Source organism: Neopelma chrysocephalum, unplaced genomic scaffold (genome assembly GCF_003984885.1).
Source record: "Neopelma chrysocephalum unplaced genomic scaffold, ASM398488v2 Primary Assembly neopelma1_67, whole genome shotgun sequence".
Taxonomy (NCBI): domain Eukaryota; kingdom Metazoa; phylum Chordata; class Aves; order Passeriformes; family Pipridae; genus Neopelma; species Neopelma chrysocephalum.
In genome coordinates this window covers 6,401,793-6,473,881 of record NW_020897726.1, presented here as the reverse complement: position 1 = coordinate 6,473,881, position 72,089 = coordinate 6,401,793, and the positions used below count along the sequence as shown (strand labels likewise).

General features: G+C 39.9%; 1 protein-coding gene and 1 long non-coding RNA gene across 2 annotated transcripts; one reads left to right on the top strand and one right to left on the bottom strand.

Annotated features, from left to right (window-relative positions):
- Window positions 1–12,551: 12,551 nt before the first annotated feature.
- Window positions 12,552–63,871, bottom strand: SCIN (scinderin). Its single transcript, XM_027684771.1, has 16 exons — window positions 63,654–63,871; window positions 58,853–59,007; window positions 57,192–57,353; window positions 44,826–44,975; window positions 28,934–29,026; window positions 26,361–26,493; window positions 24,462–24,550; window positions 24,047–24,262; window positions 22,768–22,889; window positions 22,493–22,583; window positions 19,911–20,081; window positions 19,214–19,391; window positions 18,255–18,376; window positions 16,520–16,597; window positions 15,151–15,211; window positions 12,552–14,213 (listed from the first exon to the last, which is right to left on the bottom strand). Exons 1-16 carry the CDS (start codon window positions 63,850–63,852, stop codon window positions 14,080–14,082), a joined length of 2,154 nt encoding a protein of 717 aa, XP_027540572.1. The 5' UTR covers window positions 63,853–63,871; the 3' UTR covers window positions 12,552–14,079.
- On the top strand, window positions 59,239–60,262 carry LOC113968314. The gene is made up of 3 exons (XR_003534478.1): window positions 59,239–59,386; window positions 59,900–60,019; window positions 60,160–60,262. It is a non-coding gene; the product is annotated as an uncharacterized LOC113968314 (long non-coding RNA).
- Window positions 63,872–72,089: the final 8,218 nt, after the last annotated feature.

The following is a 72,089-nucleotide window of genomic DNA, read 5'->3' as shown; positions in this document are numbered from 1 at the left end:
TACAAGATCAGCATCTGTTTTATTTTGCTTCTGCATAGCTAGATTTAATATGTGAGGGTATATTGCCAGCTCTAGAATAATAATGGACATATTAGTAATATAACAGATACTCCTGTTTCCTTTGCGATATAGCTAGCACAGGGTAAGAAGGAAGGAAAGAAAATTTTTCTTTTCTAAAGAACTTTATAAATATTTTATAACTATTTAACATGTATAAGGGTGCTGAGATTTGCTGGAATTGTAAAAGAGAGGAAAAACAAACAGACCTTGAACATCAGAACTAAGAGGACTTTGATTAACTTGTATCTCAGTTAATTTACTGTCATGGAAAAAAAAAGATACAAGTTCTGACTGAGGCTTCTTACTAAGTGTTTATGGGATGAAACATTCATTTAAGCCAGTTATTTCCTAACAATCCATCTGCTTGCAACAGTTACTTATTTAAAAGCCATGCTTTGTTCTTTGGGTACTGTACATATCCAAAAGGAAGTGCCAGGACAGGAAGAAGCATACAGCATTCAATTCACAGAGTAGGACTTGCCATACAATTAACGAAATGCCTAAATGACAAATGCAGTGCACTGAAACCTACCATGAGAGAATTTCAAAGACGGTTACAAAAGACAAAGAAATGAAGCTCCACCAATTTGCAGGGATTGGCCTGTCCCTGTCGCTGGCTGGAGCAGGGAGCCTGTGCCCATGTGGTGTGAGCACAGCTGGTTCTTGGATGTGTTCCGACCCTTTTGGCAACAGCTGAGAGGTGATGCCCATCCAATAAATGGGGTCCACTCTAAAAACGAGCAGGCTGTTGATCTGTAATAGCTTTCTGTAAATCAAGTTAAGTGCACACCTTGAAGAGGAAATTCAATTGCTCACCTCTCCTAAAAAACGCATAGCAGCAATAGAAGAAGATTTCACAGAGATTGCAGTGTATGGAATAAAATTTTATGGGAGATATGCCTAAGCTCCCAGGAGGGCTGTGGAAAATCTAAAGTCTCTGCTTCAGTATATAATAATGTTGGTAGTACAGTGATAATATCACAGTTTCTTGAGCTTGGTGCTTAGAGGCGACAGCTGAAAGAAGTCCCCACTGAGACAATGAAATAGAGCACAAACAATTTGTTTGATGTTCTCCAACCACTCTTGGGTGATTTGTCAGTGCTCCTAATAATGGGAGCTTGTGAGCGCTCCTTATAACTTCTGGTCACATACAGAACAAATATGTATGGAATATATCTACTCTCTGGCATGTCTTCTTAGATAAGTAAAAAGAAAGACCTGGCTGTATCTGGCTCCCTAGATACAAGGGAAGGGTTTATTTTTATTTTTTTTAAAGAAAGAAACAATTTATTATTAATTTTAGTCAGATAACTGAGCTCAAGTGTAGTCATAATTTCTTTTTTGAACTAATTAATAGATTAATAATGTTCCTGAAGAAAAACAAATAAATGCTTTAACAGATAAATTGACTTGGTGTTTTTCAACCATAGAAGACTGGTAAAGCCCGCTGAGCATATGTGCAGTAAACTGGTCTTGTCCTCTTGTTATGGTTTGGAGCTGGCTCCCTGCCAAGTCTCCAAACCTCACCACAAGGAGTCCCCGTCCCCCCCCCCAAACCAAGGGAGAAGAGGGGGAAAAAACCGAAAGAACCGAAAACGAGAGAGAGACAAAGTAATGTATATAAATATATTTACACTTATATTTACAGTTATATGCAGTTGAAATATATAAATATATATAATTTCACAGGGAAAGGGGAAGGGAAGAACAAAAACCAAAATAATATATATATATATTATATTATCCCGCTCAGTAGCCCAAGGTCTATCAACTAAAAGAATTAACAAAGAAGATCTTACTACTCTCCTTGGGACAACGCAGAATCACGCTGGGGTGACTGGTGGCTGCCGGCGGCCTCCGCCTCCCAAGGTCGACAAGGCCTTACCAGGCCTCACTCTCCAAGCCGGCAGACTCAACACAGGGAGATCTGCACCTCCAAAGCCGCCGGAAGGAAAGAGAGCGAAAGTCTTTCCTCCCTTCTTCTTATACCCCAGTTTACGTAAAAATCATAGGGAATACCGGGTAAATCTGGGCACTTCCTTGGTTACAAGCTGGTCACCAAGGAAGGCCCAGGCCAAACTACCACACCTCTGTATTGCTTGCTTCACTTCCTACAAGAAGTCTTTCCCAGGCACTTCATTTTAGCTCTGTAGTTGTGAGGCACTTGAGAGGAATTTTCAAAAAATGTGTCACTGGATGGATCTTTTAATCCGTCTTTTAGTCCAGTGCACAGGGTAAAATACTTAATCTAGCCCAGCAAAAAAAACCATAAATTTGCACTCAGAATTATATATGACCCAATTCTTAGCTTGCAAAGAAGGTCAGACTTCTGACTGGCTTTTCATTTGGAGATTTACTGGGTACTAGGAGTTTTGAGCTGAGACCTACCTGCATTTACCCCTCTTCCAACCCAACAGCACTCCAAGGTGTAGCACATGCAAACCATGATATAGCAGGTCTACAGCTTTGCCAAATGTGTGGCAGCTGTATCTAGCCCCTGAACATATTTGGATTTTGATCAATACAATAAATTCTGTTTTGAAGCAGGAGGCTGTTAAAAATCAGCTTTACAGGAGGGAGTGGAAAGAGCAAATACTCCTTTGCTTTGATTTCTTGTATGAAAAGTAGACTTCAGTCTGCAGAATATGAGTGGAGCTAAGCATTCTAGATGGATTTTTCTCAAGCCCAAACACAGTTGTTTGGCTGCAGGTGATAAGAACTACAGAGTTTCAGTGCCTCCAAAGAAGTTCTTTCCCCCAGGGCCATGGAAAGCCTAAACTGCTGCATGAGGGCTTCAGTTCTGCCACTGAGAAATGATGGCAGAAGTCAAGTATTGGATATTTGTTGCAGTTTCTAAAACTTAAGCAAAAAAAAAAAGGTAATTATTCTTCTCAATTATAACACTTGAGGGTTTCAGTGTGAAATCTGAGCCTATTACAGTACATTACAGCACATTACAGCAAAAGGAAAACCAACCCTTATCCTAGGGAGGTCCCAAGCTTGTATTTATGATTAGATGAAAAAGGGAAAAAGAAACAAACCAAAAAGAGGAAGATGAAAGAACAAGGTTTTAGGGAAGACAAACATTGTGTGGGTGGGGACCAGTAAATTCAGCTCCTTGCTCAGCTGTAGTCTAGAGTTTTTAAATCTTATCAGCTCACTATGGCTTCTTTTTAAGCTAACAGTAAATCTCAAAACTACCTTAGTGAATGCAAGATTAGGCCTACTTTTTGCTAAATTTTAGAAGCTAAGTCACTTGAAAATTGATTTCAAGCTAATCGTGGGGGTGCTAGGCAGAAAGCTTTCTTTCACGCTCCTAAGTTTCAATTCTTGGATGAAAACAACAGTAAACTCACTTTGAAGACGTTATAAAATCTGTCCCTGCAAAATCACTTTTGCTTTCCTCTCACAGGGAATATGATTCAAACAAACCACATCATACATTCCAGTTTCATAATATTGAAAAAGAGAAGTCTTTCAGAGAATCTGGCACCAAACAGCTGCTGCCACTAGAATTGTAAGCTCACATAAAAACCTGCCAAAATACTAATTTTTAAACACATACATTTTTAAGCCTTTTGTTGACATTGCAGCATTTTATCAGAATATAAGTTTCCCCTGTTCTGGCTCTCATGGCCACACAACACTACTTAGCAGGCTTTAAACAAAGTAAGGAAGGCAGATAAACAAACCTGGGGAGGAACAGATTGTTTTAGCTGAGATTTTAATCACGTTACTTAACTCCAGTGAATAGAGACAACACTGCAAGAGCCAGTAATTCAGACTGCTGCAAGGGTAAAAAACTCTGCAGTTTTCATCTCCTCTTTGAAGGTCTTCCTCTTCACCCCTACCAGGACTGATCAGAGAAGATTAAGGAAGAGTCCAGGCAGGACTCTAGGAAGCAGAAGCAGCAGTGGGATACTATAAGCATAATCATTTTTTTTCTAATTGAATTATTCCATTCAAGGCCTCTCTACTACTAGGAAGGAAAAATAAAACAAATAATACCTCTTTATGTAAGGAAAAAAGTAAGCACGGACACACTGTCAACAGAAAAGGTCTATTTAGGGAATTCTTCATGCTTTGAAGACTTTGTATTTCAGATGGCAAGTTATATGATAAATATATGATACATACAGCTCACAAGTAGATGCATCCCCAAACTGAATCTTCAAAGGAAGCATCAGAAAACTTTAAAGAGGACAAATGGTTGCATCCCTTCCTCATGGTTTAAAGATGGAAGGCCTCTGAAGCCATAGGTCATTCTGTGAAAGCCGGCTACTAAGTCTTAGAGATCCTGCCTGCTGAGTCTCACTTTAAGAGCCCAGCCCTTTTGTTTAGGGACACTGACATCTGCACGGTCTTTCATCTCAGCACAACTGCAAATAGAAGGATTTTTAGGTTAGCACCACTGCACTCCTTACAAACCACTCATCTTTGAGTCCTTGCAGAGGATTGATTGAAGGCATAGCAGTCTGGCACATAAAGCATGTATGTCTTTCTGTGTTTTTCAGAGTTGAGATAAAACGATAGCCATTAGCAGTCACCACAGAGGCCCTAACTCCAAGCTTTCACTATGAGAGAACAGTGAAATTGTGTGAAACCAACAGCAGCAGCAGCCAGCAGACATTGTTCACCAGTGGAGGTAACATTTAAATGCAAAGCCAAAGCCTCAAAATGAACAAGATACTTGGTAATCATCATCCCTCCATCTGTAGTCAGTGGACACTTTCTGGTCCTCTCAGTTCATATTCTTGATGGTGGACAGGACCCTGTATCAGTGGATATTTGTTATCCAGTATAACTCAGTAATAAAAGAAGAAAGATCCAATAAATTACTAACAACCACAGTCCTTGGGTCACTCAGAAAACATGACTTGCCAGAAACAATATGAGCTGTACTGCAGAGGCCTCTCATCTTTGACAACAGCAGCAGAAAAATTTCAGGACATGGGAGATCACAGATGCCACACCTTTTAAAAGCAAATATTCTCACTCTCCTGGTCAAAGTAAAGAGTTACCTGAGGATTTTGCTATTCCTTTGTAAATACAGCAGAGCCTTGTCTTCCCTTCACGTGTATAATCCCCAGAGCGGCTGCTCCCAATCTGAAAAGAACCTGCTGCAGATGCACCCATGGTTACAGCTTTAAAGGAGTGCTCTGACAAAGCAACCCCTGTACAGTACTGCTGCAGGGGTGAGGTATCTAGTTTTGCTTACATTGTGTTATAACATAAAAGCTTTACTTCTCAGCTGAGTTGGCCCCTGCCCTTTCTCTGCTGCCCCAATGTCACCACTGGTGGAGCTGCACCTGTGCTTCACCAGGTCTCCAAGGCATCACACTCATCTCATCTAATCTTGCTCTGAGCAAGTCTGTGCAGCTTGGCACCAATAACCCGGGCAGCTGTCTGGATTATGAGCAGTACCTACAAGATGAGTGTTGAAAAGTGACTTCACTAGGTCAAGCATTGTACAAACACACAGTAAGAGATAGAGCAGCTTAAATAAACAGGGAAAGGATCAAAGAAATCCTTATTTTATAGGTAGAGAATAGAAGCACTGAAATTCAGTGATTTACTTCTCACAGACCACAGGAAATACAGGTAGCAGAATCCTTGTTTGCTGCTTTAAATAGCAGACAAATTTTCATCACCTTTCCTCACACAATCTTAAAAAAAATCACTTTGAGCTTTGGGAATTCACACGTGGGATTATTTGGATGCTGGAGCGCATCTGCAAATGCCAGGATGGGACAGAGTCTGGCAGCAGAAGGCACATGAGATAGCTAATATTGACTGGGCCTACCTAGCAAGAGAGTAGGGGATTGTTAGAGTGGGCTTCTTGCCTGTTGTCCTTGGTTGAGATATTCACTGCCACTCCCGTCCATTCTCGCTGCTGCTACAACTAACTTCTCGCCCAAATCCAATAGAAGAGCGTTTGGTTAGTGTTGGGAAGGACAGCAATCTTTGCCACCATCTAGAGAGATCTACAGCCCTGCCACACTCAACTGGTTACATGCAGACTCCGCTGTGCTGCCATGCCTGTTACAGGAAGCCTGTGACCTTTCAGAGCCACCTCTGTGAAGATCTAAGCCCAGAGGGAAATTTATCTTTCGTTCCTCCTACCAGTGATCTATTTTAATCAAGATTGTTTCTGTATCTGTTTCTTCTGTAGGAAGGGCATCAGACAACAAAAAACATGGTAGACTGTTGGGTAAGTGATGGTAAAATCACCTGATTTCATCCAGCCTTGATGCTAATATTGCCAGCTGCTGTGAAATCATCCTGAGTCACCTCTTTGATGTCTGTTAAAGAGCAGCAGGGAGAAAACTGTGCTCTTTTAGCACTGGTCAAGAGGCATTGTTAGGATAATCAAAGCACTGTTGTTGCTAAAGCAAATGTATCTATCTCTGGGCCTTTTGGTGGGATATCATTCAGATTGTCCCAACCTCGCTGCTTGGATTCCTGATACATTCCCAAAGAAGCACTGCACATACCTTTACTGTCCCTGCTTGCCCCCATCCAGGTGATTTTCTGAGGAAATGATCTGCAGTCTAACAAACAATAAAAATCAATGCTTTCACTTAATGCTTTCATTTCATTTGCATGGAGGCCCACATTTCACTGATGACTGATGAAATGTGGTGGTAAAATGTCCAATTGTGTGGTTCTCAGTATATTCATATCATCTCTTTGAGGAGAGAGAACTCACAGGGTGGAAGTGTAGATGTGTTTAGGAAGAAGCTGCATATAGACTGTTCCCCTTCTGCCTGTTCCCCTGGAATAACTCCGCTTGCTATTATTTAAAAGAAAAACATAACAATAAGCTTATCTGTTCTGTTCTGTAGAGAATACTTTTTTTTCCCCTGCAATGCAAATATGCTTTAATGTCAAGAGGAAAATGATATGCAGGGGGAGAAGGGCCAGAACAATCATCCGCTAATTTTCCCAGTTCCCCATTGGTCTGCCCTTCTCCCTCTGGCACTTTGGAAGCTTTAATTGAAGTGAGTGTAGTATATTGATTTTTAGCATAAGGTAATGTACTAATAGGCAGAGGAGGTCAAAGTAGGTTTAGGTCAGTCAAGAGAGGATGTAATTAGACATTAAGGATGTATAGCTGTTTAAAGATCTGATTGTGTTTTCATAGAATCATAGAATCAACCAGATTGGAAAAGACCTCTGAGATCATCAAGTCTTCATCACCCTTGATCCAACACCGCCGTGGTTACTAGACCATGGCACTAAGTGCCACATCCAGTCTCATCTTAAAAATCATCAGGGACGGAGAATCCACCACCTCCCTGGGCAGCCCATTCCAATGTCTGATTACTCTCTCTGTAAAAAAGAGCTTAAGACTGTGCCCTCTTGCCCTACTGCTGGTTGCCTGGGAGAAGAGACCAACACCCACCTGTCTACAACCTCCTTTCAGGGAGTTGTAGAGAGTGATGAGGTCTCCCCTGAGCCTCCTCTTCTCCAGGTTGAACAACCCCAGCTCCCTCAGCCTCTCCTCGTAGGACTTGTGCTTGAGTCCCTTCATCAGCCTCATTGCTGTTCTCTGGACCTGCTCCAGCACCTCAATATCCTTCCTGAACTGAGGGGCCCAGAACTGGACACAGTACTCCAGGTGTGGCCTCACCAGCGCTGAGTACAGGGGAAGAATCACTTCCCTGGTCCTGCTGGCCACACTGTTCCTGATCCAGGCCTTCTTGGCCACCTGGGCACACTGCTGGCTCATGTTCAGCTTCCTGTCAATCCAAACTCCCAGGTCCCTTTCTGCTTGGCTGCTCTTCAGCCACTCTGTGCCCAGCCTGTAGAGCTGCATGGGGTTGTTGTGGCCAAAGTGCAGGACCTGGCACTTGGCCTTGTTGAACCTCATCCCTTTGGAATCAGACCATCTCTCCAGCTTGTCCAAGTCCCTCTGAAGAGCCCTCCTGCCTTCCAGCAGATCAACACTCCTTCCCAGTTTGGTGTCATCTGCAAATTTGCTAATGGTACACTCAATCCCCTCATCCAGATCATCAATAAAGATATTAAATAGAACTGGATCTAACACTGATCCCTGGGGGACACCACCAGTGATTGGCTCCCAACTGGATGCAGCACCATTCACCACCACTCTCTGGGCCCGGGCCTCCAGCCAGTTCCTAACCCAGCACAGAGTGCCCCTGTCCAAGCCATGGGCTGCCAGCTTTTCCAGGAGAATGCTGTGGGAGACGGTGTCAAAGGTTTTGCTGAAGTCCAGGTAGACACATCCACAGCCTTCCCCTCATCCACCAGGCGGGTCACCTGATCATAAAAGGAGATCAGGTTGGTCAGACAGGACCTGCCCCTCCTAAACCCATGCTGGCTGGGTCTGACCCCTTGTCCATCCTGTAGGTGTTGTGTGATTGCACTTAGGATGATCTGCTCCATAACCTTGCCAGGCACTGAGGTCAGTCTGACAGGCCTGTAGTTTCCCAGGTCCTCTTTGCAGCTCTTTTTGTGGATCGGCGTGACATTCACCAACTTCCAATCATCCGGGACCTCCCCAGTGAGCCAGGACTGTTGATAAATGATGGAGGGCGGCTTGGCAAGCTCTTCTGCCAGCTCCTTCATCACCCTAGGATGGATCCCATCTGGTCCCATAGACTTGTGAGGATCCAAGTGGCTCAGCAGGTCACAAACTGTTTCCCCCTGGATTACAGGGGGGTATTTGGCTTCCTGCCTCTGTCTACCAGTTCCAGAAGCCAGTTGTCCTGAGGACAACCTGTCTTCTTGTTGAAAACTGAGGCAAAGAAGGTGTTAAGTACCTCAGCCTTTTCCTCATCTTTGGTGACTATGTTCCCCCCCAAGTCCAACAAAGAATGGAGGTTTTCCTTGCCACTCTCTTTGCTATTGATGTATTTGTAGAAGCACTTCTTGTTATCCCTAACAGAAGTGGCTAGATTGAGTATGAATTTTGCATTTGTCTCTCTAATTTTCTTTCTACATGACCTAACTATATTCCTAAATTCTTCATTAGTAGCCAGCCCTTTTTTCCATGGTCGGTAAGCTCTCTTTTTTACCCTAATTTCCTTCAAAATCTCCTTGTTCAGCCAGGCTGGCCATCTTCCCCACCGCCTTGCCTTTCGGCACACTGGGACAGCCTGCTCCTGTGCATTCAAGACTTCCTTTTTGAAGCATGTCCATCCCTCCTGGACCCCTTTGTTTTCAAGGGCTCTTTCCCAAGGTACCCTCTGAACCAGTCTTCTGAGTAGGCTGAAGTGTGCCCTCTGGAAGCTCAGGGTAGAAGTTTTCATGATGGCCCTCTTTGCATCCCTGAGTATTGAGTATTATTTCATGGTCACTGTGCCCCAAATGGCCTCCAACCACCACACCTCCCACCAGCCCTTCTCTGTTTGTGAACAGCGGGTCCAGAGGGGCCCCACCCCTGGTAGGCTCATTTACCAGCTGGATCAGGAAATTATTCTCCATACACTCTGGGAATCTCCTAGGCTGTTTCTTCTCTGCTATGTTGAGTTTCCAGCAGACATCTGGCAAGTTAAAGTCACCCACAAGAACAAGGGCTGGCAATTCTGAGACATCTGCCAGCTGCTTGTAGAATAATTCATCACCCTCATCATCCTAGTTGGGTGGTCTATAACAGACTCCCACCAGGATGTCAGCCTTTTTGGCCTTCCCCTTGATTCTGATCCAAAGGCACTCAACCTTCTTGACTGCCCTCTGCCTGACTCTCTGGGTCCAGGGCCTCATACCTGTTCTTTAAGGGCACTGTGAGAGGTGATGGGGGTCGGGAAGGGATTCTTTTACCTCTTCAATCGGGGACCTGTTTCCATTCCCCCCATCTACTTGGTTTGCTCCATCTGCCTGATGGCAGGAGGGGCAGGGCTTCATCGTCCCCTGCTGGACTTCTTTTGGGGACAAAAGGGTATGACTCCACCAGTCTATTTCCCTTTCACTCTCCCTAATACTTCTTAGCCTCTCCACTTCTTCCTTGAGCTCTGCCACTAAGCACAGCAAATCATTCACCTGCTCGTATCATACACAGGCGTCTCTCGCGCTGTCCTCTGGTACTGGCGCCAGGCTCAGCCACTCAGTGCAGCCAGAGACCTGAACAGCTGCGTCCTTCCTGGGGAGTTCTGTGTGGGTTACCACACTCCCCCTGAGAGCAGCAGCAACGGCTTTTGCTTGTTTGGAAAGCATTGCTGGGTCGAGTTGAGTTGCGGGGGGAAAAAAACAAACCCACAGTCACACACCTACCTCACAACCCAGCAGAGAGAGCTGGGAGGGTGGCTATGCCCTTCCTGCTCGCCCTGCCTGCGCAAACTGCCATGCAAACTGTCGTGCCACACCCTCACTGCCGTGCCATTCAATTAACTCAGAAGTTCCTTTGATTTTTGCAGCAGAAGTCCTAGCCATAAGAAGGGAAAAGTGTACTTTTTCTTTATCTAAAGACAAAATTGTTGACTTTGAAAAAGAAAAAGCAAGTATTTGTAAAGTCAGCACATCAAAGTATTATCTAGCTCTGGGTTTATTAGATAATATTTTTTTTATCTTATATAGTTACATTTGGCTTAATTAAGCCATAAAGGCAGAACTTTAGTGGGATTCTGAGGAAGCAATTGTATCCTATAGCAAAGTTCGAAGGCTTTTTCCTCCAGCTTTCCTATAAAGAAAAGAATTCCTATAAAGAAAAGACTGAAGAGCAATTTCAGTCCATGGAAAAGTATAACTTGTTTGGGCTGGTTTTGTTTTCTTTATTAGCCCTTTTAGATCCAGTAAAAATGAAGACTACAAGAAGATTACAAACTTCATAACAAGAATTGCTCATGTTGCCTATACAGATGTCTGAGAGCACCTCCTGCTATAGTCCAGTAAGCAAAACATTTTCTGCGTAATTCTTTAGTTCTCCTTTGAGGGATAATACTGCAACCCCACTGTCTACCATCTCCCATCTCCATTATTTTCTTGTTGGTGCAGGTGAAGCCTGTGTGAATCTACACTGGCAAGAAATCAAACTGTTCAATTTAATTTAGCTACATTTAACATAATCATTTATAGCAGATCTGGTGCTATATAGCACTATGTGCTATGGTCAAAATGGGTATTTAGAGCAGTGATTCCATAAATTGGTTCCTCTCCTGTGCACAATCTGTAGTTATAGTCTAAGATCATGATATTTTGTGTCATATAAATACTATATAGTACTGTGATGTTCTGTTGGTTCTAAGAATTCCTAATGTCTTTCTGTTGCAATGAAATAAAACAAAGATGAAAAATGATGGTGTAATTGCAACCAATAGAACACGAATGCTTTTTGTTTGGTAGCATAATGAAACTGCTAAATCAGGGTCTCATTTTGCCTTTACAAATAGAGTGAACATGCTATTACAGTTTGATAATAGTGCCACATGTAGGTTATTTTTGACTGAACTTGACTGTATTGATCTACAGAATTTTTTCTATTTATTCTGAGATCAAGGCACATAGGTTTGCTATGTGTATTCATAGTTATGTACTTAAATATTTTCTTGAAAACAGCTTAATCTTTAACACTTCCAAGCACTCATAGTCCATCCTGTCTGTCCTCCTTCCCTCCCTCAAGAGTGTGTACTGCACATATATGTATGAAAAATAAACTTCCCCACTGGCAAGTAAACCTAAGAACAATGTTGCTAGCAGCTGTTGTGCTTAAAGCCCAGTTGAGAACACTGTTCCCTTATGAGCTCTCAATGCTCTTCTCAACATCAGTAATCAATGTGCCAGGACAATGTATTACAAACTCAAACGCCCAGGCCAGGAGACCACAAAAGCTCCTCTGTCTTGTGTGGGGGAACTGAAAAGAGGCTTTCACAGTGCTGGAGAATATGTTGGCAGACTGTGCCAGTTCAGAGCCCTCAGTGTTCCGGAAGATATTTATGTACAAGAAGGGCAAATCTTGTCTAATCCTTGGTTCAGAAGCTACTATAACTGTTATTTTTTAAAAATGAGAAGAATCATATGTATGTGTTGAAGACGACAATCAGATAATTACAGGCTGTTCAGTGACTGAGGAACTGAAAAGGTCTTTGTGCTCATTCCAGTAGGAGAAGGACATCTTATCTACTCGTACAAGTAAAAAGGAAGAGCTATCCTTCAAAAGCAAACATAAACCTGCTTCCTCCGATTTTAAAAGACAGTAATTTCTGTAGTCAATCATTTTTGCAAATAAAAAGTTATAAAACCAAAGAGTTGATAACAATGGTAATTTTTCTTAAAGATGAAAATAACAAGTTAATAAGCATCCAGTTCTTTGATTTTCACTTAGGTTTGTAACTTTCAAGTTGTTGGGAAGAATTAAGCCTCCATTGGGTAAAATGGCACCAAAGTAAAAACAAATAACTTCTCATTGCATTGTCCATCTAAAAAGGAAGGTTTCTACTTGTTTTTTTAGGAAGTCTTGCTAGATACCAGTGGAGGCACTGACCAACATAATGTCAGAGAGAGGAAGATCAGCTTGGCATATAGAATACTGGTTTTCGTAATTTTATTTTAAGTGAAATTACATTTAGTACAGCCCAGTTATATTAGCAGACATTTAAACAATGTTTACAGCTAACAAACTCCTATAATTAATCTCTTAGCTTTGCAATTCTTTTATCATTGATATTATCAGCTCAGACTAAATTTGCTCTTTTGCATTATCCATATTCAAAATCAGTCATGTTAAAAAAAATACAAAAATGTCTAAAATTTCACTTTCCAACCTCACTTATAAGAATAATAAAACCGCTGAAATGCTGTCATTAAAAAGCCACATTGACATGATTTACAGCTGTACAAATTGTTGTTTAAAACAAGCATTACAGAGTAAGTGATCAAAGCCATGCTCAAGATTTGAAGAAGTTTTCCCTCTGCCCATAAGTATGCTTTTCTGGCTAAGTTACAAATAAAAGCCACTTTGAAAATGTACTCTTAAATTCATCAGAATAAAAAAAAGCCCAAGTTACTGTGCCCAAGACAAAAGAGAAGGCCATATTCTATGGTGCATACTCATCCAAATTCCCAGAAATGCTACGTTTCCTTGCTTTTGATGTGCTTGATATTTGTCTAAGACTTGCCCAGAAAATTAGAAAGATATCCTGCACCTGATGAGGTGAACAATCCACATGCTCAAAAAGAACTGAGTACTGCTGAGTAAGGCAACTGAGGCAAAGTATGGCTTAAGTGCAGTCTGGTTAAGGCAGAGTATGTGTTTTTGAAGCTGTTGCTTCTGCTTCCACTTCAAAGCACTAGTGCACTACAACATGTTTAAGAACTTTGGTTAAAAAGACCTCATGGAGCTGATTCACAGAGACAAATCTAAAGGAATTCATAACAATAAGCTAGATAGTCCCTCAAAAAAACCTTTGTCGACTTCATTTTCTAACAGCATTCAGTCCAAAGCTCCACGTGTATGTATGTGGAGCAAGTGAACATGTTAAGCAGAGCTTTCTCAAAATACCCCTTGCAAGACACAGCTCCCACTGTGGATCAGACACCATCTGAAATTTTAAGTGAGTGTGGCAATACACTGGCCTAGTAATTAAATCAGGTCCAGTCCTACCCTTGCAACAGATATAGAATTATTCCTTTATCAGGCCAAATTCTGCACAATATTATGCTGACCTTAATCTAAAGGAATTTCTGTGGTATTAGTTTGGCTTTTTAAGTGAAGGCAGAATTTGGTCCACTTTAGCTCATTAAAATAAACTGATCCACAGCTTGTTTGAATAATCAATAGATTAAAGAAAGTAGATTTCTTTCTTTAAATATTAAAGATTGGTAGCACTTTCTGTATTTACTACTAGAAAAGCCCCACTCATCCCATTTGGTCAGTTTACAATTATCATTTATCCTTTCCAGTGCTAAGAATTTCTAGGTTATTCACAGAAATATATCAAAGCTCAAGAAAGTGAAACAACAGATGCATCATATTGTTTCATAAGCTTATGTTTAAAAATACTAGAAAGTAGCTGGGCTCTGATCGTTCTTTGGCTTGAAGCTGGAGTCTCGTTGGAGAGATCAGTTCTTCCATTTGTTGGAGTCCCAAGCCAGGAACCAGCCTGTGAATGTTGGGGGTTCATGCCCCTGCTTCACGATTACAATGGGGGTCCCTTTATCTCTGCCAGAAGGATCTGTTTCAATATAGCGTTTGGCTAAAAGCAGAGAGGAAATAAAACATGTAATATATTAATTCATTCCTTTGGTACAAAAAATACATTAAAAGCCATAGTGAAAGAGCCCAGGGCTACTATAATACAGTGTTCAAATAATTATTTCAAAGGCAATGAAATGATCAGGTAATTGCTGATTTCTCCCAGCTGGCAGCAAAGGAATTTTCCATGAAGTTAAAACAGAGGGATTTCTATTCTGATCAGTTCATTGCCATACAGCTAGGTTTTGGCTCTTGAACAGGAGAAAGAATTTGCTGGTGCTGTGAGGATGCACAAGCTTCTCATTTCTCCCATGTGAAAGACACCGTAGTTTCCCTTGACATCACAACGTGACATTAGTACATATCGGGAACACAGCCAGGTAACCCCAACTGCTCCAGGGAAACAGATGCAAGCATTTTCAGCACAAACTATATCAGAACGGCTCAGCTATGTGAAGTCACACCAGAGGTGACACATGATTTTTCAAGGAGGTGCATTCCATGTAAGTTGTCTTGATTAGTTCTGCAACTGTAATTTCCTCCTGAAAATTTAACTTAGGGAAGTGTGGCAGTGTAAGGACTTGCTGGCATTCCTATCTCTATATACATTAGTGAGGGTACAGCTCAGTAGCGACCTCCTTTTAAATTCTTTCTCTTTTCAGTTCAGTTTCTTTTCACGGAGTTCTACTATATATATTTAAAAAAGCTCTGCAGCCTAGTAATGCTATATTGATTAGTTTTATCCTTCATAAACTTACAGAGTTTTGAAGCACATTTAAAGGCAAAAATAATAATCTTTTGTATTAAATCCTAATAAGCTCAGTAAAACTTTTAAACACTGTAAATGTAAATAGATTTCTCCTACATCATATTTTTCTCTTCTTCAAGTAATATTGATGCTACCTCACTCAGAATTCTGCCTAATTGATTTGACTTACCAGATTTAACGGATTCCTGTCGCTCAGTTTCATTAGCATCCTTCCCAATCCAGACAAAAACCTGCAAACAGAGGAAAGATACAGATCCCATGTTGTTATAAGGAAGTTGTGTACAGCTGGTAAAGTATAAAATAGTTGATTCCACCAGGAGAAAGAATGCAGAGAAGAAAAAGACTGCAGAGATACACAGCTCTCACAAATCACAACTGATGTTTTTTTCTCCATTTGAAAGACTGTACTTATGTCCTCTGAAATCTCACTGCTCTCTATGACACTGGAAGGCTGGACCTTTATGCATTCTGATGAAAGGAAATCTAATTACCTTATCCATGGATATCTTTTAAAATTTGCCCAGGAAATTGCCCTTTGGTTGCAGGTAGAAATACTGTCTCTGGTTTGAGCTCTGTGTGTGCACCAACATTTGTGCCCTGTGATCAGTGCTTCCCCAGGCAACTGCTAGATAATGCACCGAAAAACCCAACAACCAGAGCCTAGATCTGCAATCCCCCACACACACCCCTTTCTTTTTTTTCTTTTCTGCCCAGGGTCCTTTTGGAAACCAGTTACGTGTCCCAGACTTCTTTTCTTACTTGAGTCAGTATGTCCCAGATACTTTCCAACCAGCTGTTCCCCCACCTTACCTGTCGCTCCTTCCCACATGGACCTTGGACATTCCTTCTCATTTCCAAAAACCTCAGCCTTTTGTTCCTTAAGGGTTAGGCTGAAAAGCATGGGATCTGTGGCCTCCTCCCCTTTCCCTCCAAGAGGAGAGGCAGAGTAGAGAGAATATACTGTGAGAAACAGATGTGCTCTCTGCATCCACAGTGAGTTTGTCTGCCACTCAAAAGGCTCCCCACATTTTCAGTGTTCAGTGAACCCGGGAAAGGATGGAGATTGTTTCTGTCACCCTCCATCCAGTTTCTAGCATGAAGAAATTTGTGTAAGGGTCTAGTGTTTGTCCTTTTCTCTACCAGGACTTTTTGTAGGTGCTGCTGCTACATGTATTTGGTGGCTTCTAAATATCTTTAATGCAATAACATTTTTTAAAAAATTAAAAAATTTTAGTGATAAAATCATGAGCACTATTGAGAGCCCTTCCAGAACACTGCTGGGGCTTATACTTTTCAAGGATCTATTGGTTTAAATAGGAAGTGCCTGACATGGTTTCACATTATGCTTGGAAACTCAATCATGCTATTCACACTAGCACATCATATAGCTCAAAAAATATAATATATGGTATAAATTAAAGAAAACAAAACTGCTTCCATTCTCACAATATGGTTTTTCCTCCCATCTCACGAAATAAGTGGTTAAAAATAAATTATCCTTGTTCTCACAAAAAGCAGTAGTCAAGTACACAGCTCACCTGCTCCCAAACATCCAGCAACATGACATCATCTTCAGCCAAATCGTCCTGAGTGAATTCTCCAGGGACCTCCTCAATCTAAAAAGAATATTATGTTTTGAGTTTTTTTTGGTTTTTAATGATTTGTCAAGGTATACAATTTTGCACAGACCAAAGCTATTTTTTTAAAGGATAAGTGCAAAGGCTGGTGAGCCATTCTTTTTGCTCCTAAAGGATCAAAACCAAATCACATAATGGCATGTCCTATAAAAGCACCTCTCAGTTTTGTAGAATTGGTAGGATAACCTCAGGACAAGCAAAGGTTTACATTGTAAGTGTTGACTACTGTTAAGCTGGGACTCAGGTCTGCCAGAAGAAGGAGACAGGGATGTTTCCATAGAGCATCTTGAACCAAACAAGCTGATATCAGCTGATATATTCATGCAGCTTACGTTCATTAATAAGAAAAAGAAACTGCTTTGGTTTGCAGTGGGTGAGCTCAGTGATGAAATACACACACAACCAAGCTTCCCAGTCACTAGATAATGGGACATTACAGTTGACTAAGCCATTGAGGATTAGCGCCCAAAGGAAAGGCAGACTGCTTGCTTCTTCCAAGAATGAAGAGGCAGATAGGAAGGCAGTTCAATATTATTCTGTATGAGAAGGGGAGATAATAATGTAGCTAGTGGTTCCTACTTTTAAAGGATTGCCAAGACTTTGGCTATGCGTGGTCATGTAGGAGTGCTAAAGGAACGATAAGCAGATGGTGCAAAAGGCCTTCCTTTTCACCACCCTGTGTTACAGTGGCCAGAATGTCAGAATGGTCTGACCTGCCTCTTCTGGGACCTCTAATGGTGGTGATTCAGTTACTAGAGAAATGCTACAGGAAAGAGGGGATTTCTCAGAATTTGGAGGGAATTTAAGATAAAAAGCAAGTCCATAGCTCCCAGCAGACTATTAAAGAGAGATTGGTTCCTATTACTGTATTTCACAGGAGTATTTTAGAAGCTTGTTAGAAGAATACACTTTACTACTCTCATAAGATTTTAAAGTCCTTATTAAAGGATCCTGTTTGTTTAATCTCTTTCCAAATGACTGTGCTTTAAGGAGACTGCAGATGATAGGCAACTATGTCCCCTACCTAAAAATGAGTGCATCCTTGCCAAACAGTGACACAGTGTTGCCCTCCCAGAATACCGTACGTAATTAAGCCTGAATCACAGACTTAATACCCAGTGAACAGCTCTGGGTACTTCTGCCAAGGAAATAGGTCTTTCTACCTCCTTGAGCACAGGCCAATACCCTAAAGGCATAATTACGCATCTTAAAGCTCTATGGAAAATTTCAGACTGCTAGGGATTTTTGGCAAGCAACATTTCTTTTCCTCACCACCACTACCAAACACGCAACAGGCAAATCACTGACCTGCACTTTCTCAGCAAATTGATAGCAATCTGGCGATGCTCTGCAAGAATTAAATTGCTCTTGACTGGGCAAGCACCTTATATTTTTGCATCTGCAAGCCTACAGTTCCAGAATAGAGCAGGCTCTGCATGCAAACTTCTGCCTTATTAATTATTCTGTCCATCCTTTGCATTTGAATTGTTTAAAGCACCAAATGTCAACTCTCTAGCTCTTGCCAAGCACAGTTAACTAAGCCAGATCCCCAAATTCATTTAATGTCCACTGATTCCCAAGGCAAAATATATCAGAAACTACAAAACAGAGAGGAAAGTATCCTTCAGATACTTACAATAAATCTACCCGTCTTATTAGAACAACCATACAAGCGAGGGGGATGATCTTCAGCCTTTGTCAAGAGTTGTGAGGAAGTCTGATATTTTTTTTTACCTCCAAGTACTTTCCAGAATTCCTCTGAAATACACAATATATAATTTATTCACCACTGGATTTAACATTTGGTGTTTTAGCTTGTTAGACAGTGTTTCAGGTATCCTCAAACAATCTATTTTCTGTCTCAAAAATGAATGCATTTTCTTACAGTATTTCCTGCAATTTGTCAAAATAACAATATAACTTGCAAACCTGGCAAGAATCATAGAATCATAAAATGGCCTGGGTTGGAAGTTCCAGTGCCCCTGGGCAAGGACACCTTTCACTAGACCAGGTTGCTCAGACCAGCCTGGCCTTGAACACTTCCAGGGATGGGGCATCCACCAATTCTCTGGGCAACCTGTTCCAGTGCCTCACCACCCTCACAGTAAAGAATTTTTTCCTAGTATCTAATCTAAACCTACTGTCTTTCAGTTTGAAGTCATTTCCCCTTTTCCTGTCACTTTATGCCCTTGTAAATAGTCTCTCCATCTTTCTTGTAGGGTCCCTTCGGGTACTGGAAGGCTGCAATTAGGTCACCCCAAAGCCTCCTCTTTTCCAGGCTGAACAATCCCAATTCTCTTAGCCTTAGCAATGTGCTATCTTTCTCCCTTCTTAGTAGAAAGGGTAAAGAAAGGACCCCATTCCTCTGCAGCTCCTGCAACTGTCCTGCAGACTTCCAAGGCATTGCACTGCTAGTGCATCAGCCAGTTCTGGATGGATCTCTATGGTAAATGTCAGGTTGGATTTTCAAAGGCAGAGTGTGAGCATATGCTTCTGCCCACAAAATACAAGATTGCAAAAACCATTTAGACTGTATCATCATGCATGCTGTGTATTCTCAGCTGTCTATTAGCAGCCACGTGGCCTCATACTAACCTGGTTCCTGGCCTTCATTAATCTTAGCAGTTTGGCATTTAAGAATGCTGGCAATGTACTGAGCTCCTAGTTCCTCTTCTCTGTTTGCTCCTTTTCCTATCCAGGTGTAGCCAGAGTTGTTTGGCAGTTTCAGAACAAAGACATCATTGGAGTTTAGTGACATTGCGTCAACATCAACCTAGATCAAAAAATAAATTCTTTTATTCTTCAAATTTTCAAATAATGTAATCACTATTTTGCATGTTTATATAAAATATTTAGAAGTGTTAATCAGCTATGCTTTTGGTCTTCAATTTTTCCCTAGTTTTATACTGATAAAAATTAGAGAAGAACTTAAGACAGGGAAAACTGACTGGCAGGGAAAACTTAGGACTGTTTGCAGTAGGAAGGACTATCTCATAAAATAGGATAAAGACTGTCTCCTAGGGGCTGCTGACTTTTTGTCTATTCCATGTCAACTGACTGTCAACTATGTGTATTCTTACAGTGTCCTCTGAATGATGTAGATTGGTTGCAGCCATTTACAGCATATTCTCTTTGGTTTATGAGATGGGTTGGTCACATAGAGCAGTGGACTGCACTTGGAGCTCTGTGTTGCTACCAACTGTGACTACCCAAAAAGATTAGTCAGAGAGGCTCGTGGCAGCTATACCATTTCCCATGGGGAATAGTTGGTTTACTTAGCAGGTGACCTTACCTCCGCAATCCTAGTAATGGCTGCCAGGTTCCTGCGGATTTGGAAGAGTCGTGTGGGTGGAGCAGGTTTCTGACCTTCCTTCTTGGATGTCCCATCCTTGTAGACAATAAGTGGTTTGTTTTTGAACAAGCTCAGTAAATGTGGAGGTTCTTTGCCTTGAGTGACTCGGATCTGTACATATGTAAAGAAATGCAATAAAAGAAACAAAAGGACACAGGTAGTTATTTTCGGTCTTTGTTGAACAGCATAGGGGGTGTGTTAGCCAATAATGCTAAGTATGTCAGCACAAATGAGAAGTGGCAAGCTGAGAAGTTCTAAAAATATAGTTCCAGACATAGAGAGTTAGAGCATTTATGAGATTTTTTTGTCAATCATGCTGACACAAAGACAAGATTCAAACTTCTAACATAATGTTTAGCTAATTAAAATGGCTGCTAAGAAGAAAATCACTCTTTTTCAGAAGAACTGTCATTTCATAGTGTTTTATACAATGACTTAATTCCCCTGAAAAACTATCTTGGAAGCTTAGGTACCCTGTATTTAAGCAGAAGAGAATGGTTATTTGACTTATTCATTATTTTTATATGTATTTTATCTGCAAGGGGATGAAAAAGCTGAGCATAAACCTATCTTCCAGAGGATAACATGGATGACAAAAACAGACTTCAATTACAGATGCAAAAGATGCTACTGCCATCTAAAAAACTACACTGCACTATGACGAACAGCTGTTTTTAGGTTAATGTAAGATAAAAGTTACTTGTATACAACCATTTATTCTTCCTCTAACAGTACCACTCACCACGGTGGCAGGCTGCAACTCCCTGTCTTTTACTCCCAGAAAGAAAGGAAAAAAGGGAATGAGACATGCTGTGTAGCCAGTAAAGCAGGAGAACTGGAGAGCCCCTGGTGAGGCCTGGGGCATCTGGGAGCTGGGGTGCCCAAAGGGGCAGATGCAGCTGGGCAGGAGCAAGTGCTTTAACTTGTATCACAGGTGAATAGACTGTCTGATAAAGATAACAGAGGATATGTATACTTGTAGATGACAAAGTGCCAGTAGGATTTTACAAACAGGAAAAAAAACACAAACCACAGAAAAACCCAACAAACAACCCAAACAAACTCGAAAGAAACCCAAAATCCCAAATGCTGCTGGGTGAAACATATTCCTACAAGCCTGACTTTTTAATAGTCATTTGTACTGTCGTGCCATCTAGTGACCATACAAAATAGCACACTTAAACCTTTCAAATAATGCTGATACAGACGTTAAGCACAGGTAACATATTCTATTTATTTGCATAGCAATGCACACATACATAAATACATATGCATGTATATATCCACTTATGTACGTGTACACATATACATACATATATATTCCTAAAATCATTGCAGGCTAAAAGTACTTTTATGTATCATGTCTATTGCAGCTTTAATAAAAAGACTTTTTAAGCACCTTACTATTGCAGTTGTTAGTAGCAATATCGTTATAACTTTAGTATTAATATTAGCCTTAGGTATGAGGCAGGACCATATTGTGCTGGACTCTGTCCAAATATAGAACACATGTTAGGAATATTTCAAGCAGTAATTACCTAGAAGCGTTCTAATCCTTCCTTAATATAATTTCAATCATAAATCATAACAGATTAATGGCTAAAAGTATGGTCTGCAATCTGAATTAAGTGTACCTTGGTGGGTAGGGGAAGCCCTTTACTTTTGTATTCAAGAAATGGAAATCACAGAATTACCTCCTACTGCCTAGAAAATCTCTGCTTTTCCCTTGCCATCTTACAGGTCTACCTTTTCTGTGAGGAGACCTCGCATGTCTTCACCTACCCACCACTTTTCACAACTGATGTAAGGAGAGCACACCCTAGTCAAACCAGGGACTAGCTTATCTCCTTACGCCTTTTAGTTGTCAATGTCCTGTGCTTTGCCTTGCCACCCCATTTCTGCACATGAGGAAGTGTACTTCATGGAGCTGCAAGCACTATGGGATGGGAAAACCCAAGTTACATTCCTCACTGAGGCAAGGACAAGTCAGACCCTGTTGCACAATTCCAGCAGGCTTTCCTGTTCTGGTGGTCATGTAGCTTTCATATCTCCCAGTTTTGGCCCTCTAAAAGTCAGGTGTCTTGTCTGTGCTAAATATCACAACTTCCACCATAATCAAAAGGAGACAGGGGAGCTCCAACAAGGCTATAGATTTGTCAGACACCTGCTTCGCAGCAAGTTGCCCCAGGAGGATCTTATCATTCAGTCTTCATCGGCCATGCACAGAGTCTGTAAGTCTAGGCAGGACTGAAACCTAATTTTTAAACAGTGAAAGTCAAAGGAAAGAAAAGGCAGTTTTAGGTTCCAGTATATCTGTGTTCTTTTGGACATCTGCATAAGAAAGGATGATTCAAATGGGAAAATTCCATTGACTTTAAAAGGAGCCCATGGTGCTTGTTGTGATACAGACCACAAGCAATTGACATTTAAAGTCTTTAAATGCAACCTCTTCCTTTCAATTCTCATTGAAATTTGCATATATCACACACTCTGTTGTTGAATTTTATCCAAAAGACACGAACCTGCACGGCCTGATCATTCAACAACCGATCCAGCTGAACAGTCAGAAATGCAGATGCAGTCAGTTCATCTTTTGTAGCATGTGCTCCTTGCCTGAGGAAGACAAGGAGAAAGGCAATGGTTAAGTTCAGTTTCAACATCACCCAGAGCTTGTGCTGCATGACAAATGCACAGTGAACAATCTTGCACTTACACATGGTTCTACTCAAAAGGACAAAAAGTCAGTATAAAATAATATCCATGTGCTGGAGGTCTGTGCAAAGGCAACCAAACATACCATGTGTAGATGATCTGCCCTTTGGGGTAAGTGTAGAGGATAATGTAACAGTCACCGCCATAGAACTGTCCATATGTCTCAGGTCCCACAGGAACTCTGCCACTGCTTTCCACACGCCAGATCTGGGGAAACAGGGAAGTCACTGGAGAATGCTGAACTTCATCCTGAAACACTTCATGAAGCAATTTACTGTCTCATCCCTTGAGTGACCTTTGTTTATATTCCCAAGTGTTACAGAATAAAACCAGGAAGGATTCTTCATGAAGTAGATAGATATACCCTGTGCCCACTGAATGAATGAATAATGACCATCAACAATGGATTGCAATACACTTTTCTTTGTCTTTATGCTTTAGTGGCACACAATCACCTCATAATGCTATGCTGAACCTACTTTCTTAACACCTTAAGGTGACATGAATGGCTCAACACTATTATTCATCATAAAACTATCATATCATTTTAAAGAGGCATGCTACAGTCAGATAACATATTGTTAGGCAGATTTCTACAGCCCAGTTCAGTTAATAACTGCTGTCCAAAAACATACTGCTAAAAGTGTACAGAAAAACTGCTTCAGATCTAAGCTGCTTTGGCTCAAGCCTATGAACCAACCCAAGTGTGAGGTCAGAAACTCAGAAAATAGACCAATGAGTAAGTATTCATCCCTTCTTTTTCTTCCAGAAACCCAACATGCAATCTGCACTCAACAGGCCAAGCTGATACAATGCCATGCCAGCCCTGTGTAGTCCAAAGATAGTCCTGAAGTGCGATATGGACAGATCTAGAAAGGCTGTACAGTCATTTTTTTCTCTCCAAATCCAGGTTACCCAAGAGACACAGTAGAGACAAAGAAGGCTCCTCTAGAAACCAGATTGGATACATACATAGAGACATGTGAATTTCTGACTCCAAGGGCAAGTCTTCCCACTCCAGATTTCAAGCTGATATGAGCTAGAAGTTTTTCTCTAGGCTAAGGATCATGTTTAAAATACATATTTATACGGTATTGTGTAGAAGAGGGAATATTTCTGCTGTTTGATTTCTACTGATGACTGGTACATCTTTCATCATAAGCACCACAAGAACATAACCCAGCATACGGCTGAAAGAGATTCACTTCCTACTTCAAAGCACCTTTTCTGATGGTAGAAGTAACATTGCCACTAATGTAGTGCTACAGTATAAAAATTAAAACACAGAGTAGCAGCTTATCCCAGTAGTAGTAGCAGAACACATTACGTAGATAGGATACAATTTAATACAACACAAAAATTACCTCTACTTTCCCTGAACCGTCATCTACCATGTTATGCTGGGCAGCCATTTGTGGAGACTCATGTAACTTGGTAGCATCAAATTCAATCTGCTCAATTTTAGCCACTCTCTCTGTGACATATACTTTGCCAAAACCATCACTTTGATCTTTATCCTTCCAGTCTTTGAAAAATTGTTTGAAAATTGGCGTTTCGCCTCCTTCGGGAAGGACTTGAATCTGAAATGAAGGAAGACATATGAAATGGAAGGAAAGCAAAACCGACACAGTTACTCAAACAGAAACTTTTCTGAATTATATGTTAGTGAAATATTGCCCTTATGTCTTATAAGCCCTTAATTTTTTTTTTTCTGACTTAAAAATAAAGTCTTTAACACAGCTCATGCTGTCCTGGTATCACCTCATAAATAGATCGCACCTGTGTGTTGGCAGGATAATTCATCTGCTGTATGAATTGTTCGGCATTCTTCATGGCAGCTTTTCTCTCTTGAGGGTTAGCATCTTTGCCTGATTAAAACAGAAGGATAACAACACATGGGAAAGGGCAATGAGCTCAGAGAACCTGCAAACACAAGATGTCCTTGAGCCAGGTTCTCTTTGACATTGCTCTTTCCTCAGTCTTGAACAAACACAAATGCTGGACATAGCATGAGCAAGAAGATTCACAAAAAGTTGAATGACTGAAACAGTACCTCAGTAGCTTTGAAAACAGTTAAAATTATGGGGGGGAGGGGAGGGGCATTTTCTAACTTCCTTTTCTGGGCTGCAACATGGTAAAGCTGCCCTCCAGAACTGCTTTCACTTCTCCAGGCAGTGCCACAGTCTGAGTACTAGAAACTTCCATTTTGTCTGGATGGGCTGTGCAATTTACCACCACCCTTCCCTATCTATCCATTGCTCCTTGCTCAGCTTTACTCAGTGTTAGACATCTCTGAAAGTCCCTGCAGGATGACACTGTGTATCAGGTTTGCATCCCAGCTGGCTGTCAGTGACTATATTCCAAAGAACTCTTAATCTGATCAGACGCTCTGATAAGCTATACATTGTATCCCATATTGAATGAGACTGTTACTGAAGTAATTCACACTTCTCAGCGTAGTGGTCTGAGGATGTCTAGCAGAGATGATAACTGCAGTCTCCCATGCAAGGGTGAGACTCACAGCCTAATAAGGGTTTTCCACACATTATTGTTACCGGCAGCAGCAAAGTGAGGATACACACAGGAGCACAAAAGGCTACAGTAAAATAGCCTAAATCATATTTTATTTGTGTTATGCCTGATCCTGTTGGCTTGGTTCTTCTAGGAGCTGTAACATGGAGCAAAAATCAGGAATCAGGGATTCAGATAGACCTTATGCTATCTGAGCATAACATTTCCAAAATATTTTCTTTTAAAGGATGTTTCCCTAACTGCAAATGAAGTTTTCAAGTAATATGCTTACAATGCTTCCTGGACTGACTTGAGAGTCTTGATAAGGGCATCAATTAATTATATGCTATTTCACATGGTAAAACAAAATGCAAATGCCAAAGAATAATTAATACACTACCTCTAACAAAAAAAAAAAACAAAAACAACAACAAAAAAAACCCAACAAAAAAACAACCAACCAACCAACAAAACCAAAAAACACCAAACAAACAAACAAACAAAAACCCAAACAACAACAAAAAACAAACCAACCAAACAAACAAAACAAAATAAAACAAAAAAAGAAAAAAAGGAGGTTCTCAGTACTGGATTTAATGGCAGCACCACAACAGACCCAATTCCCCAGTAGTAGTATTCTTCTCTGGGGAAACATTCAGACAAAACCATTGTAGACACTACTACATACACTGATGATACCTCAGAGAAATATTTACTAAAAAAAAAAAAGCATCAAAGTATTTGCAAGCTTTTAGTTGATGCCTGGGACGCACATCTTTCAATTTCACACCTCTATGGAGCAATGTATGGAGATATCTACCCATATGGAACATTCAGTGTCCAGTGCCCCAGAAGATAGGGATTTGATGACAATATAGAGAACTCATAGAATTATTTATGTTTGCTTTGTAATTGCCACTCAGACAAGCATTTAAGCACCCAAGCTTGCAGGTGCCTCAAAAATAGCCAGGATCTTTAGACAAGACTCAGTCTTGATGCCCTTATACAAGTGAACAATCCTTGTCCACAGACCACACCAGGGAAGAACTGCGTGCAGGGCACTGTGAGCAGCCAGTATTAAATTTTTGCTAGTGTCCCAAGGGTGTTGTGTCAACTCCTTAGGTATCTCTGCATAACTTCTGCATTTCCAATAAAGTGACCTCTTACCTTTCCACACAAAGATCTTCCTGGCAGCACCATTGTCTAAAATGAAGCACTCCTCAGACAAAAGCATAGCCATAGAGAAAGGGTTTTCCTCTGCTATCACAGAAACCTTCATGGATCCACTTGCATCTGACACCTAAGAAAGCAATAATTTCAAATTTAGATCAACTCTGGCATTTATAACCAAATTAATTTCTGCTCCAAAAATTACCATAAAAATCAGTTTCCAATCCTATATATATGCCTATATGAAATCTGTGTACTGCTAGAAAGTAAAGTAGGCCAATGATTATTATTTTTTTGTTTCATTTCATTTTACATCCAATAGAGGGAGATGTAGCGTTAATTTTAGGGAGTTTCTTGAGTCCCTGTCACACAACTTCTTTAAATTCGTTTCTCTTCCACTTTAATTCAACTGCTCAAAGTTAAAAAATCTCTGTTTTCTTCAGTCCCTTCTATGTCCTTGGCTGAACTGGTGGAGTCCCTGCTACCAAACCACCCACACTGAAGCCAAAGATACACGTACAACCTGAAAAACAGCATTTGAAATAATAATAAAATAGTCTTACACTGACACTAACAAGTGAAATACCTACATTTATAACCTACTGTTCTTTAATTGGAAACTGTAAAGTAAAACCTGTTGCAGAATCTGCTTTGTTACCCCTTCCACGACTGTAAGTTCATGTAAACCTTTAAAACCTTTTTAAATTCACTCCTGTATAGCTGAAAAGACCAGTTAATGCTAGTGAAAATATATTATTACTATTGTAATAATTTTTCTAGCAGTCTTTATTTCCTTTTGTAATTAAATATTAATTTTAAATACACCATTATATCTTATATTACAATGTAAGATATATATTATGATAAGATATATTTAAGATATATATTACAGAAGCACAAGAAGGAATGTACCACTGCACACAACAAATAAAAATCAACTATTATACCTACTCTGAGGACTCACTATAGATCTGTCTCCTGCCTTTGGCACTCACTGTTATATTGTAGCACATTTAAATCTAGCTAATAGAGCTCTGTTAACAGGACTGTGTACTTAAATGAATTTATTACATAGCCACAAAAATTCCAGAGAGTTCTTAGAATTCTAAAATTCATTCAAGCCCTTTCTCTTCTCTATTTATGTCTTACTACAGTGGTCCTGATCATGCATGCAGGCCTTCTTTTTTATTCCATTTTTTTCACCTAAAACCCTGCTATAAAGATGTGCCAGATTATTTTGGCGTGAAAGGAAAGATTAATGTGAACTAAACAAAACACATAGACAACTGGGACTAAAAATGGCCTTGTAACATTGATCACCTCACACAGGCTTCTTGTAAACCCCAGCCACATTTATGGGTAGTGGAAAAATCATGTAAGAGGCAGGGAGAGAGGTGGCTCCATCCTGCTGTGGTCTGTGGGATTCAGGAACCGTGGAGGGAGTGACTCATCCTGTCTCACACTTCACAGCAGCTTTGAGGCTACTGCAGATGGCACCTAAAAGGTCACACACATGGGGATCCAGTAGCACTATGTGCTGTCAGTGTTGCCACTTGTTGGGCAAATCCTCCTTGTTGAGTGATAATGGGGAAGAGAATAAAGCACATTTTATACCAGTGAGATTCTTTTCTGTCACACTGGGCAATCTCATTGCATGAGCCAGAGAACAAAGTGCTGAAGAGAAAGGTCCAGATCTCAGTGCTAGTGAGAGCTGCCTGTAAAAAAAGTTTTCTTGCAGTCTTCAGGAGAAAATATTTATTTTTTTTGGGGGGGAGGGAGGAGGATAAAATATTTTCTGGATTTCATTAAAAACATCCCCCCTTTCCAAATACTTTCTAAAGTGGGAGAATATGAAAGAAAGGGGAGCTTTGGCAAAAAAGTAAAAGATGAAAAATAGAGGCCTGGAGTCTGTTTGCTTTACAGAAATAGTTCCATAAACTTATATATACATCAGATACTGTGTTGATACGTCCAAGAATAAATTCCATGTCTCTTCTAGGAAACAGTAGTATGCCTATCATAACTTTACTGAATGTAACAAAAAACTCCCACTGATTTAAACAGAGCAAATATTTATCCATTTTGTTTATAGGTAATTTTTCTGGCAGTGACACTTAAACCATTGCAGGTGAAAAAGGAGAAAAAGGGCATTGCAAAAGAAAGGAATTTGGCATTCAAATCCCTTTGATTTTGTACATATAAAATATAACGTAACTGTCTATCTTTCAAACTCTCCTAAGAATAACTAAATCACATATGACTACTAAAACTCTCACTATTTAAATTAAGAAGATAGGATGGTTTAAGACCAGTTAATTCTTCTTTGACCTGCACTGAGTCGTTTATAGGCCCTGTTTCCTGAGTAAACAGAAATGTAGTTCATTTTTTTCCCCTCAAATTACCTGGGCTGTCTTGATTGACATCCTTTGAGAAACTTGTCTATTGGCTGCAAATTAACTAAAACAACAGCAGTTCTGTAAATGAAGCTAGAACTCCACGTACAAGGAATTAATAAATGCATGGTATTGAGAGTACCTAACTATAAACAAACAAACAAACAAACAACTTACCATATATAGTTTAGCGCTTCTCCTGTTTGTAATATCAGCCAGCTCATCATCGTCATCACCGCACTCAGGAAGATTTGGCTTGCTCCCTAAAACCTGTACAGTTCAATGCAGAGAGAGTAGGTGCAGTAGCATAAATACATAAACACTAATGTGTTGTCCCAGTAATTGAATCATTGGGATCATCTTTATATGTAATCCAATCTAAAACTAAATGCATGGATGACTTGTTTACCAACATATGGATAATTTTTAAAAACTGTGTCAGATCTCCAGCAGCTTTATATTTGCACGATGTCTTTCCCACAGGCCAACTTGCTGGTCATCTACACTGGGATAGGAAGTGATATATGGAGAAAAGCTTCCGTGGATACACACACACACAAAGAAAGGTTTATGTGATCCTATTCTATGTGTGTGTTCATATCTGTTTTCCCTTTTTCTTAACAGCACCTTCTAAGCTGTCAGCAAACACATCTTACAATTTTTGGAATGATATTACTCTTAAAATGTTCAACAATACTAAAATTAAAGAGCAATACTAACAATACTAAATTAATAATAACTAATACTAACAATACTAAAATTAAAATAAAGAGCAAAATATATTAGTTAAAATTATAAATTACGTCAATTAACAATATAAAATATCAGATTATGAGCTAAATAATCTTTTAAATTCCAGATTCTTATCTCATTTTAATGGGGAAAATTTAGCTAGGGTCTAATTTATGGTGTGAGAAATACATTTTCATGATACTAGAATATCAATTTTAATACTGTGGCTGTTTTTCATCATGGTAGTTTTATGCCACGGGCACTCTTATAACAACTATCACTGCAAGAAATTTAGAGGTTCATCAAGAATATGTTGGGTCAGTAGTCATGATTAGATCCTAGTTACACTTTATCAATGGTCTTTCCTCAATGATTCATGTATGACCAGATCCAAATGTTACATACAGAATATTATGGATTTCTATGAAATTATGTCCCAGAGCAAAGGTAATAATTGATATGTCTGAGTGACTAAATATTAACACCCAGTACAAGGGCAGTGCCAGTCTTCCTATTAACTTTTAACTATATATATATATATATTAACTATAACATATGTATAATATGCCATGTATTTGCATATAACATGGAGTCACATGCAAAAACACTGTAAATATTTGATAACAGGAAAGCCTGACAAAGCATACAGCTGCAAAGAATTTGGAAAGAAAAACAATACAGAATAAATATTTAATAGAAATCTGCCATCTGTGGAGTTTTCTGACCTGGTACAGTCAGTAAAATTGTAAAAAAAACCCTAAATAAAAATAGCCTTACCAAGTGTGATTGCTGCAGTTTAAGCTAAAATATTTTGGCTGTGACTCATTGAAGACAAGAAAGTCATGCCCTGAGTGTTTCTGAAAGATGTTATCAGTAGCTTTTCAGTAGGTATTCATTTCCTGAATTTACTCTACATGGCTGGAAATTTTCTTTATTATAGGTCAAGTAGGGCTACATGTTCATAACAGAGTACCACCGTGAATGGTTAAAACAGGGGGCATATGGGGCTTATTGGCATAAGGTTTCTGAAAACATTTCCCTTCCTACCAGCCTGCACACAAGCCATAGAGTTCCAAGAATTAGTTGTTTTTGTAATGCCAGGGACATAAAATTGCTAAATAACAGGCATACATCTTTGCCTGAATAGACACTGAACAAGTTTGAGGGGTTTGTAACATTTGACTTTCAGTAACAATTCAGAGGGTAAAAAAGTCCTTTTAATAAAACTCCCAGAAGTCCATACTCGCTAGTTCTCTGCTTAATTAGGTATTTACAGAAAAAAAAAAAACCAAAAAAAACACCGACACAAAATTGTGATTCCTGATGCAGGTAAAGTCAGTGTTTTCCCTTGCTGTGCACATAGAATATCTGTGGCACCAAAATTATTTCGCAGCATTGTTGTAAGTCATCAAAAGTGATATAGAATAAATTCTTTTTTTTTTTTAAGCTATCTGAGTGTCACTCTGAATATTTTTAAACAAAGAGTGCCTGTTGGTGTTTGCGAAAGCATCTTGTCACAAGAAGTCTCTCTATTCACAGCACAGTCCAGGTGCCACTGTGGTGGCAATTAAACCAAGCAGACTCTATGCTTTAAAAATTGGGCTTTAAAATTGGGTCGAGCACAGTTTAGATCACTGGCCTGACCTGTTCATGTCTTAAACTTGCATGTAGAAATATTTTTCTGACCTAGGTAGAGAATTATTGTCAGACTCATGAAGTCTGATCTTAGGAAATCTCAGTTCATTGGCACAGAGAGAGGGGTCAGAACCTCCTTTGTGCAGGTGCAGTTACAGGTATGAGATGAAGTGCCCTGGAAAGGGTAGAAACATTGTGGTTCAAGGGAAATCCATTCACAGTTCACTAAACATAGTAGCTTCTCTGGCCAAAAGTAGCCCTGTGCTTCAGCAGGGGAGCAGAAAAGATAGATTACTCATTTTTGTAATTCTTTTGCAGCTCCTCAGAGGAGCCCCCAAAAAAATGGAGAAGGGCCTTGAGGGTGCCTCTTTCTCCTGCATGTGAGAAGTCTCAGTTGCTTGTAGATCCTGGCATTCTGGTGACCCTTGTTAAGAAGAGACACGATGCGCTGATCCTCCCACCAGGTGAGAAAATCCAGGACTTGTGAGGAGAGCTGTGCAGCCTACATGGCCATCAGAAAAAACCCTTGTGCTGAATCACTAGTGGGTACCCTCATGTGTTGGTATCAAAACCCAAGATGATATAAGATAAATGACCTAAGGCTGCAAAGACACCAGTTTGTGAAGATATGCAGCATTCACTATATATACTCAATATATGAAGTGATGCTGTATGAAATACAGTCAGTAAACACCAGCATTGCTAGGAACAACTTAGGTAATTTCCAACATGCATTTGTTGCCTGTTTGTCTTACAGACTGGAAGACAAGACAGATCATGGAAGGAAAAATTCTGTGCTTAAACAGAAAGTTTATGCTAAAAATAATTTAAGTTCTTTCTCAAAGAAATGCCTTCCAGAGAAGTGATCTTTTTTCCTTCTAAGCCAGACTCCCATGCTATGGTTGAGTCCACATGCATATGCCTGGATGTTATGACAACTGATAGTTTTATCAAGAAAATTACAACACTATTTAAACAACAGCTACCTGGTATATTGGAATTGGGTTGTATCATTATGCAAGCATACAGCTGGCTGAGCTGCAGCTCTCTGGGGCACCTCCCTTTCTCATGTGATAATTCTCATGTGATGGATCAAAAAGAAAACAAATCATGCCAGCTGAGACTGCAGTCAAAGGCTCCAAAAGCTTTTCAGCAAAGTACCCCAATACAATGACTTATACCAACAGACCATTTAAAGGACATTCGGTCTTCTGATCCCTATCTACATACACTCCTAGTTTCACACAAATCCTGTAGAAGCTTATCTACACAGGAATTTGCTCATATAATTCTGTACAGTCAGGCTGCTCCACTGGGTCTTGACACCTTATGACTCAGTGTACCGACAGCCCTAGGCTGGCTCTTCTGAGTGCTCTGAGGTTTGAGACCCTAATTTACAAATATGCCTAGAATTCAGACCCACAAATCCCGCCTAGAAACAGCCATGCTCTTTTTGGGATGCAAGACAGCCTAGTCACTCTTTTCCACAGGTGTCCAACCATATCGGCAAACTTCAAACCTTACCTCTTATAAACACACAGGTGCACTCACAGGTCTTGAAATGCCTTTTAATAACAACATCATTATATTATTACAATTATTTTTTTTAATTTTTATTTACTGCTACTGTAAAAATAATCTAAAGAGTAAGTAGAGGCCCTGAAAGCATACCCATGATGCCCCAGCTTCTTTATTCTTTGGGCTTAGCATCCTTCCTTGCAGCTTATTTCCAAACCAGAGACTCTTCATATCACTTCATCTTATCTGTCCTTGACAATTTAAAGTGTCAAACCACTCCTTGCTCTCTGTTTACTCACCACAGAGTGTTTATCCTCTCCCCACCATTGCTTCCTTCATGCAGTGTATCAAGAGAAAAGCACGAGCAACACTGGCCTCAGCAAAGATGCCCACAGGCGTAGTGGCTCTATTCTGCAGTGACTGCCACTGTGTACACTCTAACCTCATGGTATACCTGAGGGGTTTTGACCACTCACAGCTTAATCTGCTTCACAGCTGTTTCAGAGTAAGACGTCTACAGCTGGCTACAGCAAAGCCTACCTTGCTTTACATAGCTACAGCCTAATGCCAGCTACCTCTCAGTGAGAGCATCAGACTGCCGACTTAGTGTTGTTTTAGCAAAAGTATTCATTAACTCCACACCTTTAGATCTTGTCTGGGGGGATATAATAGGAGGTCTATCTGCATTAATTTTAAAATTTTTGCCTCAGTTCTATTAGATCTTTGTGTTGAAACTCTTAGGTTAGCACAAGAATATCATAATGCAAACCAATGGATCATCTACAACAACTGCTCAAGTTCACTCTTCTGGTAAATGCAATGTAGCTTAACCTGCCTGCAAAACCTGTTTCATAATTGCATGTGCACAAGCTCTTCTCTGTAAATATCTGCACCCCGCCAGAGAAGTGCAAAACACAGAACCAATGTTTTTACTCACAAGTGAAATTCCACCCTTAAAAAAAAATAGAAGAAATCACAGACAAAAGGTTTCTAATCTGAAGGAATGTGACAAGGTAAATAGCAAATATTGTCTTCATAACTGGAAAAGCCAGCTCTGCATCATAAAATAGTTGATATTTATTTAATGGGAGCAAGAAGTTTAAGGAGTTCAGTGAGGCTGAAAATCCAAACAGGAAAACAATACTTGAAGAACACGTCAGGTGAAGATTAATTAAGAGAGAAAACCAGTTTTATACAGTTTAACTTGTGTACATTAGCACTGTATTTGAGTTTCTTCTTAATATATACAGTTTGGGTTAGGTTTCTGGGTCTGAAACTGAACTATTTGTTGTGGCTGTGATCCCAAATGTCAGATCATAAAACCACTCAAACTGCTCTCTTTATATCCTAAAAAGAAAAGCAAGACATTTAACTAGCTTAAAGCTGTCTAGATGGCCTGACATTTTATTACTTAATACTTCTGGAAAACAATCAGAGTTAGTAGCTTATCATTTACTTTCTTGCATGCTCTGACATAAGCAAGTATATCCTGCTCCAAAAATTTAAGGTACACATGTGGGCTATGGCAGAATAAATACTCTGTGCAGGACAACACATCTGAAAGACAGGCACGGTGTGAGCTCATTGGTAGATAAAGGCTTAGATTTTTATTAATCTTCAAAGCAGAGAAGAGTATTACAAGGAATGTCTCTCTTAAGTAAATAGTTTCAAGTATCTACTGCAGTAGCCAGTAAAAGGAAAAAAAATCTATCACAGAGAGGAAGGGATGAATATGATGCAGGCTAGTAACTACCTGGCTGACCCTGGGTACCTATGTAGAAGATCATCAGGCAAAAGTGGCTTTAGGGCTTCGCTGCTAAACTGGCAAAAGTTTAATTTCTAATTATTTTAGGTTACTGGCTCCTCTGCCAGAGCACAACCCCTGGTGAGGATATTCTGGGCCAGACAAAAATTACTTCTGACATTGGTCACATTATGAATAGCCAAATATGCCTATTTTACTGGTTATTGTAACCTGGAAATCTCTCCATCAATCTGAGCAAACATTCATAATCTTACAAAAAATTACACTCCCAACAGGAAAAACGATTTATCCTTTCACTGAACTGCTCCCAGGGTTTCTGCCTGAAATTGCCTCTCACTAGTTATTCCAGCAACAAAAGGTGTCATTACATGTTCACCTTGAGCAGATGACCTCCCACCCATCTGAACGCAGATTGAAAATAAGAGGGAAACAGCCATAATGCATGAAGAAGTGGACAAAAGGATGGTTTATATTAACAAATAGTTCTGGCATGCTATTGATTTCTGGGGTTTACCACCTAATTTATCCATAAGACTTTCTGGCATTAAGGTCCAAACCTGATCTGTATGAATTCAGATTGCTACAAAATAGTATAACACATCAGTTACTCATGGCACTTTTGATGCATTAATTATGGCCTACATTTTTAGCTAGTTTCTGTTGTCTCAGGAATTTCAAATGCAAATTATAATTTTATTCAAAGCTCTACGCTTAACTTCCTAAAAATAGGGCATTAGGCTTTCGCAGCTTTTCATACAATATTTGCAGCTTTGCATATCTCCCTGGGATAATTTGAATATAAAACCTTTACTCACATGATAACAATATTCTGAAATTAATTTTCTGCTCTGTGAAACTGGCCATGGATACACAAAAGAAGTATCTAGATCAGGCGTGAGAGTACAAATTCAATTTTTTTCAATAGTTTGGCTCCAAAGTAAAACATGCTACCTTCTGTCCTGCTGGGACTGCACAGCTGGCAGTATCTATTTACTCTGAGACTGGGTGTGCATGAAATGAGTTGAGGAAATCCCCAGCCTACACTGTCGTCAAATATCCGGCTTTTAGGATGCCTCCAAGATGAACAGTGATCCCACACTAAAGAAACCAGGAGGGTGAATGGCAGTGACTATGCAAACGCAGCAGCCTTTTTGTAGCCATTACTGCTGTTCAATGAACATGGAAAATTGAGCTGCCTACCTGCAGCAGAATTAAAAATGCACTAAGCAATCACCTCACCTCTACATCTTTTTCTGCTTTATTGGGACATAAATTTAGGCACACACAGAAGTCTTGGTAGCTTTGTAGATCTCTGTTTAAAAGTCTTGTTGACAAAATATGTGCTGCATGACAGTGCATGCTTATGTATTAGATAATAATGAAATAAATAAGTAACTAATGCCAAAAGGGAACCTCAGACACAAAGAACATTTATCTGATAAAATCCGCAAAACTCTCAGCTTTTCATTCCTTAAGTGTCTCCAGTTTAACAGCTGGGAATTTGCAGAGCCACCAGACAGGCTGGTCCCAAGGCTGTGGCAGGCTGGACCATAGCAATATTGGAGTAAAAAGAGGAGTATAGCAAACACTCCATGGAGCTTGAGCTGAAGGCAGCAGCCCGCCATTGGCAGACTGAGACCCTGCTAGAAAACCAGTGCTCCCAAGGGATGCACAGCAGCTGGAAGAGCAGCAGGCAGCTGTAACACATAGCATCAGCAGGCTGAACAGAAGGAGCTGCAGTAAGGTGTTTCAGCACTTGGTCAATGAGATAGAAAGGTGGAAAAAGCTACCCGAGGCATTGGAAAATTTTCCCAGTGCACCACTGGCTGTATCCACAAGCTCAGCATTTCTAGTCTCATACAGCAAATGGACCAGGTATGCCAGAGGATCTTCTCTGGTATGACACCCAAACTCTTGCATCCAAGACAGAACATAGATTTGGACCTTAATGTTTAAAAAAGCAAATCAGTTAAAAAAGCAAATTAGAGATTTTCTCTAATGTCTCCTGCAGATGCTTGAAATCAATGAAATATTTATTAGGAGAGAAAAAGAGAGAGAGCAAGGATGTTTCTTTCACCTGGCTTTTCTAGGAGATGCATTCTGCTTGGCTCTTTGAAAATAATTTCCTCCTGCTAATTTAGGTGCCTTCCACTAACTGATTTCTGTCTTTAAGTTCCTATACCTCCTCAAATTTTGTGTAAAGGAGTCAAAATGTGCAACAAAGTGGCTATGATTTACAGGTCTCAAGAGTTAGAATTTGCAGCACTGATTACTGCAGTATTTTAATCCATCTTAATTTACCTACCTCTTAGTTTTTAGAGGTAAAACCAAAGAGTATCAAAGTTATAGGGAGTTATGTAAGCAGAAGACCTGGCCCTAACAACCTACTTTGCAGTAAATACAATAATTATATTTACAGATTCCTTCAGCGTTACACACTCAGTGTTGGTGAAAATACTGAACTGATTCCACAACACATGGAAAGCTTTCTTTTATACAGCTGTTCTTCACTCTTGCCCAGATGCGAGAGGACTTTTACTCCAGTCTTAAATGGCCAGGACAGGGAACAACAGTCTGTGCATATGCAGACTTCTCTGAAAAAAAAACCCAAACTATGAAGTTTCCCTCCCTGAGCCCTTCCCTGCACTACAGAACTTTCACTTAAGAAAATTCAAAGGCAACCTTGTGCACAGATCCCAGCTGGTCTGCGCAGAGGCTGGGATGAGAGAGACCTGCAGAAAAAAAGGAAAAAAAACATATCCCTTCAAGGTGCATTTGTCTCGGGGAGGTGCAGGATTCCAGGAAGATCATAGCTCTGAGATTTTTATACAGCAAGGAAAATCTATCCTTTCAGGTCTTCTCCATGAAATTCCCCTGTTGCAAGGAAGTACATTTAAATAAGTTCAAACAACTCCACGTGGAGATAACTGCTAACAACTCTTGTCTTTTTCCTGGTCTTCTTAATTATGCTCATTTAATAACTGAAAATTATAGTACTTTTTCATCAATAGATTTCTTGATAGTCTAGCACAGAAAGGAAAAACGACATTACAAACTCCATTAATATTCTAACATGTAATTATAGGATTATAATTGACTAACGTGGTAACCTTGCAAGTGCTACAGCTGCTGAAGAAGGAAACATAATAAAGATGAGTGGTTTTCTAACTCACAAGAATGCAAATGACATGTTATAAATTTGATCACAAGCACTTCCAGAAAATCATTAGGATCTTAGAAATTCACTAAAATACCTAGTATAGAAGCAACTTTCCTAGCATAAGAAATTAGATTTTCAACCATAATAGAGCTGTTCATAAAGGATTTAGCTCATGCCATGCAGTATGATGCACCTGAACATTTTATTTTCTGAAGTTAAATTTCTAATGCAGGCACTGAAATTTGTATTTAGAGACTTAAATAGAAGCCTGGTTTTCAGATGCATTTGCCACCTGCAGCTACTATTCAGTTCCCTGTCATTTAAGTACCTGGCTTCAAGCAGCCAAGAGTGAAAACTTCAGCTTGAAGAACATTATGGGTAACTCACAATATTCCTGAAGAGTCCTCCTTACCAGCCTTTGCCACTCTCGGGCAAAACTCCTGATTTTCTAACTGGGTGTGGGGAAAACACTGGGCCAAATGCTCAGCTAGGGTAAGGCAGAAAAGCTGTACTGAAATCCAGGCCATGCATGTTTTGTCTGAGTACAGGCTGTGTAACTGATTCCTTTAAATGCAAATTTGCATCAAGAAAAAGGACTGTCCTTAATGAAGGAGATATGCTCAGTAAATAGAAAGGATGGCTGGTTTTGACAGCTTGAAACTGGTATCCTGCAGGGCAAGGGGTTTGTACTTTGCATGCACATTCATAGCCCATCATAAACTTTAATCAGTGTAATGATTAATAAACTGCCACTCCACAAACTGGACAGGTGTTGCCATGAAAGGTGCACAAGCATGTGTAGGATTTTCCCCCCTGGACTACAATTGAGTTTGTATCCTACAAACTCTTACTGCTCAAAATGACCCAAATTCTTGCTGGCACCTGCACGTATCCAAAACCATTTCAGTGAAGAAGTGTATTAGTTTTCCTGCGGAGTAAATTTGACCCATAGTTTCAAAGCACCCTGAGAAAGCTATTCATTTGAGCAGCCAATGCAACTATGATAGAAACTACAGCTAGCAGTTCTGCTATTTTCTGTGCATTAGCTTGCTCAAGTCTTCGCATTCTCATAAAAACGTAGTTAATTTCTCTGAATGCCTGCACTACTGAGTCTTTGCACTGGGAACAGGTACAAATTCCATTGTCCTCACCCCTCTCTCAATGCATTCATTTTCTTTTTTTACATACTGTTCAATACTGCCTCTGCCCTGGGACTGAAATTCATTTCTACTATTCATTTTGCAAAATTCCCTGAAATCATGTCCAATTTTTTCCAGATGTCTTAATTTAGATAATAAAATACTTTGGTTTACTTACTTCCAAAGCCATAGATAGGACTTCATTAATGTATTTTTCATATTGGGTTGTGAACAGGTAAGGTTGGACCCCAATAGTTACATGCAATTCAAAGCTTATGAACATGTCACATTTGAGTAAAACTGTGTACAAGCTACATGATTAAGCAATTGTTTAACCCTAACAAACACCTGGAGTTTGTATTCCACAAAAGATTAGAACAGACTATTATTCTAAGAAGTTACCCCTCCTCCTCCTGAATCACCCTCACTCCCACTGTTCCTCTACTCCTCTGTATATAAACCAAACAAACCTTCCCTTAGCATGATGAGCTCATAATACAATCAAAATTAAGGGAACAAGAAGAAATGCAAATATTATGAGAGCAGCAAGAGGAGTTTTTGCTTTTGCAGAGTTGCGATGAGAGATCCTGCTCTTGCTGGCTTTGGGAAAGTAGCAGGTACCAAACCGATACCTCCATCCGTGGGGCACACGCTGATCTTTGAGCCTTATGTAATGATCCATGTGACCAGAGACTGCAGGAACCTGTCCAGCTCCTTCAGAGAAGCATGCCCTTGCACTCTCACACCCACATATGCTAGTTGCAAGTCAAAGCAAAACTTACTTTTTCCAAGTTACCCCACTGTGCTCCATGCTGCCCTTGGAAATTATCTTTGGTTTGTAACAAATGATTTTTAAGGGCTTAAATTTAATAAGAAAGGAAGAAGTGATCTTGCTCTTCTGTCCTTATGGGCAGACATCTATCCAGGTAATTTAAGGTTTACTGGAGCTTGACATTTCCAACATCTTTGCATTATTGAGGTCTCTAGAGAAACAGCCTCTGTAACTTGCATTTGCAATGGGATCTCTTTATTGCCTGTACTCTTGGGATTTTATCCACAGGACTGAGCTAGCACTGTGTGGTGCTACCAGTCCCTTTTCAGTTACAAAGGTAGAAAAGTGTGACTGGCTGTAATATGATCAAATCATTCATGCATGGTATTTATTCACACCATAGGCAAAAACAATCATCACTGAACACAATGGCATTCAGGAATTCTCATGATTAAGCATTGCTTAGGGGCTTTACAGAAAAAGGAGGAGGAGAAAGGCTGTGTTATCAGAAAGAAGGAAGAGGTTCCCCCTGTTGCTCAATATTTACAATAACTGAATATTTGCACAAGTATTTTATGAGACATCAGGACCCACCTGTTGTAAGGCCACTAGGAAAGCTAAAAAAACCAGGCACACGACAATTGCAAATGTTGAGTAAACAAAAGTCGTGGCATTTTTTGTTTAAAGGTAGAGGAGTAATTTCAAGGATGCCTACTGACATGATGCTTCATTTTCTTGTGGTTTTACACCTCACCACATTTCTCAGGTTTCATTGTTTCAAACATGAACATCAAAAATTACAAAACTAAAACAAAAGCCAAAAGCCTCAGCAGTGAAACCTGCAGCAATCACATGGTACAAAGAGCTGCAGTTTTAAGGGAGTAACTAGCAGGGGAATGATAAAGCAGTTCTGTGGATCAGACAGGTTTGACTGCAGAGGGAACAGAACTATCTTTAAAAGTGTTAGCTGAACCTGTCATAATTAAGTAGAAGGCACAGACGCAGTCACAACACTTAGTTTTGGTAAAACTCAGTCTATCCTACTTTTTCATTGGCTTTTATACCATACAGACAGACTGTCACAGCTGCTTGAGATATTTAAAATGTATGACAAAAAGATGAGTCTATGTAGACAGAACAGTACTATCAATCTAAAAATCTTTTAGGGTGTCTAATATTTCCAATTGCACAAATATAGGAAAACAAATATACTAAGACTTTCTCTTCCCCTCTACTCCTCTCTAGAGGTATGATAACAGATCAAGGGGTTTGTGCAGTATGCATGGAGGATTGGATGCTTTGCATCTTTCCCTTGGGTGACTAAGAACTGAATTTCTGCTTCCTGTTTTACTGCAAGCACCTTCAGCTTGCTGTCCAGCTACAAAACTTCACAGATAAAAGACATTTCTGATTCCTTGTTTCTCCATTTTGCCATTACTCTGATAACAGAAGCACAGGTCACACATTCATTGGTCAAACAGTGGGCAATAACTTCACTGGAGAAAGGAAGCAGGGTGCAATGAGTCATTGACTCATCCTGCTTACCACTTCCCACAATGCTAAATAACGAGATCACGGGAAACTATTTTTAGCTTCTCCAGTTTTGTTTCCCTTCAGAATCAGAGCAGAGATTCCAACTACAGTTGGAAAATTGTCTGTCCTAAGCCTGGCTACCTGCTACTTTGGCTGCTCTCTCAGGTCTCAGTGATCTCTTGGGTGTCCAAGTACAGTGCTGTGACATCTCTGCTTACCACTACAAGCAGTCAGACGGATGAGCATCAGTGTCAGCACAGTGGGTCCAAGGGCGTCATACAGGGCTAGCAACTGACCCTAGGTGGTTTTGGTCATAAGATATCTTTGAAACCACTTATTTAGTCTTCCTTTAGTTTAAAAGGGAAAAAAAAAAGTGTAGCTAGCTCTAACATAGTCAATTGAGAGCTCCCAAACTGACTCAAGCATAGCTAAGACCAGTTTTTGGATTGGTCCCATGCAGGTGAAAAATTTTCTGTAACACAATTAGAACTTTCAGGCCTAAGATTCAGCAGAATGGGGAACTATTCAGCTGTTTACATGTGAAAATCAGAGCTGAGTTGGCATCTGGTGAATTTTATTTTGATCTGCTGTGACTGTGGAGACCAGTCAGAGCAACAGCAGCAATTTGTCCAAGGTGGTCTGCTTATTATTTAAATTTCCAAGGCAGCAACCCTATACAGCACTGCTTATTTAAACCTGCAAGTCAGTACCTCACCTAAAGTGCAAACACAGAGGTAAAATTAGGTAGATTTAAATACCTTCAGTGTGCTTGCACAGAAAGCTTTTGCCTCATCTTCACAGTCAGAGTTCTAGTGATTCCTGAAGCATCTTATCAGAACTTCTGTGCACCCACTGCAGGTCTAAGCTTTCCAGACATGCTGCGTTTCTTGAGTGTGAGCACAGGATGGTCACTGTGTGTTCCCAAGTGGCCCCTGGTCACTACAGCAGATTAAAAAAGAGCTTGCTGCTGTCAAGACTACTCATGTACCCAGCTTCCAGTCACTTTCCTTTCCCAGGGCGAGTGAGCTGCATCTTGCTGGCTTGCCACAGCAATACACCCAGTCCTACAGCGCGCTACAGACAGTTCTCTCCCATGGGCAAATTGTTTAAGCAGTGCCAGCCTGTTCCCAGTTCTTGCTAAAAATGGTTGTTGGGAGCAGGCAACTTGTCAGACTAGTTTACCTCCCCTGCAGTGCCACAGCTCCCAACAGGAAAGGAGACCGGCCAGAAAACACGACCTCATCACAGCCATGGCTGGCTCTGCTCATCCTGTAGCAAGACAGATGTGTGGCAGGGTTAGTTCAATCAGCCTGTCTTGCCTACATGGTGGGGTGTAGGCACAGAAGTCCTGCTTTTCTGGTTGGGAATCACAACTGTGCTTATGGAGTAGGAGTAAGACCACTATCAGCTCTTTACGTTGGTACTCACGGTGGGTATGTCAGCCCCTGCCTGAGCACATTGACACGATCCTACTCACGCTGCATGAGCAAGTTCAGCCACTGATATGGAAGCAGATTTCTAGCTAACAGGAAGGGGAACAATTCCTGACATTTTTCAGAGGAGATAATTTTAAGAAATCTCATTCTGATTTCAGTGGCATACTGGATGACAAAATGAATATTTAAAGTATATAATTATTTTCCCTAGAAAATAAATCAACCTTTTTCAAGAACAATAGAGATGCCAAAAATCCATCCTTCCTGACGTGGAGGGAAGAAACAAACCCAATGTAAACTTCAGAGCAGTTAGCCCAGGAAAGTGTTACAGCAGTTAAGAGACAATCTTGTGGGAGCAAGAAGAAATCCAAACAAAGAGCACCAGGAACTGGATACAATTTGAGCAGGAATAGTGATTAATAGGTTTTATATGTTTGTGAGGTTAACTACCCTTGTGGCTTATTAGCAGCACATTTCAGAGCTTGTACTGGGACAGCCACAGCTGAGCTGCAGACCTCGTTATGCAAGCAGCACTTAAAAATCAAGGCTACCTAGCATGATGCAAACTAGAAGGTAAACCTTTACTGCAGACAGACACAGTCAAATTGGGCTTATTACAGCAGTGGCAATAAAAGCAATGAACCTAGTTGCATTGGACTATCCATTTTTGTTCCCTCTATATTCACAATCCAAAAGGAAAAGCAGAAAATTCTTCATATGCGCAAGTGAAGAAAAGATTTATTCCCTGATACAATAACAATGCACTACAGGATCAAAACGCAACCTTGGTGTTTTTCCTGCTCTTAACAGTGTGTCAAGGTTGCTACAAAACAACAGTTGCACACAGATGAAAGTCTGGAAAACAGATGCAGGAGTGAGGCCAGCATGTCCCTGCTGCTCAGAGCCTGTGAGAGGGGTGGCAGCTGGGCTCCCAACAGCCATCCCTGCAGCTGGCCTGTGTCCTCGTTGTGGTGGCATAGAAGTCTGACTTATCTGCATTGCACCTTAGCCAGATAAGAGGTGCAAAGTGTAGCTGCCCTGATCGATGCTCCCAGCTGTCACAGAAGCTTATCAGAAGCCCGGTGCAAAGCCTCCAGCGGTAAACCCAGCATGGGCTTGGCAGTAGGAGCTGGGGCCAAGGGACCATGCCAGCAGGCTCCCACAGTGCCACCCAGGCACAGCTGCAGTGGGTTGCAACCCAATGCCATGATTCCAAACAGGAGTAGAAGGTTGGGCTCTAATTGTCAACCTGGGCTCTTTTCATAAAAGTTATAGGTGTAAAACATGCCACATCAGAGCCAATGTGAAAAGTCTGTATAAAGAAGTAAAAAGCCAGATGCAGGATTGTTTACTGGGGTTTTTTTCCCCCCCTTCAAAAATCTCCAGTGCACTGGGTGTTACCTCCCCATCTGAGTACAGCCACGTCTGTATTCAGACCCACAGGGAAAAAAGTCTTTGCAAGGATATGGGCAGACCATTCACAGCCAGCACGTCCACAGGCTGGTGGCTCAGCACCTGGCATGTTTTGCTGCCTAGGCAATAACTAGTTATATTGCATGTGACCACACCGAATGTAAGCACCACCAAAAATAATGTGACACCTGCATGTACTGCTAGCATTACTTCCTGAAGTACGAGGCAATATTCTAACTGTACATACTCCATTTTATTGAAGGACTACTTTATGACCCTGCTTTCCTCTTCCTTCTTTTTAGAGAACAAATGGGAAAAGCTTAATTTAGGACAAAAATGCCAAGTGACAATGCTTTTATTAGTATGTGGCCTGCAACAACTCAGTGCTTTTTAATTTTTCAAGATTTGATAAAATTCTTAAATTGGGGATTTTTTTTCACTCTACTTTGATCAACTCAGTTATGAAATCTAAAATCTATTTTTAAAGTAAATGGTTAAACTTTCTAAACATACAAGGAAGGGCCTTACTAGGGTTTTAGAAGCTAGGTACTTACAATCTTGGAATAGAAGTGGGTATGTAAAGCAGTGTGCTTGGCCCCATGCATAAACATGCAACTTGCTACATTTTTTTTTTTTACTTGCTAGACACAGTAATTCTATGTCTTTCCTTGTTGATGCTGTCCCAGCTCGATGTTCATTCCTCACACAGAGCAGATAGTGTCAGTCACCCCACAGCTAACTCAAAAAACCAAACATTAAGTTCTTGAAAAAGTACTCTCAGATGATTAATTATCTCAGACTGTAATGTCCAATTAACGCTGCTTGGATAAGGAAAGTAAAGGTATAAACTGGCCTACTATAGCCTATGTCTGTTTTCCTGTAGTCAGCCCAATCCAATTTAGTTCCTGAGCTGTAAAAACTTTTTATTCATAGCTATGTCAGCAACTGGTTTGCATATTACAATACCTCTATGAGCCGGTCTGGTTCACTCCCTTCTTCCACAGTAATTAATTTAGACCTTCCATTTCGTTCATTGTCCCGAATACCAACAGCAACCTGAGTAGCCTTCAGCCGCTCGTATTTATTGCATGATGAGCCACACCACTGATAGATTTCCTAAAATAATGAATAGAAGACATACATTAGCAATAGGATTCAACATAGCAAAATTATGAAGCTTATTTAATCTTACTGGATCTAAACCACCAGAACATCAGTGAAGCTACATCTTTCAGAAATACTTTCTAGAAGAGATTTGCATTAAGTCACATAGATACTTGTAGTATCTATGACATAGTCTCAAACTGCACCAGGGGAGATTTAAGTTTGACATTAGGTTTGACATTCTTTCACCAAAAGGGTGATTAAACATTGGAATGGGCTGCCCAGGGAGGTGGAGTCGTCACCATCCCTGGACGTGTTTAAGAAAAGACTGGACATGGCATTTTGTGCTGTGGTCTAACTGATGTGGTGGGGTTTGGTCAAAGGTTTGACTTGATCTCAGAGGTCCTTTCAAACCTAATTGATTCAGTGATTCTGTAATATGCAAGTAAGCTGCTGACTCAGGGACCATCCACCCCAGCATCTTTGCCAGCTTTACAAGGAGCATTCAGATATTGCAGCAGCAGCTCTGCATGCTCTGATGACAGAAGCCCCACCAGATATCATCCTGTGGGCCTTTGAGGCCTTCCTCTCATCCGATTGAATGGGTAAGATTTGTACGTGACAAGGAAAGTGCAATTCAGCCAAAATAGAGCATAAGCCCAAGGCACTTCTCAGGAAGGAGAGCCACCAGAATCAGCCTAAGACAGGTCACTTGATTCAGTCACACCACAGACCAAGGACCCCCAGTTTTGGCAATTCTCATTATTCATCGTGAACTCAAAATCATTTCAAAATAAAGAATTTAGACTTCAGTCTTGATGAAAATTATTACCAAGAGGTAGAACATAAAACACAAAGCCACTGGAGGCTGAGCTGGAAGGAGCTAGTCAAATGAAATTACTGATCTTGGCTGGTTGCTTCTCCTGGACGAAAGCAATTTGATTCTTCACACGACTCTAGCAAATAGCCCAAAGAGTAGAAATTATACAGTAATTTTCAACTTTTATTTAAAGTTGAACTGGTTTGTGAAATGCAAATAAGGATTTAATCAGAGCCCTCACTAAGTTACTTGGCGTTAGTTTTACAATGCACACACAACTGTATAAAGCTTACATTTGAGATGAAAACACATTTCATTTAGAAAAGCTTTTTAAGCTATTTCTGCTGACCACTGTTGTTCTTTAATAGTATATGAAATGGTGGTTTGAGACAAGCAAGAGCTGAAGTACAGCTTCTCAGTAGTAGCAGATGCAAGTTGTTAGGAGACAGCTCATGTTGATGCAATCTGCATGCAAAACAGTGCTAGTAACTTCCAATATTTATTCTTGACAAGCTTGAACACAAAAAAATCCCCACAACCTCAGTGATATCACTGTTCCCTTCCAAGTTCCCTTCCCTTCAGAAGCATCTTCAAAGATGAAGTTTTAAGCTCCATCAGAATTACACCACAGGTTCCCAGAACTGTATCCCTTTCAACTTGAAGATGGTTATGCAATGAAAGCTGTGAGGTTTTCAGCTTGCCCTTACCAACCTGACTGTAGGCTTAAGTTCTGGTTTAAATACTGTCAGTTTACTAAGTATCCAGAATCTGGAGACATACTTGGATTCAGGTTTGAACCTTATCTTAAATCTGACTTTGCACATTTCCCCAGAAAAAAGATACTATTCGCACTTGGGGAACAGAATTTTCTAGAGAATTGAATGTATAGGAAGTAAAAAGTTTCAATTTGAGCAGATTTTTTTGGTACAGTTGTTATTGCCATGCACTGCTTCAGCCATCTTCTTCCAAATTTTGGGAGACTTTTCATAGACTCCTCAGTTTCATTCTCATCCTGGCCTACTTGTTACCAATTGAGCTTATGTGCAACTATGTGAGAAAACACGAGTCACTAAAGATAGTGCAGCAATAAACAGCAATTCTTTATTTCCCACAACCTATAGAAGCAATAAGGAAGAGAAAGAAGTCATAATAGAGAACCAGCTGAGGAGGTGAGGCAGCTATTGCCTTATCTCACTGTGGATGCTGCAATTTGTAGAGATTACTCATTCAGCAAGGTTAAAAGTTCAACTTCAGTTGTGCCTATCAGCCTTCTGTAGGTCTTTTGGCAAACAGCCATGCAACCTCAAACAAGCAGTCACATCTACAAAATGAATCATATTTGATGTACTGACCACAAAGGATATTGTGAAATTACAAAGACTTTTACTTCTTGGACAATAAATGCACATTTTCTTTTCTTAGTATATACCTGGTGCACTGCACCCAAGCTACCCCACATCCACAGTTTATTCTCCCAATTTGCCTTCAGTCATCAAGTGACTAAACTGAGTTCTCCTACGCTCCATTGGCTCTAGGCTTCAAATCAGCCTGAGGAAGGAGGAAAAAAAAAAAATCTACACTAATAGACTTCAGATTTTTAGATTTGCAGATTTCATTATTTTCCTTATTCATTCCACATTCCCACATAATAAAGCAGCCCAAATACTTTTGTCATAAACTAAAATAAATATAATTTTTTTAATTAGCTGTAACTTTGAGAAATCTTATGTTGTAAGACTTTCTTCTGGTCTACAAAAGTCCCTCAAAACAGCTTGGATCAACAAACAGTGTCTGAAAACATCCTTGATCTGGATTTTACAAGCTTCATCTTTCCTGGTTATTTAAAAAAAATCCTGATTTTAAAAGCTAAAGAAACAAGAATCTGATTCTCTTCAGCACTAGAGAATAAAGACAGTATTCTTTATTAAAAGCCTGAAAGCTAAACTTCATGTACTGTATAATCTAATAAAAGGAAAGGAGCAGCCACAAGTCATGAAAATGTCCCCAAGTATATAATAGTTTACTGTATTTTCAATGAACACTAAACAAATAGCTTAAGCATTCAGTGCTACAAGTTTTCAGGAGCTTAGATTTCATTGATTTTGTCTTCTGAAGTAAAATCATCTCATTTGTAATCCATCTAATTTTGAGGCCTCATGGTAGAGAAGCTCAGCTTGATATTTACAAGTCTGTCTTCCTGATATAACTTATCCATTTCAACTTCTAGACAGATTGGGTTTCTCAACAATTTCAAGCCAGAAAAAGATTTTTAAAAGTTACAGTCACTTCTTGACAAGGTTAATATTTAGATCTGGATTTACCCAAAATAAAGTCAGCTAGTTATCTAACCATGTCCAACAGACTACTGAGCTTTTGGGTTGTATTTTAGTATTCCTGCATTTATTTTTAGAAATATAAAGGGCTCAACTATGGCCAAAATATTAGCTCTAGCTCACTCAGTGCTTTCACAGTTTCTTAGCTGTATGACACCCTCACTATTTTTAGGCTTATTTTTCTAACTTTATTTTGAATTGGTGGGCTGCCAAAAAAATGTTTCCATTAAAATGAAAACAGACTTCAAGTGTTCACTCGCCTCAAAATAAAAGGAGCTTCATTCATCAGTAATGCCTGTGCCAATCCCAGTTTATTTTCAGAAGTTTGTACTTGCAGTATTTGTTTTTTTAAAAATCTCTTTAACAGAGTTTGAGAGAGATGCTATGGAAGAAAGCTATTCTGCCACCTTTTATTAATGGTTATTGATATAATTATGCTTGTCAGATCACAGTGGGACAATTAACAGCTGAGGGTGAGAAAACGTTATCATGAATAATCACAATGACCACCCTAGAGCTCCTGAGGGGGGTTGGGAAGCTCTGTGCCATGACTACTGTGGTCATAGCAAGGTCTCTCCTCATCTGCATGTTTTGGGGACACAGTTTGGTCTTCAAGTCAGAACATCAGGATTCACTGCTCCTACTCACAGAATCACAGAATATGCTGAGTTGGAAGGGACCCTCAAGGATCATTGAGTCCAACTCTTAGCTAGCCCTGCACAGGACCATCCCCAAGAGTCACACCATGTAGCTTCTGGCCCACGAAATGACCTTGAGGAAGTCACATCATATTTCTACAGCTCATTAAAAATGACCCAACGTTTAGCTTCTATACAGAGGCGTGCAGCAGCATGATTATGCATGGCTCATGTAACTCTGAGCAAGAGCACCTTGGCACTTCTCCCTATATGGAGGGGATTGTGAAAGTACACCTCCTGCTTCCTGGTCCAACCCCAAATGGCATGTAGAGCAAGAGAAGGAAAAACAAACAACCCCCCCAAAAAAATCACTCATTTCAAAAGTGACATAAAAAACAATTTTCCCCTTCTAAACACATAGGCACCTCTGTATTCAACTGGCAGTCTTCTCAGTTTGGAGGCAAATGAAAATAAACTCTGCATCATGATGTCTTTTCTGTGGACATTAGCCAGGACAATGACAGCAAAAACCAAGAAGCTTAAATCCATGAAGAACTCATTTTTGTTCTAGTTAAACATGTCCTAGACATGCAAGTGTTTTAGACCTATATCTTTGTTGAAATACCTACTAATTTCCAGGCTCCTACTGTAGTTGCTGATTTGCATTCTCTTAAATTAAGAGACATTACAAAGCCAAACAAATTAAATAGGTTTCAAAACCCCAGCTTGAAGCAAGTTTGTGGCGAAACTTCAATTTTTGTAGAAAATAATGAAATGTTTGAGACATTTAGTCTCAATCTTAAAATATTAAAATTAAAATTCAATCTTTCATTAAGAAAGCACATAAGCTGGCGTGCCTCCATTCACTGTTTGCAGGCCCTGATACACCCTAACCTGTCCACCTTTGTCCACATCTACACCAGAATGTGCTCCCAGAATGTAACTGCACCTCAACTGAAAAAAAAAAAAACAAACCAAAAATTACCACTCTTAGTTCAGAGACAGCTAAATCTATAGTGTGGATCCTGTCACGTCAACATAACATAATTTATGCTGACTTAATGTATGTCAGTCAGGACGCTGTCTTCTCTTCCTCTAAATCACAACATTAGGAGCATCAGAGGCTCAGCTACAAAGCTGAAGGACTTAGCACAAAAGAAAGGTCTTCAGATAAATCTGCTCACTCCTGAAACACCTTACGACATTAGCTTTAACCATAACAAAAGGGCTAAAAGCAAGAAAAGAAGGTTTGTAAAGTTATAACTGCCTTAATTCCTCTCTTCTCTTTGCCTCATCTGCTTCTGTTCAGAAGCAGATCAGAGTCCAGACAAATATCCACATAATACAGAAAGCCACTGTAGTGGTTTCACAGCAGGTAGAAGAAAGGCTGATGAGGTTTGTAAAGAAAGGTGGGTCAGAGAGAAGTTGTGATGTTGGAGTGCCCAAAAGACCAAGCACTTCTAATGCTCACCTCCTGAAGGAAGTAGAAAAAAAAAAAACACCACAGCTAGAGTCAGATGGAGTATGCATAAATACTGGCAAAGCTTTTATACATATCATTCTACTATCAAAATGATGGGCATGCACTCAACTGAGACTTCATTCTCTTCATAGTCATTGATGAACAGCTGTTCAGACAAAGCATGAGTTAATTTTAGCTGAAACTCTTCTTTGCTAAAGTCTAGTCCCTTAATTAAAGTCAACAGGTTTAAAGGAAAAAAATGCCAATATAAAACACAAATAAACTTGGAAAAAAGTTTACATATAAACTACACGCAACAGAAATGCTTTCAATACCCTCAATTCCAGGTATTTGTAAAACAATTGCATATTACCTTGGTGTTCACATTTCAAACACCAAATGTTTGGAAATAAAACAGAGCCCTAAAGCAAGAGTGTGGAGCTTTTCTTTTCCTGATTTACTTTTTTGTACTTAAAGTCCACACAGTGGGGAAAATAACTGAACTGTAAAACTGAATAAAAATTACTAGGATACAGCACTTTTTGTCAGTTCATTGACATTCAGTTTTTTTTCTAGGAATTGATGATACATATTAAGAAGAATATTTGAATTCAGCCAAGCTAACATAGCCTTCCAAAAACATTAGTCTTAAATTATTCAATTTCTTTCCCTGTCTTGATTGTTGCATTGTTGATACAGGCAGGGAGAAGAAAAAACTTCATTTCACGTATCCATCAAATCTGCCTTTGACATGTGTTGAAACTGTAATACAGTGAGCCATTGAAAGTTGTGGAGTTTTGATAATCCAAAACAAACTCTGGATTCATTCAGCCAGAATGCTGCTGAAGCCACCGTGAGCCTGGTCCTAGTATAATTACAATAGTGACTTTGTAACCAGTCCTGGAGTCGCCCATTTGACTCAAATAGAACAAATTTTCAGACTAAAAATAAGTCAGATATAGCAGAGTGATGCAGTTAGTACATTCATTTTTCCTCTCACAACTCTTTTGCTAGTATGTACTAAGAATAGCTGATGCAATACCACAGTGCATTAAGGGGTGAATGCCAGAAGGACATCAATTCTAGATAACAGCAGCTCAATCAGCAAAACATCTGGAAGTAAACTAACTTAACCAAATCCCTGTGCATGTATGTATGTCCTGTCCACCTGAAGCTTAAAGGATGGTCTCTGGTCCAACCATTTTTTTGTGTACAAGTAGGGGTGAGGAGAAGCTTTCCAGTCCATAGAGTATGAAGGAAAAATCCATACTCTGAACACTCTAACTGAAGTATAGGGGTGGAAAAGGGCTTAATATTTCTTTTTCCATCTGATGACTTTGAGATTATAGCAATTTCCAGAATGCTGGATTTAACACTACTAGAGTTGTAAAAGTAATTGGTTCACAGAATTACAGAAAAATTAGGTGCTTGCTTATCAAGATATACATTGTATAGATATGACCACAGTTTAATGCTGTAAGTCTATAAAGTTAATAAGTCTATAAAGTTAATAAAGAATGAAATCAGTTCAGTTCTTCAAGCTCTGCTACTCGTTTAGCAGCTTCCTGCTACAGTACGAGCAATAGTTTAACTCTAAGCTGGGGGAAATTGGGGAAGAGGTTAGTTGTAGGAGAAACATGTGAATGGAAAAACGTGGAAAAATTACCTGAGTCAGTTGTTAGTGCCAGGAAAAGCAACTAGAAACTTAAAGTGATGAACTGCAAAATGCAAGAATCTACTCTTTCAGTCCTGTTTACACCTAAAGTGATTTTACTAAAGCAGTTAATATGCTGATTGTGAATTGTTTTCTCTAATGGAAGAGAAGCAAAGCCACTGAAAGAGATAGTGCAGGCAAGAAGGCAAGGAGATTAGAGGCAAGCAAAAAAACTGTGCTTAAGGTTGACATGCTGAATCATACCCCACAGTCATAATCATAAAGCAAGTATCTCTTCTCTTGGCCTTTTACTGTTAAAAAGCAGAAGTTACTTTTCTTTCTGTAAATATAATTTAATCTATATCAAGTTAACAGCTTTTATGAAAAGCGGCTGCCGTAAAAAGCTGACCTTTTTGCTTGATGTATTTTTTCTAGTATCTGTGCAAGGCAGCAATTTTGTCTTCTTTTGACATACCTATTATGTCAGGAGTTCAAAATAAGAAGATACTGACAGACACATGATCACAACAGCTCTATTCAGTCTCATACTTTTGAGTTCTAGCATCATCATTTTGCCTTGGATTCATGGAGCCCTTAAAAAGTACATGCATTGATTGCTAGATAGCACAAGTTGTTTATAAGAACACTGCAGGCTCTTAACTTTCAAATCAGCAACTTCTTGGCTGTATATAAATCAGTTTATAAGCACCACTATAGGAATGGGAAGAACGGACAACTGAGTATAATTTACCTTCAGTCTTCACTTAGTTTGAGCTACAGTTATCACCTCATCATCTGCATTCTTCCTTTGGCAGAAGGGTAATGTCTCATCCGCAGAACTTTTATTGCACTGACAAAACTTTTCAGCTGCAGTCAGGTCCAAGCTCAAAACTGATTGGTAGTTATCACACATCCCTCCTCACAGCCTTATTTTAACAACTGTCTCTTAATTTCTTCAAGGAGGCTGAGTGGTGCACAGCCCTCTCCCTGCCCTCTGCAGTCACTTAGCTCATGGCACTGCTGCTGCCTCCCATCAAGAGGTAAGTCAGACAGAGAATCAAGTCTCACATTTTACAAAGCTCTATCCAAACAAATGCAGAGAGGATATTTTTCTGGTCATTAAGGACACAACTCTAGACAGCTTTGATACAGCAGAGCTTCCCAAACTGAGTTGAGAAGCTTTCAATAAAATCAGCTGATCACTTCGTGTTGTTTTATTGTATTGTTACTCCCATTACTTCTGCTTCATGTTTTCATAACTACACAAATTATCATTCCAATCTCAACATTCCAGTTTTGTAAGTCACCAGCATACAACAATGTACATAGGGTGAACTTCACAATACTGACAATTTTTCCTTCCCACTTCAAACCAAGAAAATTGACAAAAGATGAAAATCTTTAGCACATTTTATCAGAAATATAGAGTATATTTACATATGCATCTAGATAAATCCTAAAATAGCCTGTGAAACTGTGTGTATGTTATTCCCTAAATGGCACAATGATTCAGCTTTTTCCTCACCTTGTGTGGTCATTTTCCATGCCCTCCCATGCTCCTCACTGTTTTGAGAATTGCCTTGCAGATGAAGGAGGAAAAATGGATATGGCCAAGGGAAGGTGGCTGGAGGATGGCATTATAGAGGAAGAGCTACATCTGGAGGTAAAGGGGAAATACAGAGCAAGGCCAGACAGTTTATGGTGGCCAACAACTGTCAAACTCATCCTGGCACCTCTCGGGTGGGATACCAGGAATAGCTCAGGACAGGATGCAAAGTGTGGCGGAAGATAACAGCTTCTGGGAGGATTTAAGCAGATCTATGCCAGGACAGGACACACTAAGCAGCACCTGACAAAGTAAGGTGTGCTCTACTCCAGGCCTTCTCAGCAACTGCCCTGCACTTGTCTTTTCTGCCCTGTCCCAAAGGCTCCCTTCGGAGAGATCCCTGGGTTAATTAAAGAGGTGTCATGGAAAACCCTTGTAGAAAAAAAAGTAAATCTTAAATCAGGATCTGGCACTCCAGGCGCTCTCCTGGATCATGCATTGTACAGGAATATCAGTGTAGTGGCCAAGGCTCTCACTTCATGATGTTACAGAAGATTGCTTGAACAAAAGGCTTCACACATCACCCACAGCTAATGACTCCCCTCATATTACAGTGTTTTCTCTGCCTTCTGCAGATATTTTCTGTCCCAGCCAAAACAGTTCAAAGGAGGCAAGATTAGACTTGGGCAGGGTATTTGAAGTGCTGTAAATGTGGTTTGGGAACACATCAACCAAGGGTGCTGTGGGGGTTGTGCACATGCAAGACGCACCCATGGGATCCCAACCACATTTAAGAGCACGGTCAGGCTCAGAAAAGAGCCCTTTCCCAGGGCTGTGGAAGGGCTGCAGCAACAGCTTTTTGATTTGCCAATGGATGGGAAGTCCAATTGCACTCAAATGAATGGCACTAAATACAGCAACATCAATTCTTGTTAAAAAAAAAAAAAAAAACTAAGAAAGAGTTACAACACTATTTTTCAATCTTATTTCCAGCCAAGGTTTGACTCTGATATCAAACTTAGAACTTTGGATCAAGGTAGAATAACTTGCACAGCAACATTCGAGGTCAGGATGAATAGGGCTCTGAGCAACCTAATCTAGTTGAACATGGCCCTGCTCATTGCAGGGGGAATTGGACTAAATGACCTTTAAAGGTCCCTTCCAACCCAAACTATTCTATGATCTAGGTATGAGGTGACCATCAGAACATGAACTGTAAATATGCAAACATAGCTAGAAATGCACACAAATACTTTTTACTTAAAGCATTATCCACATGAGGGAAACCTTAGTGACCAGTAACAATTTTATTCTTGATCATTATTACCTTCTGTAATTTTCCCTCATCTGTTCAAACCATGGGTTTAAAATACTGCAGTAATTGAGCTCAATGGGAAACTGAAATGATTTTTTTGTTATATTAGATAAGTGGTTTGATAAAATCTAACAGGAAATGGACTGCACAAGCAATTTTGCAGTGCCATGGAGGCCATCCTTCTGGTTAGTTAAGAGATTGGGGAAAGTAAATCTTGGAAATTCATCTTATTTGAGATACAATAATTCGATATTAAAAGCACTGATCATAAGCTCATTATTTTATGCAATTACTGCCCACTATTCTCAGATAATGAGTCAGTAGTGCCCTGCAATAAATCCCAAGACTCAAGAGCAATGAGCAATAAGATGACTTATTTAGATTATTAAGTAAAGGAATCTACTTGAGCCAAAATCATTTTCTTTTTTAAATGACCCTTAAATTCAATTAAGAGGTCCTGTAAAGACTCATCTATTTACAAGGGACCCATAGTCATGGAAAATTTCAATCTGAAATACAGTTATTCTAGCTTGAAATATAGTTCATATAAAACTTGCTCAAGATTTCCCCTGTGATAATATATTTTCTACCACACCCATTTATCTACAGGCACTTCATCCTGAACTATGTCACACGTTGCCTTTTCATCTCCCACATACATGATCTAGTTTATATAATAACCTATGGTGAAGTAACTACTAATGTCTGGATGCTGAAACAGTATTTACCTTAACTTTTCAATACATCCAAGAAAAAACATCCCTCTTACACAACTGACATGACAAGACCAAGAACTGTTATTAGTCATGTGATTTGACTGACATTTCCCATAGAGTGGTTAAAAAAAGAAAAATTCACATCTAATCTTTCTTCCTATGAAGGCACAGGGTTGCATTGCTGCTTGACCTCTGTCTTGTCAAACAGGAAGTTAGAAACCAGAGTGATGTTATACTAAAAAAAAGAAAAAAAGCTCACAATGTACACTCAGCATTAGATAAAGACTCTAAAGTCACATTACATTTAAATTGTTTAGTCACAGCACTCTCAAATCTCACCAAAAGCGATGAACCCCAAGCTATACAGGTAACACTGCAATATACCCACAGTGCGCTTCATCAGCATCATAGCCATGTCTGCAGTGTGACCTGAGTAACTATTCTAGGTGAACTAAGGAACTGTGGCACAATAAGGGCCAGGACAAGTTGAATTCATGAAGTACACCCAGTTTCACAGGGTGCCCATGGGAGGTTAACTCCAGAAAACTCATACAGCTTGAATGCAAAAGCAGCATTTTCTAAAAATGTTTAATTCCAACTCTGCCATCTCCCATGTGTTAACTCTGAAAGGGAATAGATGATTTGAGTGTTTTTTGCAAAGTGACATTGAGAGATAACTTTGGATACTGATCACCTGGCTGTTCCAGATGATTAGATCACATTGATATTGGAGGAATAGGATACTGTTCAAAAAACACTGGCTGGTCTTCCTTCTGAAGGCTGTGAATAATAATAAATCAAAGTCATATCGGTATCAAGTAATTACATTGATTATCTTCAACTGTCACATCAGGGGATGCTTTTCAGAGGAAAAAGCCAAATGTGCAACATGAGTTCAGAAGAGCTCATCTCATTTTTCAAAAGGTCGGGGGAACTCTGAAAGCTCGAAGTAGCTCACCACTTCCTTGACAAACACCACAATTAAAAACAACTGCAGATACTATTTTCTTTCACATGCTTTCCATTTTATACACTTGACATATCAGGTGTGGGAATAATTTCAAATTGGCAACTAGCATCTAGTCTGGACTACCTCCTAGATGCTATTTTTAGTATCAGAAAGTCTTAGCATGTATTCCGAGGTGACAGTACTACAGTTCAAGTTATCTAAAGCAAGCAAAATTATCTTCCCATCTCTGTCCATATTCTTCTGTGCTGTCTCTACTTGCTCTCAGTAGAAAGTCTTGAAGCAAGTGATTGATCCTCAAGTGAACTCTTGAAATATTCAAGTAGTTTCATAACCACTTTTGCAGTTATTTCTTTAGGGTGAATTATCATGATCAAAGTTCTATACCTATGAAGAAATGCTCTTAAGTGAAAGTTGAATTTGTGTTTTGCTCTGAACACTAGCATTGATCCCAGGGAGCTAGTAGATAGCATCAAAGTCAGACTGGACTTACTGTGAACAGCTTAAGCTATTCAAACACCAGGAATGAAAAATCCCAATGCCTTGAATGGAAAAGAGATCTATTTCTTGAAGGATAATCTGTGCACACTTCAGGAAACATTTAGGGTCGTTTCAAACCTTCCAAGTTGCGTGACAAACTGATTTTGTAAAGCAGATTCTTTCTGTCAGTTCGCATGAGTGACTAAAACGCACAACTGATTTTTGGGGATGATTCAGACCTTATCAGGGATACTGCATCTCTTATTTTCAGTGTATTTTGCTCTAGGAAACACTTACAGTTCCAAGGTCAATAATGAAACAATCTCCTTTGTTGAAGCTGGTCCAAGCCAGGGGGACTTCTGTGGCTCTTACAACTCTCCGGCCCTTGATATGCAGCAGCCTCTGGGCACTCAGATCATTAGTAACAACATGATTAAATCCAGAGGCAACACCACCTGCCTGAATAGAACAAAATAAAGCAGCCAGCTTTATTTCAGCTTGATTTCTGCAAACTTACCTTTCTTTTTTGCTACAGATGAAGTGCTAGCAGAGGAAATAAAGTTTATGCAGCAAGAAGGAAGCCAAAGTAATCTACTGTTGATAATAATCTAATATTGACCACAGACCCAACAGAAACTGCTGCTGATGCTGAACTCTCAGGTGGGAACCTTTAGCCAAGGGAGCAGATGTCACCCTGCTTCAAAGGGTTTCCAGATAAATGGGGAAAGGGAAAACATAGAATTTACAAAACTCTCTTGCATCCTGCAGAGGATGAGGTAATACTGAACCACGCTGTTAGGACAAAAAAGTCAGTAGGTTGTCAAATAAGGACTGGGGAAAAGCAGAGAAATACGCAGCTCCTTTTTAAGTTTTCCAAACTTGAATCTCAGAGGTCCAGGTGGTTTTAGTCCCCGGTTATGTGTAGAGGGATTCCACAGCAGCTCTGTAATTTTATGAAAGGAATATTTGCAACTTAGGAGACAACCTAGCAAGGAGTACCAAACTGGGAAAGTGAGACCAAACTGTTGATTTATAATCTATAAGCATAAATATAAACATAATCCTGTAAACTGGCTTGGCTGTCTGTCTCTGTGAGGCAGTATTCTCCATTCCTCCAGGAGATCCAGACCTTGGCTTGGAACAGAAACTAGCTCTTGAAATTCCGAATAAAAATAAAATGTAAAAGACTGGGCACATTACTCACTCTTTTATGCAAGTAGAGTTAAAAGCTTCAAATTGGTTGTGTAGACTGTGAGAAGTTACAAACCTTCATAATGGGGAAAAAAAGGCTGACTGAGCCACATTTCCCAGAGCTCCTACTATGGAGAGGTTCTCAGGAGATACATGACTTTATTCTTAAAAAAACCCCACAGATGCTGAAAAAAAAAATTCCTTTCAAATACTCAGCTTCTGGAAGTGACACAAGAATGCAAAATTTTTGTGAGAAGTATTTGGGGAGTTTTTTAATCTACCTTAGGGAAAAAAAACTGCAGTAGGACCGCAAAAGCACCATTTTTAGACTCAAGTGAGGTTTTGGTTTTTTTACACTCTATTCATGTTTCTAACCACTTGAGCACACTGGGTTCTGCATTTGAACAAAATTATTCAGTCTACAACATAGAAGTGACTTTCACACGATTTAATACCTCCCAGACACAAAGAGTCCCTGCTCTGAGCTCCCTTAGACACACTACCATGAAATCTCAGGACAGCTTTGTTTTGGAGAAAAAAATAATTGGGAAAGGTTTTCACATATCATAAGAGGCACTGGCAAACTAGCTGCTTCTTTTTGTACAAGCACTGGGACTCCCACAGTTTAAGCTTGGTAGTTCAGATCTAAGCCCACTATGCATTAAGTAACAATCTTTAAACTCTCCATTTACAAAGAAAAACTATTTTTTTGTGTGGGGGACAATGTTACATACAATTTTAGAATACACTTTGACAAGAGTCTTTACCTTGTATTTGATTCCTCCTTTGAAGTAACCCACAAACTCAGTAGACTCATATCCTTGAATTTCTCTACTCTGCACAGGCTTTCCTCCTAAATAGTCATCCATTTGAACAGCAAAGATAGCTGCAGCTGTGCTTTCATCCTGGGTGCATTCTTTCCCTGAAATAAGAGAAAATATTATGTCTATAAAGCATTAATACAACTTTGAATTCTGTTGGAGAAATTGTTTCCGTGACAATCAGGCACTGCCTTCAGCAGGTTGTACAGCCAATGTTTATATGGCAACAAAGGACTACATCATAACCTTGTTCACCACCAAATACATGATCTTCCAGACCATTTCTTGACTACTTGTAGAACTGCATTTATATGGCGGGGGCAGAAGTGAAAAATAGCAAAGTTTGTCTTCTCTTAGCCTCTTTAAACAAAAGAATATTTCAATTGAGTTTAGCATGGCAACTGTCAGCCATAATGATTTTGGGACTTTGAGTTGAAGTGCAAAGACAAAGGAAGGTCATGTCAAAGGACTGTCTGGATGGTAAACTGGATATTTATGCTAAGAACAACTCTCTAAGCTATAAAGCTAAAATAATTCAAAAGCAGTCCTCTTCACACAATAATGCAAGCAAGACAGTTTGCCTAGTGCAGCTGGGAGAAAGAAAAGCATCTGTGGGGCTCCGATATTTGCTTCATGAGGTCACACTTCGTTTTGTACCTTTCAGAGATTAGCCTCTTCCCAGGACTGTGGCAAAATGGCCTCTGCCTAGTGTGCTAATGGCTTAATCATGCTACAAATCAGGCTGTATATTAAACCAAAGCTTTTTACAAATTTCTGATGAACATTTTCAGCAGTTTTGATCATGTCAAGGAAAGCATAAATAGGATCAAGTCTAAAAAAAACAGGCTTCTCAAAAACTTTAGAAAAATAAGGAAAAGTGAGGTCTTCAATTTAGATTTATTTTTCTTTCTAAATAAGAGGGAAAAGCTGGTATACAAGCAGCAGTTCTCAAGAGCAGCTTCTCACTTACATTAACCATTTCTCTGCTTCGAGGTAACTAAACAGAAAATCAGCATAGAGCCCAGACAGTCTGGACAGAGGTACCTCTCATAGGCTGCAGAAGAACGGGAAGTGTGTAGTGAGACATTGTGTCACAGGAGGCTTGTCAGTAAGGTATTGGTAAAGAATAAACCATGAGAGAGGAGGGACAGGAATGCCTAAGGGCACGCCCTTCTGCTGGGGAGAACGAATGCCCTATTCATGTTCCAGCATGGCAAACGCCACAAGACAAGTCCCCCATCTCCCACCAATAGCCATGGTTCTCCCAGGAGCAATGACACCACCACCACAGCTTTTGTGGAGACACAGGTGATATGGAAGCCTCCAGAAAGCACCAAGGACGAAATAGGGAAGGGGTCCGAAGAATAATGGAGGCACAGGAAAGCAAAGAGCATTAGGCCTACCCAAAAAAGGTAAAAAAATAAATTACTGAAAGCAGGATGTAAGACAACTTCTGGAAAAAAATGCCCATCACTCAATAATAGAATATCTTGCTATTTGGCAATATGCTTTCTCAGACCTGGGTACCACCTTAAAGCTGGCGGCAAAGTTTTGGGGGTTTGGGGGATGTTTTGTTTGTTTTTTAATATGTTATTCATATCCATTAGGACTAGATCCTTCTGATTTATTGTTTGCAAACACAACAGGGTTTAGGGTTGAGGAAAAATGGTTTTAGAACAGTTTTAGAGATAAGAGTTACTACCAGTCTTGGTCTCTCTGCTGCTATGCAATACAATACTCAGAGAAACTCCGTTTAAAAAAAAAAAAATCGAGTGGGCATCAGTCCAAGCATGGGTTATTCAAGTTTGTATGAAAAACAGATTTACCTCACAGTCTGATGCACAAACAGCCATAAATAAGGCAGAGTATAAAGGAAAATGAAAAAATTTTTACCAGATTAAATCCCAGGTCACACAGACAGATCTTATGACTACATCTCTGGGGAAAAGGGTTAAAAAATAGTTTAAAAAAAACTATGCATGATTTTATTAAAGATATTAAGTGGGGTATAGCCAGTCTTACTCCCACAAGTAGCCTCATACTGGCACAGTACATGCTGTTTCCACCAGTGATAGTTTCAAGTCCAGACAGCTCCCTTAGATTTAGTAGTTTAGCTACTAAGGCATCTCTCAAGTACAGACAACTGAGCCAGGATATCTGAGCCAAGTTAAAAATGGATACAGCTACCATGACACAGATCTGCATTGATTGCTCAGCCATGCCAACATTGCTGCAGCACCTGAGTTAGCTTGTTCAGAAATGATCCAATCTCAACATGGAGAGGATGTTTGGTATGTGATGTATGTGACATATTTGCTAAAACAGTGGTTTTCCCATAGGAAACTTCCAGATGACAGAACAACTATTAGGTCACTTTAACCCTAGGGTGCCAACCACAGCTCAAGACTGTCAGCACATCAGTCACAGACCATCCTCCCATGGTCTAGACCTCCTTCTAACCCCCAAGCAAGGTATTAGGAGGATGTTTGTCACTATATAATAGGAAAATTGGATGCTCTGCTTTTATTCTGAATTTGTTTGTTTTTTTTTTTGCTGAAGTCAGAATCCATTCACACTCAAAGCCACCATATGTGACCCCCACAATAACACACACCATAGATGACAGGCAGGAGTAGAACTGTGTCACCAAATGGCAAGGCCCTTGTAAGTATCTAAGCCCAAAGTCTGCAGGGTTTCCACCTATCTAACTTCACGAGAGTTCACAAGGGGAGACTTTATCATTCTCTACAACTACCTGAAAGGAGGCTGTAACCAGGTGAGGGTCAGTCTCTTTTCCCAGGCAACCAGCAGTATGACAAGAGGGTACAGTCTTAAGCTGCACCAAGGGAGGTTTAGGTTGGACATAAGGAAGAAGTTCTTTACAGAGAGTGTTATTGGACATTGGAATGGGCTCCCCAGTGAAGTGGTAGTCACCGTCCCTGGAGGTGTTTAAGGAAAGACTGGATGTGGCACTTAGTTGACATGGTGGTGTTCAGCCATACGTTGGACTCAATCTCAGAGGTCTTTTACAACCTAGCTGATTGTGTGATTCTTTCTTTACATCCCAAAGTCTGATAGTGACTGCTGTACCTGTCCAGAGACTGCTTATGGGAAGTCTTCATAAAAACCCTACTGCAGTCTTCCTGCCCACAGGTTATGCAGTCTTTGGTCATAAGGGAAAAGTCTGGTGTACATACCAGCAGTGTAAATCAGTTAAAAATACCAAAGTGATTCTGTGGTTCTTGCCCTGCATGTGACTGGCTCTCCCCATATACCTTGTTTGAAGTTCTGATCTCCTGTTCATTTTATGAGTGCAGCAGTGTTTGAGATTCTCCACCCTGCTACTGAAGTATCTTGCAAACAGTAAGGGATTGCCCAGCAGCGAGCCACCCTATTGCCACCCTGCCAGCTGCACAACAACAATAGATACCCTGATCACCTGAAGCCATTTACAGTATCTGCATATCACAACATCAGCATGTACAACTAAAGCTCTTTAGCCAACAGCAAAGAGGTTTTAATTACTGCAAATGTCAGCCACTGTTTTTCTTCACTTCCAAAGAATTGCAGAGTCCTTACAGCATTTCCTGGGAAGTGTCTACTAGACCTTAACTACAACATAAGTAGTTCTAGATTCATTAATGAAGGTCTGAACAGCCAAACCCTGCTATTAACTAGCAGCACTGCTGACAGAACTGCCAGAAATTCATTTACATTGCCATCTATGATTATACTCTCACCAGAGACAGACACAATCCTGCTTGCCATCTGAAAAACTCCTGCAAAACTAAACACATGCAAAACTAAACACACTTCTAGCATTTATACAGAAGCAATCCCATCTTTGTATGCTATTCTTTTTTCAGTGCATGCAAAAGTACAATGAGAACCGCTGCAACTCAAACACAGTGTTAATACACATTGACTTATCTTTGTGTGCATTCATTGAGATGATTGCCTACAAACACAAACTTGATGGTGAAACAAGAACAAAGTAATAGGTTTCAGACAGCTACACAGCAATCACTGTGACTGGATGACTTGGTGGCCAGATAGGGAAGTCATAAGATACCTCCAGGAAATGAGGAAGTCACAGAAAATGCATACTTATGTCAGACTTCTATTTTGATGTAAAGTATGCTAGTCAAAGTGGAAAGCAAAAGACATCAGCCCAGTTCCAGTGTTCCCAGCAGGCTGTCAAACTGATACTAAAGAGGTTTTACAAAAAAAACTGGTGACTTTGCATCTGATCCCTGTATCATCAGAAAGCAGAATTAGTCTAGCTGAAAAAGGCAACACCCAGCCACAAACCAGGTCAACAACACCACAGGGAGATGGCCAAGAGGGAATCTTCATCCAAGTGGAAACAAACACAAGAAAACTCTTGATGTGAGTGAAAGCAGGATTTCACTAGTAAATCTCTGTTGGGTGCACCCAAAACTGGACTTTAACCCTTCAGCACTTCCAAACTAACATCACAGAGCAAGTGTTCACTTTTCTGCTGCACCCCATTGTCCCACCACACAGACCGTCACCATCAGAAGGGGTGAACCTCGACATCACTCTGATGCTTGGTGGCAGCCCTACTCCTGTTTCCACCCGGAAGCTTCGCATCCACTGCCCTTCTCAGAAGGGCAGGGAAAATCCAGCTCCCAATCCCCCGGAACCCGGCAAGAACCTACGGCAGCAGGAGTGGGCACGATAAACCTCACCCACGGCCCCGACCCCGGCCCCCGCCCGCTCCTACCGAGCCAGTAGTGCAGGCGATAGGCGACGCCGGACCCGCGGCGCTCGGTGTGCAGCACCAGGTACGCGTCCCCCACGAAAAAGTTGCCGTGGAGCCCGGGGGGCACCGCCACCAGCTCCAGCTTCTCGACGCGCCACACCTGCAGCCCGCTCTGTCGCCCGGCCTCGGCGAAGGCCGGCGGGGGCCGCTCGGGAGCCATAGCGGGACACGGAAAACCAGCGCAGCGGGACAGCCGGCACAGCCTTTAGGGTGAGGGGTGCGGCCACTTATATAGTGCCCAGCCGGGGCGGGGCGGGGCCGCACCGGCCCCGGGACGGGTGCGGAGCGTGGTGTAGGTGGTGGGATGCGTCTGTCCCACCCCTTTCCATCCGCTCCCGGGGTCGGAGGAGCTTTTGTTTAATTATTAATTTTTTTACACCCCTGCAAAACTCACCCGGCGTCCTTTTTTCCTTCTGTGCCTATTGTCGTAGCAGGGGTGTTATAAAAAAACAAACAAACAAACAAAAAAAAACCAGCCTCCCTCACTGCAAGCAGAGAATGTGTCTCTATTCTAAAGTAATAAGAGAAAAAAAAAAACATAAACGTCAAGAAAGCAAAGTACAAGCGGGCTAACCCAGTACCTACGGGTGTTACAGTGCTGTGCAGTGTGTTTCTATAATTATCACATCTGCCTTGTTTCTGTAAGCTGCTCATACCGGAATACAAAGAGTTTCCATAGCTTGCACTTGGGCTCTTTTTCACCCCTGGCTGGAATGGCAGAGCACAGCTCTCATTTGCCCAGTAATCCCACTATCATTTGTCCAATATTGCTAGCAATCTTTTTCTAGGTGGAAAAATATTTGTGAAGATTTTAGATGAAGCCAATAATTTATATAAATTTCCTTTCTCTTTCTTTTTTTTCCAACACTATGCAACAACCCAAGAGGTTTAAACCCACTTCCTACTTGTTTTTCTCATTTATAAATGGTTGGTATATCACCATGCCAATCCCAGTTTTCTTTGCAACAACTGTTTTCATCTGATATTGATAGGAGGTAGATCGGTCTAGATACAATACAGGTAGATGCAGCTCAAGCTGTCAATATATCAAAAGATACATTTCAGAAAGGGTTTTTTTTTTAGTTTTATCATCTTATCCACCTGGATGAATTTTGAAGCTCATGATTTCCCCACTGGGTGGTTTTATCAAGTTAGTACCAGAAGAGTGCAGAACTGGGCTGCCTCAGTAACTGGGAGAGGCACTGCTAAATGCAACAAATCAACTGGAGAGCATTTTTGAAAAAAAAAAAAAAAGTTAAAAAAAGCACACCACAACTAAGACATTTGCTTAACTATTTTCCCTCCTTCTCTTTATACAGTCTTGAGGAAAAAGATGCTGTTACACAATGTGTATCTTCTCTCCCATTATGGTGAACACCCTCTCATCAGTACAGGCACCCTAACCTTTATCCTCACTGTTTAAAAAATGAAATTACGAGTGCTCTATTTTGTCTAAGGTTCAGCTGAACATGTTACAGCTCACCTTCACAAGTTCACAGCCAAGCATTTTATCCCTCATTCTGCCAGGGCTGCAGTAAGCCTGCTTGATAAATCACAATGCTTCCCAAATGAAATATCTTTCTCTAGATGTTCACCATGTGAAGAAGAAAAAAGCTCAAGGAAGAGTAGCCAAAAAATTCCAGCAGTTCCAGTTTCAATATTGTATTCTGTTCACTTTTACTCACTTAATTACACAACCACATTTTTGGGGGTTTTTTTTGTTTGTTTGTTTTTTGGGGTTTTTTCTGATTGCATGCCTTTTTGCCTTCTTGTACATTAGTTTGCTTTAGTCAGTGAGGACAGAACTTCCCACATACTCTGTAATTGTATGGATTTACTGTTTCTTCTGAAGCTGGCAAGATGCACTCACTTTGGAATTGCGCTGAGTTTTGCCCATACAGGAGTTCAAACCAGCTCAGTGTTATGAAGCCTCATTTCTCCTGCATGTTCTACCTGTCTTGCCAAGCTAAAATTGTTTGTGCACAGATTGCACAGGATAGGTTTGTTAAATTTATATCTCCTTATTCTAGCTTTAAATTTTCAGTCTACAGATTAAATACTACTGTAAGCAGAATCCCCACTGGTGGCATGAGACTCATGCTAATGCTATTTGTTTAGTACTGACAATTCCCAGTAATACACACCAATGGACAAAGGTTAAAGATACAAGAACAGTTTAATTGTTTTGTCTCAGTGTCTGTGGCACCACTCAGACACAAAGGATGTTAGTACTGACAGCAGAGTTTTCTCATGCCCGAGTTTGTCTTACTAGGATTATGTAAACATTTGGCTCCTAGCAAAGAAAACCTTGGATGAAGTTTGTGTCCTAAGTGCCAGGATACTTGTTTGTACTCTTCAACATTAATTTTTGACTATTTGCAAATCTTGCTTTTGCAATCTCACTCCTAATGAAAATTGTACTGTCTTCTTCCATTTCCATCTACTTTTTTTTAGTAGCAAAATTAGGCTAGCATTGTTAACATTACACAGATTTTCATAACTTTTTGAATAAACAAAATCTTTCTAACATGGTTATTCAAAAGTGAAATTTTGGAGAAAAAAAATGAGAAGTATCTTAGGATTCATACATTCCAAAAAATTATTTAAAATTACTTTTTATATGCTTTTACATGTCCTTTGATATAGTAATTGAAGTGGAAAGGCCTGAAAATAGCATTGTTTTCATGACTCATAAGTCCAGGGTCAAATAGTAATTGCTGTGCTCATTAGAAATTGCTATGTAATGGATTTTCAGACTTCTTTCAGACTACTTAATTTATTAAAGATTATATCTTGCTGATAAACTATGGCTTTCTCAGAGGGATGGCAAAGGTCTAGCACCGTTTTAGCTGTTCAGTAACAAGGGGAAATAATTTTGCCTCACACCCTTTCCATAGGGGGAGGCTGGATATATCAATTGGCTGCTGTCACAGCTCAGGAACACAGTCATGAAGTAAGGGTGTAGATTTCTGCCTGCTTCACTGCACTGTGGGAAGTATGGCCATCTTTAAATGCCCTGACTTTTTCTCAAGTCATGATAGATCACCCAGGACTGCTAGAAGGTGTTCCTGCTCCTCATCTAATCCTTAAAACAACAGATTCAAATGTATTGAGTTTAAAGCTTTGGCTATGTATATACAGGGAGCGTATATACGAAAAAAACCAGAATGCAATGTCCTGAGTTCTGATTTTTGTCCCAATCAATAATAAGGTTTGCAAAAACACAAATTAGTTTTTTCCAGGTGATATGTACAAGAAACCCAAAAGGGCCCCCAGAAGTAAAGCCCCAGCATCTTTCCCAGCAGGAATAACTTGTTTAAGTCTCAGGTTTAAGTTCTCCTACAAGGCTTGAATTACAGTACCAGGAACTAAAAATGGAAGGAATGAAAAGGAATGCAAGGAGAGAGTATTTTCAAGTGTCACAAGTGTTTCCTTCTACAAAGCTTATTTCTTCTTCACCACACATGCCGAATATCCTCCTGAACTCTATGACCCTACCTCAACAGTGGGATTACAGATGTTTAGTTTTGCCTCTAGTTTCACTTGACAAAGTTTGCTGTACACAGAGTATGTGTGTCAAAACACACTCTTGTCCAAACAGTCACAGAAGTCAACCCGTGTTCTCATCTGTTCTGTTGCTGAATTACAAATCAAGAGTTATTTCAGATTGAAGTCAGTTCAGAGATCTGAGCTAAATTCTTATTTAAAATATACATCTAGAAAAAATTTTTTTTCACTGATACTGTATGAGCTGAAGGAAAATACAGAATTCAGATCATACAGCTCTAACAGCCAAGTTAAAAAAAACAAGCTAGAGAATTATATTACCACTTGCTAATTCTCTCCATTCTCTCATCATGACCCTGAGATTAGCTCAGTTGGTTAGAGCATGAGGCTAAGGTCATGGGGTTGTTCCCTGTACAGACCATTTACTAAGAGTTGGACTTGGTGATCCTTGTGGGTCCCTTCCAAGTCAGAATATTCTGTGATAATCGTCCTTCAAATCATCCTGCTCAGTAGCCCAGCTTCAACTGGAGTGGTTTAAGCAAAGCCAGAACATGCTGAAGAAAGACTGAAACCGAGCTTTCCTCCTTACTGGCAAAGTTTGAGTCACAAAGCTAACAGATGAGACGTATGCAGAATCTGACATAAAAACATGAAGTCCTCCTTTACCTTCAAGAGAGGAATCTGGTTTTAATTCCTCAAGCCCAGAGCAAATAAAGGGCCTTAGTGTGTAGCTTTGAGGCAGGTGTCTAAGGCATAGAGAGGGCAGGATCACAGCTACACTGTGAGATCCACTTGTCAACCGGCTGGCTCCTACCTACATCCTGCTCTGCTTGCAGGAGCACTCCCACTCCCTATGGCCATCTCCATGCTTCCGGTACAGGCAATGAGGGATTCTTCAGCAGCACCCACCACTCTCATCTATGCAGGTAAGGACACCACACACCCAGCAGATGAGAAGCTCTCACTCTTCAAATTCATTTTTCAGCAATGGGGCTAAGTAGGATATGCAGAGAAAGTGATCTGGATATTTTCTTCAGTGAAAGAATCTAGGCAAACATTTTTGACACTGGGATAGTGAGAAATGAAGTGTTAATTATTAAGTATGTTATAGCTCCCTGCATTTTTCTTATGTTTTTCCCCTGAAATATTCAATGAGCAGCATAAATGTTTAGTCAAGAAATTCTTATTATTTAAGTTCATCTCAAGCTGCAGTATATTGTATCTAAAGGAGTCAGAGAAAGAGAACTGAAGCACTTCTTCAACAATCACCTATCTTCCAAAATAGAGAAGGTCTCCTCTATGTTCATATGAGATTTCATTTCATTTCGTGGTCATGGGACTAGACAAGATTTAGAAAAATGTATTCTCAGACTCATCACTTTACCCACCTTGTCTACATAGATAGAAAAATGTTGCCATTACTCCCATCAATGATCAGTCAGCCTGTCCACATTTCCTGCCCTGGAAAAGCAAGGAATAAATACCAAAGGAATAAATCATGCTGTTCTCTACATGGATCAGTAAGTTTCATCCAGACCATACCACTGATCCTTAAGTTTGCTTCCTTATATTTAGATCTAGTGATCTCAAGTTTGACGGGGAAAATCTCCAGCTCTTTTCAAAAAGTTAAAGTTTTGAATTAATCGGTACGTTCATTGAAACTAGAAAAATTGAAAGGCCATTTTTTTGCTAAGAAAGATTCAGAGGTAATGGCCAAAAATTGTTACTCAGAAAGTTTAATTAAAACAAGACTATTTTATATCTGGTGATAACTTTGATTATTGCTACAAACCCTCCTTCACTTGCTTTTATCAATTTCCACAGTATTACTGGGATTCAGGTGCACACTACTTTGTGAAAGAAATATTAAAAAGGATGGAAGGAAATTAAATCCTGATTTATATACATATTTATTTATTTATTTGTTGAGTAAAGTTCAAATATATAGCCTAAAAAGACTGCTATAAGGCAGTTACAGAATGTGTCTGCATGGACTGACATTCTGTAAGTGTCAGAGTGATGTTTATCCATCTTGCATTTGAAAATATCACTCTAAGTTTGGTCTGAATGTAATTTCAGGATGATCTTTGGATTGTGAAGTAATATTTGAAGTTTCTTTTTTGTATGTTGCAGCCAAAGGTTTTGATGATGGTTTAAATTATTTTTGAATACTTGGTAATAAAGACAAGCAAATTGCTACACTCCCATGTACCATCAGTGCAGTAATTAAAGTTAAAAGCATCTAAGTAAAATCAAGGAAGAGAGTTTTACCCAGAAACAAGAAATCAAGAACAATTTGAAGAAAGCACAATCATCTTCTGGACCCATTAATTAAATATCCAACATCCATTAAGTGCATAGATCAACTCTCCAACAGGAGATGCTAAAATATTGGATATGGCAATATGGGGAATGCAGAGGACCCAGGGAAAACAGCATTCTCCATCTGCATAAACCAGTGGCTCTTCTACACATCTCACACAGAGGGAAGGGGGAACAATCAAATCTCTAGAAAAGTGGTAATAAGAAAAACTGCTAGTAGTTATCTAAACTGAGGTAGGATTTCAGTTTAATTTATTTCATTGCATTCTTAAATAGCAAATGTTTACTTCATTATTTCCTTGATACTAACCTGCCTGAGAAGGTTACTGAATTTAATATAAAAAGAAAAATTTTTGTGTGACATTAAATTAAGATCCTAAGGAAAATGTATTTTTCATAGGATTCTAATTGCAGGTGAAATAAAGTTATTCTGAGATAGTTTTTTCTCTTGAATGAAGATATCTTTATGTATTTAGATGCTCTGTGTGTGAAAAGCAGAGTACTCAAAGCATCTTCTACCCCCATTTAGCAAGTAGTGCCTCTGAATTCTCTGAGAAGGAATAAACTCATTCATTGTATCTGATTTCAGTGGTAGATATGCACAGAATAGGCCAGATTCTCTATTACAGGTGAAACAGTTGTAAAATTAATTTAACTATGAATAAAAATAAGAATTCAGCTTCTTTAGATTTTCAGAATAAAACAGTTCACTGCAGTAGTATGGCTGTTTTTCAAATACAGAGCAGCTCCTCATAAATAGATATCTGCAAGTACTAAGCTGAACACATTTTTCAATCTTTTTTCATCAAATCTCACATATGAATTATGTATTGAAAATAATTTTTTAAAAACATTCATTGACTTTCACACAGAATTTCTAACAGTTTTAACACCTTCTATCAGTTTTTAATTCACTGGCCATGAGTGCTTACTTAAGTCACTCAAATATATGAAACAGAAAATAAGGGGAGGGAAAGAAGAGGAAGACCTGTTTTCTAACTTTCTGAAAAAAGTCTGCTTGAAGGTTTCTTGAATTTGGTACATCAACTTGGGAAAAATAAGTATTTTCTAGATTGTTCAAAACATCCAGTTGTTACCAAGATCATATAGGAAAGTGTTTATGCCTCATACTTGTTTTCTTACAGCACTAAGTGTATTGTTTTACTTTCACTAGTAAAATGTGGTTTTAAACTCTCCAAGAATAACATATTTGAGAATCATGAACTTTGTTACTGTGTGCCAGCCTTTATGTATTAGCCAAGTTGCCAGCACAAAACACTAAGGTCACTAACAAAAGTCCCATCACAGCATTATAAAGTTAATAGTCTCAGCATTGCTTGTTTTAAGAGGGCAGGAACCCCTTCTTTGATCAACCTTGCCCAATTAAGTGAGCAGTTTCTAAGACCACTGATGGTCATTGGGAATCAGCTACTGAATTTAGGAGATCTAAATGCAAAGCTGTCTAAACAAAGGCATTCATACATTTGCTTCTTCATCAAGATCACCAGATTTATAAAATCAACTTCTTCCTTTTATCCGAATTATTGAAAGTATACTGATTTGCTAAAAAGTTGCTGACATCTGCAAACCTGCTGGAGGTGGCTTCTAAAACAGTCATCTTCTGATAGCACGTGGTCAAGATGGGATCTTGATATTGCTCAAGAGATCTACAGAAAGATCTATTTTAAATCAAAGCTTGAGTCCAATTCCTGTTTCAAGATTATGAGACATAGTTACTGGAAAAGAACCCAACCTCTGGTTTCTGATTACCACTATACCAGGAAAGCATGGAGGTGCCTTGACATTAAATGTTGTACTGTTAACGTTTATTTCAAACTTGATTTCATAAGTGTAAGTGACAAGGAAAGACAAGGAGTAATATATTGTTAAGCTTTTTTGCTACTTATCAGGGACAAGATTTTTTCATGAGAAAGTTTGAAGAACACACATTTCATATCAACTGAATTCTGATCAGTAAATCATAACTCCCTCAGGCCCTCAGTCCACTTTCTTAGTATCTTGTTTTAAGGAGCCTGTTATCCTAGAGAAGACGTCCTCAGGGACACAGTGCTTTATCTTTGCAAACTCTGTTCTCCTGATTCCTCTTCCTATTTGATTGTCCACTGACAAAGGGCAGATACCAGATAAAATAAAGTGTGAGATAAAATGTATAACTGATGTGAGACAGTGAAATGGGCAGTTTATTTACATACTATTGATTAAGCTAAGATGTTGTTTCAGGGATTCCTTGTATCTTTTCTTCGGGGTTCCTCTCATGCAGCAGCCGGTGGCAAGTTCACCATAAAGCAACATCTTAGGGAGGCAGTGGTCCTTCATCCTTGAGACGTGCCCTGCCCAGCGCAGCTGTGTTCTCAGCAACATGGCCTCGATACTTGTGACTGCTGCTTGTTCAAGAACAGATGTATTAGTTACATAATCTGACCAGTGGATGTTTAGGATTGTACGGAGACAGTGTTGATGGAAGCGTTCTAGGAGTTGCAGGTGGTGGCAGTAGATGACCCATAATTCAGACCCATATGAGAGAGTAGACAGCACTATGGCTCTGTA

Bases quoted from the DNA above. Each gene is read 5' to 3' on its own strand.
- SCIN (XM_027684771.1), bottom strand. From the start codon at position 63,852: ATGGCTCCCGAGCGGCCCCCGCCGGCCTTCGCCGAGGCCGGGCGACAG. The intron at 22,890-24,046 runs GTAATTTTTGTG...CTGTTTCCCCAG, and splicing joins ACGGTTCAGGGAAAGTAGAG to ATCTGGCGTGTGGAAAGCAG. The intron at 15,212-16,519 runs GTGAGCTGTGTA...CTCTGTTTGCAG, and splicing joins TGCTGGATGTTTGGGAGCAG to GTTTTTGTCTGGATTGGGAA.